General features: G+C 45.3%; 3 protein-coding genes across 5 annotated transcripts in view; 1 reads left to right on the top strand and 2 right to left on the bottom strand.

The window, feature by feature from the left end:
- The window catches only part of ccnk (cyclin K), a 4,982-nt gene extending 2,924 nt beyond the window's left edge, over window positions 1-2,058 (bottom strand). The window contains exons 1-6 of the mRNA XM_030110945.1: window positions 1,934-2,058; window positions 1,137-1,369; window positions 892-973; window positions 674-805; window positions 169-274; window positions 15-72 (exon numbers count right to left, since the gene is read on the bottom strand). Coding sequence (XP_029966805.1) covers window positions 15-72; window positions 169-274; window positions 674-805; window positions 892-973; window positions 1,137-1,369; window positions 1,934-1,942 — 620 coding nt within the window. The 5' untranslated portion in view covers window positions 1,943-2,058. The remainder of the gene's footprint in view (window positions 1-14; window positions 73-168; window positions 275-673; window positions 806-891; window positions 974-1,136; window positions 1,370-1,933) is intronic.
- A 5,193-nt stretch (window positions 2,059-7,251) lies between these two features.
- On the top strand, window positions 7,252-35,731 carry bcl11bb (BCL11 transcription factor B b). Of its 3 annotated transcripts, none has more exons than XM_030109677.1 (3): window positions 7,252-8,024; window positions 15,542-15,922; window positions 32,010-35,731. In XM_030109677.1, exons 1-3 carry the CDS (start codon window positions 7,961-7,963, stop codon window positions 34,073-34,075), a joined length of 2,511 nt encoding a protein of 836 aa, XP_029965537.1. In that variant the 5' UTR covers window positions 7,252-7,960; the 3' UTR covers window positions 34,076-35,731. The 3 variants fall into 3 exon arrangements, with proteins under 3 accessions (XP_029965537.1, XP_029965536.1, XP_029965538.1); XM_030109676.1 differs by having other exon boundaries at window positions 15,539-15,922; XM_030109678.1 differs by lacking the exon at window positions 7,252-8,024 and adding an exon at window positions 15,268-15,419 and having other exon boundaries at window positions 15,539-15,922.
- Window positions 35,732-47,005: 11,274 nt separating this feature from the next.
- On the bottom strand, window positions 47,006-48,171 carry LOC115402053 (uncharacterized). The gene is made up of 4 exons (XM_030110476.1): window positions 48,118-48,171; window positions 47,991-48,043; window positions 47,728-47,913; window positions 47,006-47,632 (listed from the first exon to the last, which is right to left on the bottom strand). The coding sequence occupies exons 1-4, from the start codon at window positions 48,138-48,140 to the stop codon at window positions 47,097-47,099; spliced, it is 798 nt and encodes a 265-aa protein (XP_029966336.1). The 5' UTR covers window positions 48,141-48,171; the 3' UTR covers window positions 47,006-47,096.
- Between the last annotated feature and the right edge of the window lie 17,778 nt (window positions 48,172-65,949).

Raw genomic sequence — 65,949 nt, 5'->3', positions numbered from 1 at the left:
TGACAAACACAAACCTGTCATTGACAAAGGTCCAGGCCATCTGCAGCACTTTGCACACTTTATTCTTCTCTCCTGGAACGTTAGTGAAAACACACAACATGTTTGTTTCTTGCTCTCAGCACCAGAATCCCTCCGTCTGAAGATTTAATGAAGCCGCTCCAGTCTCACCTTTGAGCTGCTTGACATAGCGAAGGAGGAACATGTAGGGATGCTCCACCTGAAGGTCGAATTTGATGGTCTGCAGCAGGATTCTCTCCAACACCATCACCTCCTCCTGTTGAAACCAGAAGATTATTTCAAGACTGACACCGTAGAACACAAAAAAAATCACATAAGAGTTTACCGACTACAGATATGACACCATGATTCTAGAGGCAGATCCATCGGCTGACCTAAGATGCTTGACTTTAGCAAAACTGCATTTTAAAATAAGAATAACTTGGTCGCATGCAGATAAACAAATAGCTAACTGTAGATTTATTTACACTACTTTATCACAGTTAGTTCATATTTAGATCAGTTATTCATTATGAATCATACTAACTACTTCACATTGAGGGATCATATAATGCTGGAAGATCAGACAGACGCTAATTTGGAACACTTAAACTCTGATCTTACATTGTATGAGTTCTTTCCAGCGTAAAAAGAGGAAGAAAGAAAGAACTCGCACCTTCGGATCATCCCCAAACTGAGCAAACTGCACATCGTTCAGGAGGCTGCGGGCCGTTTTAATGATGTCTTTGCACTTCTTCGGAGTTTCCTCAACTTTGCCAGCCAGAAAAAGACAGCATGCACCTGTCACCTGAAGACCAAATACAGAAATACACAGTTAATCACACACTTTGAGCCTGCTGGGAGGGATTTGGTTCAAATATCAACTTAACTTACATATCTAGGAAACTGCTTGAAGGAGTGAAACATGTAGAAGCGGTGGAAATAAATGATGCCAGTAGCCAGCGTGTCATAATGTCTGAAGATGAGTTAAGGTGTGAATGATTGTGACGTATGTGTGGCATCCTGTAAAAAGCTCATATTTTCTCACAAACAAGACGTATAAGAACTTCACTTTAGGAACTTTAACTTGCTTAGCTTAGATTTTCCCACATTCAGATAAATACACCAGCTAAGGATACAGTCCAAGTCGGGTCCCCACGTCAAATATGAAGCGGGCGCCCTCTCTGCGATAGCGGGCTTCAGTCCCAGGATCCAGGCCCTCAGACTGAGAGGGTGTGTGGGCTAAATCCTTCTTGTCCCAGTACCAGCATGGCTTGATGTGGTCCAGGATCAATTGGCCACTCATCAATAAGTTGTCCTTAGGTTCCTTCATGGATTGAGGAGAGGAGGTGGATGGACCTGCTCCACTGGACTGTAATGACAAGAGAGGGAAACAAGACCTTTGGTGATCAAGAGTGAGCATCAGGAATTCTGTCTATCAAAACTTTAGCATCATCAACAGAAAGGCCACGTTTTAATGACCCGCAAAGAAGCGACCTGTTGTTTCTTAAATAGAGACTGTAGATACACGTAAGATTATAGCCCAGATAATAAAAAACTTTTAAAAACCGTCCAAAAATAACTCAGAAAGTTAAGTGTAAAGTGCTTAAACAGGCCATCTCATTCATCCCTGCAGATGCTAGCTGTACTATGCTATTAATCTGTTATGCTGGGTAACTTCCAGCAAGCATCGCGCACCACCTACACAGCCAATTAAAACAAGTTTAAAAGAAGAGAAGGAAATGACATATTGACAAACTCTAAAATCCATAAGCCATAAACCACGACTCTCACTTCTCCCAGAGTGTGTGTCGGTCTGGAGCGACCTAACCCCGGCTAGCAAACTCACCTCGCTCGAAGCCTCAAATAACGCCTTAACTAGTTAAACACCAGCTTTTCCCTTTATCTGCTTTCAACAATAGGGCACGACTCTTACCTTTAACATGTATGCGTCCAAGTAAATCGCCTATATCAACCGGCAGTTACAGTAATCCGCAGTTTTTTGACAACAAGTTGGCTAACTAGTGATCAACAACGGTCCCCATTGTAACAAGGGCACCGCCATTTTGCACGCAGCTCATGGGCGGGGCGACGACGTCATCACGCAACGAATAAAAAAAATATGCATTTAATATTTACATTTAATTTTGAAAAATAGTTCGTTAAATGCTTTTCATGACAATTTATGATGCAGGGATACTACAATATTTTTTCCCCCTGAAATTTATGAAAATTCATTAAAATGCTATTCCTGGAAGTGTCCACTAGAGGGAGACAGAGAATTGCTCGTAAGCCTCTGCAGCAGAGAGCGGATGTTTCTTCCGTGCAGTGACTTGACCTGAAGACTCACCTTGGAGAACAGTAAGTGAAACAAACATTTTTCATAACGAGGCACAAACTGCACACGGACTTACAACATAGACTTCCGGAGAATTCGCTGGTCACTCTTTCCTGAATCCGTTCATTAATACGCATTAATCACACATTAATACTGAGAAAGGTGCTGCTCTAAATATAGAAAATCAAACTCCCTCGTGTATACGTTTAGATCTATTTGCAAAATTATGAAAAAAAAAAAATACTATGTGATTTCATGAAAACTAACAAGGGATCAAGTTGAGATGACAAAACAATGTTTTTTGAATGGTTTTATTGGAGTCGTTCTTGCTTCATGTGTTTATATTACCTGCAAATTATTAAAAATAATCCCTGTTTGTGTTTTACAGTTTTAAAAAACCAAATTAAATATGAAATCTAATATTTTCTGGGCTTATTAACAGAAAGTGTATGAGTAAATGCGATAATTGAACTAAATGCAATAATTGAACATAATTAGTAAGAAGCTATCATTGGTTTACTTGACAGAGCCCCAGAAAATGACTTGTTTTTACTCAGTTTTGACTTTAACCTCAACGAAAGTGCTGAATTACTTACCTTAAAGTACATTAAACTTTCTGAAGACCTGCGTTTGACCTCAGATATTGTTGCGTATACCAGTCACATCAAACTTGAATTAAAGCACTTTTCATGCAGCCCCTCCCATCCTCCCACAGACCAATGTGCCACTAACAGTAAAAACTGTGCACATTATTACAAATCTGATGACTCATATTGGGATGTGCATTAAAACAAGTAGAGATCCAGAGACTCAGAGCATGCAGCCTACACACAGCTTGAGAAAGTGCTCACACCACAGATACATCTTAAATGGAAATGTATGCTTTGCAAACTGCAGGTATTTTAAAAAACGTAGAGTGCTTGCAGCATGAAAACAAACTGTCGGCCTACTCATGAAACGTTTCCTGCTGACGACTTCTATTGACTTCCATTCATTTCTTCCTCGCTCTCAACCTTAAACTTATCCTAACCTTGCTCCAGCCTGAAAAATTTAAAGTGTGTCATCACAGGATCGTCAATATTTGTCCCAAAGGTCACTACCGAGCAAGACACATATTTTCAGGCTTTTGGTGGGGAGTTCTTTCTAATTTGACACACAGAAGGAGTCAAACAGGCCGTTGTTTCCTGATCTGCAGGAGACATGATCAACCTGCTTTTGGTCAAGAGACATATACCGACTGTATCATATTATGATATATGATCTTAAATTAAGACAAATCTGTTTTCTGTGTGGTGAGAGTGTTAACGAGTATCTGTACAGTCATGAATAAAACTCAGCACAACACATTCACGTTGTTTCTTTTTGGAAGTTTTATTATCTATGGACTATATAAAACGCAAAACATAAGATAAACAAATGTTTAAATAGACGAATACTTGAAAAATAATTCTATCAATTTCATTTTGTTAATATAAAACAACTATTTATGTATTAGTTTTTTTCACCACTGTGGGTCCCTGAGCATGACCTTTGACCCCCATCAGTTCCTTAGTGTCTATCACTCTATCACTCTAACTTCGAATCGGTTTCCAGCCCCAAAACCAAGCAGGGGATTTTCATCAAATCAGCTGCAAAAGTTGAAGGAAATCTCAAGTTTCACAAAGCAGTAAAGCTCTAACTATTAATCATGAATATTATTGGTAGGATAAAGCTAACATTTGGCCTAACTTCAGCAGTCTGCGCCATTAAATAATGGCGATCGTCCCTTGAAACGTGACGGCGGCGGAGTGGAAGACGAGTCACATCTCGTGCCCTCTTCATCCCCCCTCGTGCCTCGCTTCGGAGAAAAAGCCCGCATTGAATCATTTACTCCGTCCAAATTAAAATTTGGAATCTCCATGCATTATATATTCACCCCTGCTCGGACAAATCCTCTTAACGGTGGGAGAAATTGTCAGGATGTGTCCTGTAGAAAAGTAAGAGCCTTGTCTAGTTGTATTGCCCGTAGCAAGGGAGCATCTCAATCTGTCACTCAAAACACACACACACTCACACACACACACACACACACACACTCACACACACGCTCATACCAACCACAGTAAATCAGCTTATGAATAATATATACTTATACTTTCTTTATTAATATTAAACATTGCATAATGAAGCACCGACTATAAGCAAATCCCAGAGCAATATTCATATTACCATGCGCTCTCCTGCAGTGGACCTCTCATTGTTTATGTCAGTCCTGTCACATTGTGGTTAAACACATCAAAAAGGCTGCTCGGAGAGGTTTGAACGCTTAACCCCGCGCAGCACAAAAGCCTCTCTCGCTTCTTGAAAAATTGCATTTGTGAGCCGTTTCTGTCATACATGTTGGTCTATTTTAACATAGCTGCTGTATTAAAGTTTGCTTTTTTTGTGTGTGTGCTCTTTGGGGAGTAAACAGATGAGGGAGGTATGAAAAATGGAGGATAAAAGGGAGGATGTGACCCAGAATGAGAGGCGGTTGAACCTCGTGTGCTTTCCTGCCCGCCGGCGTGCGGCGAGCGTCCCTCCCTGACTTTTGTCACCGGGCTCATTTCTATGCTCCGACATGAATTATAAGTGTCCAGAATTCCCATCGAAAGCTGCAGATTTGGGTCCGGGCGTGTACATCGTGTCTGTTGTTAGGCGGACAGAACTTCCATTTCTCTGAGTGCCCCCCCCACCCCGTCCGTCTCTCGTGTGTCGGCGTTGCCCCGCGGTGCGCTCAGGTATTTACCCGCTCCACGATGGCACTTACTGCATGTCTCCTCAGAGGCAACACTTTGGACTTAAAACCTTTCCTGTGTCCACAAGCTGGGTATTTGTGGTTTGTTGGCCCCGCGCAACCCAGCTTAAACTGCCTTTGCCCGGAGCCTGCAGATACAAGCTATAATGGAGACATTGATGTATTATTGAGAAACCCATGGGTGAGGATCAAGGAGCTGCTCGCAGCCAGCAGGGACGGCGAGAGAGAGAGAGAGAGAGAGAGAGAGAGAGGAGCGTGTGAACTAAGGATAATGTTTTTTCCTTCAGCATCCAATATGTCCACAACTGCTGTTGCTCTCTTGGCCCCGCGTGAAGAAGAAGGAGACATTTCATGTAATATCACATACTGAATTTATGCGCCGCAGTCAAAGCAATATGCTCGACAACATGCTCGGCCCATCGGTGAGCGGCGGCCGCCGCCGCCGCCGCCACTCCGCAGCGTTTCCACGTGGCGTCTGCCGAGGTTACGTCTGCTTGAGCCAGAGCCGAGATGACATTTCATTTATATAAATAATTACTGTCCTGAAAGTCCCCCAGGCCTGCCCCGAAGCAATCAAACTTCTAATGCTCTTAAATTTGCCCACCATGTTTTATTAATGGCGGCGGCTGTAAAATGTATTGCAGCGAAGCCGCACACTTCTCTGCTGATCCGCGAGGAAATAGTGTCAACTTTAAATGGCCGTGCCCAGGCTTTTATTCTTATTCAACAATGCATTTCAGCCATATTATGGCATGGCACAAGTTTCAATATATAAAAAAAAAAAAAAACCTAAAGCTTGAGTGTGTTCTCGCGGTACAAAGCACTTATTCTTTGCATACAGCGATCTAAGCGAATACAGTGGAGCGTGCGTGGAATGATCGCCCATTAGTGGCATTAATTGCCTCCGAGTGAACCTGATCTGCACTTCAAGGACCCTCGACGACTCTGAATGGTATAAATGGCAAATTAAGGAGGCTTCAGTCTAAAAATAAGAATCAAGTATTAGTGACGCCGTGTTAAGGTATCGCTCCCTGGAACAGGTTTGTAATGTCTCCTGACTGTGCCAACAGAGGGTACTGTTGCCTCACAACATGTTTAAATTATAGCTACAACAAAGCTGCAGCACAGTGTGTGCTTCACATTTATACTCATCACACACAGCATTCTGAATGTCTTCATGACACAAGTGTGGAGTCAATTAAACAGGTTGGAGGTGACTCTTGGTGTTGGTTTCATCTGAATCGGATGCTTTGTGGTCATTAAAGTGATTATTGCTTTTGCATTGAGACGTGATGGCAGCTGGATGAGTGAAGGTGGGATGCGCTGCACAAATACAGGGAGACCGCCAATACTCACTTTAGCTTTTACCCCAAATTTTACAGCAATTAACCCCAAATGCATGTTATTTTTAGCAGTGGGAATAAACTCAGGGAGAATTTGCAAACTCCAGGGATGTTCCTGTTGTGAGTGCACAGCACAGTGCAGCGAAGTGCACTTTAGAGCCACCAATTAACTTAAAAAGGCATGTGTTTGGAGGGTAAATGAGAAGTCCTGAGGGAGAATGTGCAATTTCCCTCACAGGAAGGACCAGAACTGACACCACACCGCTGAGCCGCTCATGGCAGACAGGTTCGAAGGTGAATTTGGGTTTTCAGCTTAAGCCAGACACCATGACCCGACCTTTGGAGTAACTAACAGCCGATGAGTGATAATTACGCCTGTGCGTGCGTGTGTGCGTGCGCGCGTGCGTGCGTGCGCGAAGAGATCCCGCTGTCCGCCGGTAAAGCGCCACGGACGCACTTGAACTTGAACCTCTCCAACAGACCCCAGCCGCACGCATACGCACGCGCGCGCGACCCACGGAGAGAAAGAGAGAGAGCGAGCGAGGAGAGAAGCACACTCTGGCGCAGATAAATGCGGGGGTCGCCCGAGACAAAGCGCGTTTCTTCGCGTGAGTCAACAAGAAGTAGCCTCGACACTGTAGGAGACTGGGAAACATTGGACCTCAGCTCGCTGGAAGGAAGGAGAGGAGGAGAGGAGGAGGAGGTGTCTTGTCTGCCCGCGTGCTCTCTCTCTCTCTCTCTCTCTCTCTCTCTCTCTCTCTCTCTCTCTCTCTCCCCCTCTCTCTCTCAATCAGCGAGGCTCCTGCCACCGGAGCCAAGAGTTGCCGTTCCGCGCGCCGGTGCCAAAACGCGCAGGAGGAGTCAGTGCCAAAGGGTCATTTTAGCGCACCACAGCTGAATTGGACGGACTGTAGGGAAATCCTAAGGTGAACAGCTGTCATTTGACCCCAGATGATATTATTAAATCATTAAAAAAAAAATAAAGAAAGAAAGAAAAGGGGGGAATAAAGACAGAGGATCCTAATAGGAGTCAATATCCATCCCCCGGTGGAGTGCTCTGTACTTCAGTTGTCACCGCGGTCTCTGCAGAGGTGGGCAGTCAAGGATTTTTTTTTTTTTAATCTGCAAACGCTTTTTGCACAAATCCTCACCTCATCGGTCGCTTTTAGACCAATTCCTGCCTAAAACACACCTTGGCTTTCCTCGAAATCCCCCTCCCCTTGAAGAAGACGCCGCCGGGAGGACGCTTGCAGGAGAAGAAGAAGCTGCGCTTTTTCCATCACCGACGCGCACCGGTCCGACCGTCCACGCATCCACGCGCGCGTCAAAGTTGCACCGATTACACACCAGACTTGCGAGGAGTGGGACGGCGAGCGGCGAGGAGTGGGGGAAGGAGGAGGACGGGAGGGGAAGTTGGTGACCTGCGATCCAGAGAGGACCGACACCACGGTTCAAGCCGACTCCAAGTGCCGTTCACCGGGCGATGCCAGAGTAAATGCCGGGGCAATGTCCCGCCGCAAGCAGGTGAACCCGCAGCACTTATCGTTGACGCACAGGGAGACAATACAAGGTGGGTGCAACTCTTTAAAGTCCTCTCGCTTCATTCACTATTTGATGACTCAAGTAATTTATTCTTTGCTATCTTTTATATGTTTAGGATTAAATTCAAACTTTTCTCTTGAGGAATCATTTTTCTTTCAGTGTGGTGAATTACGCAGTAGTGGAGAGATGGCTCACATGTTTTCACTTGAATAATTTAAAAGGGATAAATGTGGAACTGTTTTTAACGAATTATATTTCTATATTATATTGTGAGTTTTGCGCTTCTAAAAAAATAAGAAAAGGAAAATAGTACATCAGTGTGTTTATTCCAATGCGCCTTTCACAACTTCGTAGAATTTTACTACTGGAGATAATCTTTTGACAACTGGGCTACGATGAGGGTGTCTGGCTCGAAAGTGTGTGAGTGTGTGTGTGTGTGTGTGTGTGTGTGTGTGTGTGTGTGTGTGTGTGTATGGGAGTGTTTGCAAGCATGCACACACGTGCGCTGAGAGTAATCCAACATTTCATCACAACAGTTTAGCTTTTTTTTGGTTCATGTGGCAGAACTGTGCATCCATGTCTGCTCTGCTAAATGTTTCAGATATTGTCTGAGTGCTGCAGTTGTGTTTTTTTTAACTTTGCATGAATTGTTTTTCTTTTCACGGCCACACACCTTCACTCGTAATGCCTCCTAATTACGATTATCGCCACATTTTTTCCCCCTGACGCACAAAGGCCGAGCAGTGTTTTAGGATTTTAAGATTAATATTAAAATTTAATGAACACGTTTATCTAGCAGTCACACACAGCAACTGGAAACACACGAAAAACACAGACAGATCTGAACTTTTATTGCTGAAATCTTTTAAAACAGAGAGGTCACAACTTTGTTTAAACCTTATCGGTGATGCGTCGTTTTTTTATTATTATTTTTTTATTGCGTGGCGCAGATTAAATCAGTCTGGATTTTTTCTTTCTTTCTTTTTTTTTTTTTGAGGAGGCATATGATTAAAAAGTCTTATAATCCAATTTCAAATCAATTATATCAATCTAACCTTCATCTCCCAGCGCTCAGCAGTGCCTAAATCCAATTTCATAGAGGCCTAATCTGGGTAATTCATTGCAGAAGTTCATGATGTAATCTTTGGCCAATATGTTTTGTGTTGAAAACGGTGAGGTGCGTTTCGTCCCACCCGACACACATTTAGCATCTACACTAATCATTCATGCCTCTCACTTTCTCTCTTACCTCCCCAGGATTTCTTCCACTGACTTTTGTCCTTTCAATATTCTCCTGCATTACCTGAAATCAAACTGGTGGCCATAGTCTGTTTAATTATTGTTATTTATTTCCTGGAAATTTCAGACAGAAAACAATTAATACAGACTGACTGGTTTCCTTCTGTCTCTCTCTGTTTTCGGGTGTTTTATTGGTTAATTAAACCAGAAATGATTTGGAGTTACATAAATTGAAGGATTAAAAAAAAAAAAAATCAACAGCAGTTGGACTGCAGGCATGTGTGTGTGTGTGTGTGTGTGTGTGTGTGGGGCCTATACCTGCAACCGTTCACCTATATTGCATAACCTGTACAAATAAGGACAAAGTGTTAAATATTTGTTTCTTCACCTTCCAGCCTTGGCTAACTTTTTTTTTTTTTTTATGAGAACCTCTTGCATGCAGGAGTTGCACAAACACCTGCTCCGAGAGTTTACTTAAAGCCCAACCTGTGGTGCTGAATATAGATGCTTGCATAATTCCGCCTTTAATTTGTTGTCACGGATTAAACTTTAATTTCCCGATACCTTTTTTGGGAGCCACGGCTGCGCCCGCATGTCCCCAGGATTCATCTGTTCTTGCCTGCAGCTCACGGTGACTGTTTTTTTTTTTTTTTGGTACAGATCTTTTTAATCATCCCTCACCTGTCCTTGGAGACCTGCGAGTGTCACATGAGTGGGATATCTGCGAATGCGAACAAAATGTTTGATGTTCGGTTCAGTCGTGCAGAAGTTTAGTGTTAAAGTCTGTTAAAGTGGAAATTTAAAGGAAAAAAAAAAAAAGAAAGAAAAAGTACAGTGATGTGCTGGAAAGCTGGGCGATGAGGAGGGCCCTGAATCTGGTCCTACCTGTTCTTATATGGTACACACTGTCTTCTGGCTGCTGATCTCTTCCCTTGAGCAATGACAGTGACCTGCGAGACACCAGTGCAAAATTAAGGGATTATACAACCAGCAGGTGCTTTTTTTTTTCTCTTTTTAATTTATAGGTCAACTGTGATGAGAAAACCTGGCTTTGAATAGGTGAGAGCGAAAGAAAAGAGGCATTGTTATTCATATAGGATTGTTCTGTCTCAGCCAGGACAACGTGTGTGTGAGTGTGTGTGAGTGAGTGTGTGCACAGATCAGCTGCTATTTGCAGAGAGCACCTCAGCTTTGTTTACCATGCCTTAATAAAGACACCACACCGGCAACTGTGATGGTTGGGAGGCTTTTTAATGTGACCGATCATCCATCTGACCCGGACTTAGATCCCTCTGTGAGGCTGTGAGGTCTGCAGAAGACCAGGGTCACGTCTCAGACCGCTGGCGGAAAACCCAACCAGAATTTTACCTGCTTCAGTCGTCTGCACAGAAATCCAGCTGGACTTTTTTTTTGTTCTTTCTTTCTCTCTTTCTTCAGGTGTCTCTGATCGCAGAAGCTCCATCAGGAGGTCATGTCGGTTACATAGCTGCACATTTCGGTATCAGCTGTCAAGACCAGTCATGAGATATCTCTTTACGCCAGTAATAATGTGAGGTTTCTGCAGGGTGCCAACATACATCAAGCTCATGTCAGATCAGGGGTTATTCTGTGTAACCGAGCACAGCCCTGTGCCCTGCAGCCAGAGCCCTATAGGTCATGCTCTTGTTAGGAGCACACAAAACCTGAATATCAGCATATTTCTGGACAGGCTGTTAGTCAAAAGACGATGTACTGGAAATCTGCTTAGCCGGGTCAGACATCTGAAGGGATGCACGAGAGACTGGAACTGCAACGAGTGCAGTCAGTGCACAAGAATGCATCAAGGAAAGCAGACACACACACACACACACACACACACACACATTTTAGAAAAAGATGCAAATTGCAAGTGTTCACACTGTAACAAATCACATGTTGCGAGCTCCTCGCTCCTGTCTGGCTGGAATCTGACCTTCTGTTAACAGTTGGTCCCTTGTTTTCTTAAGGCTTTCATAATGAAAACATCCCCACAGGCTCAGTGATTCAGTTCGGAGTCACATTCATGACAAAGTAATGACAAAATAATGTGGATTGACTGGCGCTTATCATCACAGGTCTGCCTCGCTCACAGACTGGCACATTTGTAATCTAATAGGAAGATTTCTTTTTTTTTTTTTTTTTTTTTTTTTTTTGCAGAGAGCCCATCCCAGAGCCCAGACCTGGAAACGCCTCGTGCTAACTGTTTACTCTCGGAACTGGCGTGCTACTTGTGAAACAGTTAATGTTTTCTTCTTTAGTCACACCATATGGCTGTCAAATGCTGGGAAGAGACCCACCGTGCGCACTGCAGCACCACAGCGAACGCTCACACACGTTGTGGTAACCGGATGATAATCTGCTGAGCGATTCATCATTTGAGGCGCTGCACTTCGTTTTCGGATTCTCTTTCTGTATTTGACTGTTGGTGTACACATTTCAGCTATAAAGCATGATATTCCTTTCCTGTATTTATCTCTGAAATTGTTTGGCATGTTAGATTTCTATCTCCAAAAGCCTTGCAGGCTGCAAGCCACTTACCGTGGTTCAGTGACAAGTCAGTGTCAGCAGCAGAGCCGCATTTCTCCCCAATTTCGGGCCGATAATCTAAGATTCATGATCAGGGGCGAGCCTGGTGCAGATTAGATTGACGATAAGACAATGAAACGCGCAGGCCTGGCCTTGCACCGCGCGCTCATTGGCAGAGAAAAAAGGTTAGGCTAATTGAAGCCGCTTGTTTGAATTTTTGATTGCAACCATCTGCAACGTTGCTGGTGTCACTTTTTTTTTCAATGGCAGCGTGAATCTTACCCGAGTTTTCCTGCAGGGCTTGGAAGAGAGAGAGAGAGAGAGAGAGACTGTGTGTGTGTGTGTGTGTGTGTGTGTGTTATTTCAGCTCAGACAAATGGAAAGGGGGAAAAAACAAAGCGAGGGAGAGGACAGGTCTGAACCCATTCAGCATGGCGGACCGTCATACGAGCGGCCCTCCTCTGCCTGTAACGGCAGAGCGGATCGCACAGCCGGTATTAAAATGTTGTGTAAGGGTCTGGAAGGTTAGCCTCAACGGAAAATAGCTCCTGGTTTTCAGCGCCACTTCAGAGCGTTTCACCCAAATGCGATTTTTATTTATTATTTTTTTTTAATGACAGAAAACCGTCTCGCACGATTAATCGAATTTTTTTCATTGTTTTTAACTCCGGGGAGAGCGGAACTTGTCAAACCGCACCGTAAATTTTTCCCTTTGCCCTTCAACCTTCCTCCTAAGACAGGAAGGAAAGTGTCACCAAGCTTATTGGAGTACATGAGTACAAACATTATAATTAAGGATTAGCACAACAATCAATGTCTCGCCGCGTGACAGGAGGCCTGTGTATGCGTTTTGGTATGTGTGAATCACCTGGCTTGTTTTACCTGGCGTGTTATGAGAGAGAAACGCACGTATGAGCATCAACTATACTAATTTGGATGTAATAATTGCAATTCAGCTGGAATCAAATGGCTTTTGTGGGGATTTTAATATTTGCAATTAAAAGAAAAACACTGACACACACACCTCGGCTGCTGTAATGAAGCAATCCCACAACATTACTTCTTTATTAAGTGCTTCCTTTTCCTGGCGTTTGAACTTTTTTTTTTTTTCCTTCAACCTTTTACATAAATGGAAATTTTTAGTGAAAGAGGCCCATTGTCCTCGGCCGCGTCTCCCATCTGGTACACATTGTGCAGCGGCGGCGTGGAGCAGCAGCAGCAGCGGAGTGACGGACTGGCTCTCTCCTCGTCAAACTGATAGGGGGTGCTCTAAGGCTGCCTGACTTAACTCTGCACTCCTCGATAAGGCGGCAGCGCAGCAGCACTGTCATTGGGCGGCCGCGGCTCCCTGTGAGGAAGCCCGAGACCCGGGGAGGGGAAGTAAAAGCGCGTGTGGTATCGTGTTCGACAGCCGGGCTTCGCTCCTATCATCAGGCCTTCTTCCACCACGGCGTGTTTGACAGAGCGTCAGCCGCGCTCCTTTACCTATCAAGCATGTTCCTCTCACATAGGAGTTTATACAGTGGAATTAGACACTGTCTGTCACCATGATAGCCTACATTAGAGGCTTCTTCTTTTGTGTGCATGTTTCCATTTCAACGTGTTTGTGCCCAACTTCTTTTTTTTTTCTCTCTCTCTCTCTCTCGCTCTCTTTTTTTTTTTCTTCTCCCCCCTCTGCGAGCATTCCTTGCCGGGTTCCTTCTTGCACACGTGTTTTTCTCACACAGGTGAGCCTCGGGATACGTGAGCGAGCGGGTTTCAAAGAGGGGTGCGGTTTTTTTTTTTCTCTCTCTCTCTCTCTTTGGAGGAAGATGTCCGACTGATATTCCACTGGCAGAGTCGCCGTGCCAACTCCCGCTAATTTACTGCCTTCTGCCCCCGGGCCGTGTTACTCAACCATAGGTTAACAAACAGGCCTTTCACTGTTGGAGATGGAGAGTGGAGTCCAAACGCCCAGGTGTCTGTCGGCTCGTCAGCTCTCTCCCGTTTCTGGGCGCCTCACGCCACCTGTCTTCCTCCCAAAGTCAGAAACGGGAGCGCGCCATATTGTCCGCGCCGTCCTGCTTGTACGCGCGGCGCACATGTGCGGAGTTGCGCGGCTCGTGTGAGCACTCTGGAACATTGCTTCATGTGAATTACGGTCACAAGCTGTGAACTGTAGGTAAATATGTGTTTGTGTTCCTTCTTTGCCGCCAAAGATTATGAGATGGAAATTATTTGGCGGGCGTCCAGGAACCCATCGCCATTTAGAGAAAAGATATTTGGCATCGGATCATCACTCCGGGGCGAAGTGAGAGGACTGGAACGCAAGTGTGTGTGTGCGTGTGTGTGTGAGTGTATATGTGGGTGGATGGGTGATTGAGGAAGGGGTTTGATTCATACTTGCAAAGAAATTATTTGAAAAGACGATTTTTTTTTTTTTGTTGTTGTTGTTAAAGAAATAAAGATGTGCAGCACTCTGCCAGATCTGTGCCCGAGTTTAACCGCTATGACTGGGAGTTTAGAGGAGCAGCGGCTCCCTGACAGTTGGAGATGGGTGATAAGAGAGTTTAGGATCTCTGCTCTGATAACTACACACCAGGACGCAAACACGCACAGGCGAGCGCACACACCCTCTTTGTCTAATCTTCACAATTATTAGGGTGTCATGTTTGGAGAAAGAGAGAAAAGAGAAGGCAAAAGGAGGGAGGAGGGGGGGGGGGGGGGGGGGAGGAGGAGATGCGGGTGCTTGAAGTGGGAGAAGCAGCAGACACAGGCAGGCGCTGCCATGTTTCTCTCCCAGGCATCAACACCTCTCCCTGGGTACCCGCTCACTCACACACCCCTGGTGTCTCTGGAGCTTCAGGTTTCCTCTGGGCTCTTTAGAAGACGACACATTTTCATACCGGCACATCAGGGTAGGGTTTAAAAAAAGAGAGAGAGAGAGAGGGAGGTTTGTCCATGAGGGATTTACGTTAAGCTGAGGGACAGAGTCGACGCCATAGGGGAGGAAAGGGGGGAAGAATGTGTAATGGTTATTAATGACCGTGTCAGATCTGTGAAGAATGAGATTTACTCTCTTAACAGGACCCCGGGTTTAGCTTTATAGATTTTCTGTCTGTGGAGAATACAGCGTTCAAACTCACCTGAGTCCCTACCATTCATACAGACACACACACACACACTCACTCACTCACACACACACGCTTAAGACTTCCTTTCTTCTCCCTCCTCGTTTTTCTCTCCTCCGTCCTGCAGTGTGACACACGAAAACACAAACACACGCGCGCGCGCGCGCTGCTGGATGCGGCCTCCGTTTTCTCTCCACTTTGTTGTGCGCCAGCCGCCGGAGCTCCCACGTGGTGAAGGCAGCCATCGAGCTCTGACAGCTCAGCGGCGCACAGGGCGCTCACCGGAAACCCAGCCTGCACTCTCAGATGAATAGCTTCCTGGCCACACACACACACACACACACACGCAGGCAGATAAACACACACATGTATACATACAGTGTGTGCCGTGCGGTCCCTCCCACGCAGATCTCTCACAGATAAACTGCACAGGTGTTTGTCTCGGCGAGGGAGCGTTAGTGCGACGCTGTTTTCTGCCCCTGTGATGGTAATGATCGCCTGGTTTGATAGCGAAGGGTTTCCTTCATCAGGTAATGCGTTCAGGCCGTGCGTTCGTTCTCTACCTGTCTTCTTCTCCCGGTGCGTTTCTTCTTCCTTCCCTGAAAGCAGCGCTGACCGACGCCTCTCGCCTCTTCTCTTGTCTGTGCAGCAGAAGCCAACCATGACTCAGGGGCAGGATCTCCGTCCCCGGAGCCGTCCGTCCCCGGCCTCCGGAGGCCGGGACCCGGGGAGCACGACCTGCTGACCTGCGGCCAGTGCCAGACCAACTTCCCCCTGGGCGACATCCTGGTCTTCATCGAGCACAAGCGGCGCCTGTGCCGGGGGCCCGGCGGCAGACCGGGGTCCTTCTCCAAGCCCGGGGAGGCCGGCGGGGTCATGGGCGTCCCCATCTCTCCCAGAGCCAGGTCGCTGGAGCTGGGGAGGGGCTCCATTCCGGTGGAGGTGGGCATTCAGGTGACCCCCGGAGGGGAGGAGGACGAGGCCAGGAGGCTGACGCCGGCCAAGGGGATCTGCCCCAAACAGGAGAGAGGAGGTACGTGCACGAGGACGAACAGTGTGAAGCGCTTTCAGTGCTGGTTTGAGGCCTCTGCAGTCAGTCGGTGATTCTGTCCAGAACTGGAACCGTGGAGCAGAGGCTCCTCACCAAACTCTACAGTTTCACCATCACCACCTAATAACGCCACTCAGTTGTGCAGTGGTGTTAGTGTAGGGGCATGTGTGTGGCATGCAGGGAGACACACACACACACACACACACGTCTCTCACCTGTCCAAGACAGATAGCTCTCTTTAAAGAATCCCGGCTGTTTGTTATTTTGACAGTGGCCTTCAGGAGGGATTAATGTAGCCTGAGATGATTTTATTAGAGTGAGTGAGAGCTGCACCGTGTGTCTGTTCTGCAGCATTCTGAGTAAAACATCACACACTCACACACACACATACACACACACTCACACACTGACAGCAATGAAGGACTTCTCTGGCTGAAACCAATTGTGAAAGGCGAGGCAGTAGGTGACAGAGGAGCCCCCCCCCCCCCCGCCCTGAATATTTGTTGTGTGTGTTTGTGTGTTTCCAGTTTTTTTTATATTTATTTCCGCCTGTGTGAGTGCATGCCACGTGTCTGGGTGTTTGTAAAGAAATCCTGCAGCATATGAAGAGGTTAAGAAAGCTGATTAAAATTCATCTGTGTGCGTGGTGAGGAGAAGGGGATTAATAAAGCGGCAAGGCCGTTCATCTGGCTATGAGGGGAAGGGGAATGGGAGGGATGGGGAGGGGAGTGGAGGGGAGGGAGGCCTGTAGACTGCCAGCGCTGCAGGGAAACCAATTCAAAGTTATCAGAGGAGACAGTCACCACTGCACCCCAGAGCGGAGAAGGCTATCCAGGATTACACAGACTCCAGCAGACTGAGAGGGAAGAGAGCGAGCGGGAGACGGGGGAAGATGGCCGCGCTGTAGAAGTTACCTGGCAGAATTACACGCGAGATTACCGCACAAAAAGCTGGCCGTCGCGGCGTTCCGCTCCGGCGTCATGGTCAGACGTGAAACCGGGCCTTTATGTTCTGTTTCAGGCTGGCTGAGTTACACTTTACGCTGATTTATTGGAGTCGGCTGTCATGACACAGCGGTCACACTGGTTTAAAAAGTATTTACATCTGTGAGAAGTGCAGACAGAGACGTTACGCTGACAGCGATGGCGGCTCGACTTCACAGTTTCACAGTAGTTTTTTTTTTTTTTAATTTTCTCCCATTTGATTATTTCATAAAGCGTTTTAGCATCTCGGGCCTCTGTGATCCTGCTAAATCTGCTGCTTATGAATACGAACGTTTTCTTCATTGCGCAATCAAAGCCGGCAGAGACTTTCCTTTGTCGTCGCCGCCGAGATCAATGGCGAGAGCAGAGAGTTCCTGTGTGTGGCCGGCAGCTGTGTGTGGCCACTCGCGCAGCACAGTGGGAAATATGTGATGAGGGAGCTCACAAACAGCTTGTGACAGCATGGTTTTGGATGTCACCGGCAATTTTTGGAAAATTAAAACAGGAGTGGCATTGTTTTGATTTTTATTTATTCTTTTTTTTTTTTGCATAGCGGGAACATATTAAAAACTTTTAACGAGTTGATAATGATGAAGTGGAGTAAATTGTTTTGAAGGAGATTAAGAAATTCTGGCTTTTTATTCAAGTCCAGCGCTCGTGTTCACTTTGAGAGCAACAGGAACAAAAGAAAAGTATGAAAAAAGATTTTAACAGAAAGAGATGACGTGCAGGAAGAGTTCAGCCAGAGCTCAGTCACATTTTAGACACGCTGTCCACTTGGCTGTTCTGTCCTGAGATCTGTCTGTCTAAGTGACATCAACTCCTGAAATCGAATCGCTAATCTGGCTTTCGCTCTCTGTTGCCTGTTTTCTATTTGTTGCCTCGTGTTTCCATCAGCAGACTAAGCAAAGCAGTAAATAATGAAACCATCCAAAACGCACTTGTGAGTGAAGAACAAATTCCTGAGCCAAAAAAAGTTTTCTTTTGAATCTCACTCGCACATCGCAAGTGCTGATATCCTCAGAAAAAAAAAACAAAGATCGGCGCAGCGAGAGACACAGAAAGAGCACTTTGAGATGTTAAATTGGGATTGAGCTGTGACTACAGGACGACTGTGCTCCAGGAAGTGTATTTCAGAAGTCTTAAAAAGGGTAAAATCGCACATTGATGTTAAATTAAGCTCAGTCGCATCCAGAAGAAGGAGGACGGACAAAGACGAGATCTTTATTTTGAATGTTCTTTTCCTCCTGGGTGCTCTGCTTTTTGAGACAAGAGAGAGAAAGAGAGAGAAAAAAAAAACTGCATTAAAACGAAACCTTTACACAAAAGACAGACTCTGTTAGGTGGTCAGAGGAAGAAGAAGAAGAAGAAGAAAAACAGCGAGGCAGTCAGTGAGTGAGGCGGGCTGTTAAAGCAGCAGTCAGTTAGTCATTTAGACAGACAGTCTTATCACTAAGAGAACAGGACATGAAAGCACTCCGAGCCCCGAACCAGAGAGACGAGGAGAGCTTTGTTCAACGCATTAGATTGCCACTCAAGGCAGTCTCAAGTTTCAACCAAATTAGATTACATTATTAGGTCTAATTAAGTCCAAAGTGTTAGACGCACTCACACTGACACACACACACACACACGTGCACGCTCCGGCGCATCGCGGGGAAACGCTCATCACATCCGGAGAAAGTTTCACTCACACGGCCAAATATTTCACAGCACTGGTGAACAAAACACACGGTAATGAAAAGAATGGATCTATTTGAACATGCGAACAACGCAGGTACAGCATGTGCGGTTTGCATAACATATGATTAAACTGGATTGTTTCGCTTCTTTGTCTTTCTTTTCTTTTCTTTTTCTTTCTTTTTTTTAACCTGGCTGTGTTTTAATAACATCCTGTCTGACCTCTTTGTCTGTCAGCCTGCCTGCTTAAACTGCAAGCATGCTGCAAGGCTAGCAGATTCAACCCCAAAAGGTGGAAACACACACACACACACACACACACACACACACAGCACAACATACTCTTTCTGTACACGCAGGGTAGCTGATGAAAAATGGCCCTTCTGTGCCCTGTTTTTTTCTCCTTCCACCCCCCTCAGAGTTTCTCCTGCTGATGCATGCACTATGCGTGTGTACGTGTGGGCTTTGTCAGGGTATGCTAATACGTGTGCCCTGTACGAATTTTGCGCGTGTGCGCCGTGAAGAATGATGCGTGTCATCGGCAAAGCGAGAGGTTGTCGCTGGGGGAGCGCTGGCACGCCGAGACGACCCTGGCCCCGCTTTGAACTCCTCCCAGGACGGCTGTCGGGCCCCCCCGGAGCACTTTAAGACATCCAGTACATGCGGGCGAAGCAGCATCATGACATCCTCTCTCTCTCTCTCTCTCTCTCTCTCTCTCTCTCTCTCCCATTCTTACACTGTATGGGAGATCACACGGTAAATATTTCATGAGACGATTTGAACGACAGCGACATCCTCAAACATCTCTCTCCCTCCGTCCACCTCTGATCTCCGTCTCGTCGCTTCTCGTCGCCGCGTCAGGCCGAAGACTTTGCGCTTTTCGCTTTGTTGAGCGAGCACCACGGGGGGGGAAAAAGTGGCGTTTCCGTCTTAAGCCGAGCCAAAATGGCACCGGATCCACGATCAAAGTATTGTAATGAGCTTCCAGCCACTTTAAAACTGTCACACCTACATGAAGAGGGAAAAAAAAGAAGAAAAGTCTGCGGGTGTGAAAGTGTGTTAAGGAGCATTTCGGAGCGATAAGATCGTTGGAGCTAATGGGGAGCCAGGGATGTTTTTTTCACCTTAAATGAGTCATTGTGGTTCCTGGATGAACGCCTGCGGTGAATCCTCCAAAATGTTTTACAAAAAGCCCGAGTGACCCCCCCCCCCCCTTCCTGTACTCAGAGAGGTCAAATCCGCCGTGTTTGACAGTTGTTTCGCCGCCACTGCACTAAATCAGCGGTGACATTCCTGCTTCCACACATCTCCATCGGTGTGGATTTGAAGGTGTCCCTCTCCTCTCCCTTCTCTCCCCCCCCCCCCCCCCCCCCCCCCCCCCCCCGCCTTTTTTTTTTTTTTTTTTTTTGCCCCACCACCCAATGCTCCTTTAATCACCTGGCTTGCTCTCATTTCCATATTAAATAGGCTTTAATCATGAAAAGCAATCAGGCTTTTGCATATTCATACCTTCCCCTGTACGCCGGCTTCCCTGTCTCGCTCCAGTGCCAAGCAGCCAGTAATCAGTAGGCAGGCGGCGTAATGCCATAGCCCCGGCCCATCGCATGAAAACACACACACTGCGTGAGTTAGAAATAACTTCACATGCTACTTACGTATTATCTCTACTCCAAGAGAGAGAGAGAGAGAGAGAGATAGAGGCAGAGAGGAGAGGGCTAGGAGATAAAAAAAGAAAGATGGCGAGACTGATCCCTGATTTGAGCTGTGAATATTTGTACAGAGGCTCAAGGAAAAGTCGATTTGCATAATGACTTTGTAGTTTTGCATTAATCACATTTGCATATGAAAATGCGTTAATTACTCCTGATGATTTTTTTTTTTCTTTAAAAAAAAAAAAAAAAAGAAACTTGCTTCATTTGATGTCCAAGCTCTGGGGTTGTGATTAGGGGTCACATGGTGGGAGTGTGTGTTGGTAGCATGTGTGTGTGCGCGTGCGCGCGCGCGCGCGTGTGTGTGTGTTGTGTTTGCCTGAAAATGTGTCTTTTGCTGCAGTCTGAGTCTCAGCATGTTTATACGCTTTACATGAGTGTTTTGAATGCTTGCCAGAGAATTTATCTTGTGTCTGCTGGTAGGCGTGTGTGTCTATTTTCATTATCTCATTTGTGTGTGCGTGTGTGTGTGTGCGTGTGCGTGTGTGTGAGGGAGTGTGGTTCCCAAGTGCTGTGAGTGGCAAATATTTCCTCGTTCCACTTTAGTTAAGAAAGCGTACTCCACTCCGTCGTCGCTTAAATACAGAACATCTTTTAGAATGCAAACAGACACTTTTTGAGACTTTCATCACTGATTTTTGTCTTTTTGTGTTTTCGCTAAACAATGTCAGGTTCTATTTTTGAAATATTTGCATACATTTTTTGAAAGAAACTCCATATGCAATAATCCAATTGCCTTTATTTGGTTGTTTCAAGATTTTGCTCACTATTGTTTGCATTCAAGTCTCTGTTTTGTAACTGCAGCTCGAGCGTCTCCTGTGCAGCCAGATGCAGGAGTGACTCACCGCACATAAAGGAGCTTTTTTTTTTTTTTTTTTTTTTTTTTTTTTTTTCCAGTTGTAATTTCTAAACTTAATGTTTAGTTTCCGACAATCTAATGAAACGATAAGCGATGCATGCAGTTGCTGCTGCCACTTCCTCCAGGTTGCACATGTGCCACACAACTTGAGAAAACACACCTAAAGTGTGACTTCACCTCAGCTTAAAATGGGAAATTATAAATTAGTCATTTCTTTAACATCGTTTTTGGTGCATTCGGATCATTGAACAGGTTTGTGTGTATGTGTGTGTGTGTGTGTGTGTGTGTGTGTGTGTGTGTGTGTGTGTGTGTGTGTGTGTGTGTGTGCCATTGCAGTGTACGTGTTCCTGCCTGTACGTGGGCCCCTGGTGTTGTTGGCCCATAACACGGAGCCTCAGACGGGACCACCCCCGGGGGCCGTCTGACTCCGCTCCTGTCTGTCTGTCTGCTCTCTGCTGCAGGGTCAACTAGGTCTATAAGAAAGCTGCTAAAATGCCACAGCTGCACACTGCCACAGCCATCACGTGCGCACACACACACACACACACACACACATACACACATACAGAAACATACATGCAGGAGTACTCACACTGATAAGTACCACACACACACACACACACACACACACTGAGAGCATGTGCATGCAGGAATTCGCACAATGACTCCCATCTCCTGCATCTCCCACCAAACACACTCATGCACACGCGCACACACACACACACACACACACACACACACACACACACACACACACACACACACACACACACACACACACACACACACACTGCTTAAAGGCTCCCACATGAAGGCATCAAACACTCGGCAGCCTGCTTTATGGCACTCATATGGCAGCAGATTTGATATTTTCCTACCACAGCGGGGGAATAAAACTTGCCACTAATTTGGACTGCGAGCGCCACCGCTAACTTTCAGCATGTGCTGACTGACTGTGTCTTCCAGATGTGTGGACTCTTTGCTCCTTAACAGCGTTACCGGAGAGGCATTAGAAAAACCTCACACCCCGTCCGGAGAGTGATGATGGCGCTTCGGTATTCAACATAAACACCACTAGTTTTGCTTTTCTTCTTCTTCCTGCGGTGCTTTGGAGCGAGGCGCTGATGTAAACTTCACAGACTGGCAGCTATGGATCAGAAGCTGTGTTGTGTCTGCGGGAGTCTCTGTGTTCGGCGTGTAAATCAGCGTGATCGAGGCACGCAGCTCAGTCACCTCCGATAGCAAGTGTACGTTTAACAATGCAGAGTGTTGTGATATCTATTAAATAATACCCCATGCTTGTGTTTATTGTTAGAGTCCGCATGCACACCTAAAAACTAAACTCTTCTCAGCTCCTGGGAAACATGTAGATCAAATCTTTTCAGCAGGAAAACATATCATATGCCTCTTTTTACCGGTAAATTGGGAGATGCTCTGACCGGGGCATTCACTCCCATTTCTCAACAGAAAAGTAGCGCGTTTGGGGGAAGAAAAAGGGCTACCATTAGTATTTGTGAAAAGGCAGGGAGAGATGGTGCTTGTTAGCCAGTCAGACAGGGGTAATCCCGCTTTGCTGCACTGTTGTTGTTCCTCTCCCCTTATCTTATTAGTGTCCTGCTCTGATTGGGTGGGATAGTGGCAGAAGAAAATAAGGAGACAGCATTTATGTCATATTTTTTTCTCTCTCTCTCTCTCACTCCTTTCACAGGCCGCCTCTCCACAAGAGATATTGAAAGCTTTTCATGGCACGCTTACGATTCCCCTTATTTCATCCACTTATTTGTCTCGAGCAATTACTCCTTGGGCGAACACAAACGCTCGACAAACATAAGCTGCCTTTATGTCGGTTTGTCACCTAAATATAAGTCGGTGGTGTGTGCCAACAACAACATCTAGTGTGCAAACACAGCATCCGACTGATACAGCTTTATGCAACCCTCTCACACACGAGAGTGATTTACTGGAATTAGTAAAAGTTGCACGGAGGGAAAATGAAACCAAAAAAAGAGAGCGAGTGAGTTCAAAGGTCACGGTTACTTCCATTGTTGACTGTTCTTTCAGTTCTTTTATTTCTTCCCCTCCTAACTGATTTGAATCAGTTTGTTCAGATATTGCCTCCAACCTAATGTAAGAAAAAGATCATTTAGTTTGTGTTAAAGAAGGAAGAAACGCATTAGAGATGATTTAATTCGATAATCTCTTTTCTGGAAGTCTTCATGATTTTTATGGATTTTTTTTTTTTTTTTTTTGAGGGTGAAAAAAAGTTCAGTTCCAGCTAAAAATCCTGCATGCAGTGAAGACTGTAGATTACCCAGAGCACCAGGATCCTTTTTATTTGGGAACACATGTTGATGTTTAATATTTCAAACATATTTCTCCTATGCTTCAAGCGAGATTTTGACTCTTTTTTTTTTTTTGCATAAAAACTCTCTCTAAATAGTTGCATTCTGTCCTCCTGGCTTTTTTCATTCAGCTTTTATGATGATCTGGCGTTGTTTCTCACAAAAAACAAAAAACTCTCCGGTCCCGAACGAGCCGAGCGCTCTGATCCGTTTCCTGGATCAGAGAGGACTTGCGCCGTCATGTCCATAGATGGCCCTGCAGACAGGGGAGCTGGCTGCTTCAGGTTAAGGGTTCTGCGCTCTGCCTGCGCGCTGGCGTAATTCATACTTTTCCAGAAAGCCCTCTTCTCCGTGCCGGTCTCTCCCAGAGCGGAGCGCAGCAGAGCCAGAATGAAATAAAGCCCAAGATGTTATCGGGGTGATTGGTGCCAGCGGAGCTTGTCTGGGCCTGTGGTCTGGCGGGGCAGCACTGGCCTGTACCAGTGTGTGTGTGTGTGTGTGTGTGTGTGTGTGTGATTGTGGGTGTGAGTGCGTTTGTCAGTGTGTGTGTGTGTGTGTGTGTCCTAAAGGCACTGGATAGATGAAAGCTTTCTTTAACCATAAGCTATGCAGGAGCCGTGCCAGGAGCAGGAAATGTATCAGCGTGATAACAGCCAGAGACAGAGAGAGAACGAGAAAGAGAAAAGAAACGAGAGAGAGAGAGAGAGAGAGAGAGAGAGAGAGAGTTAGACAGAGGGAGAGGCCACATGGAACCCACAGGGGGAGGCCTGAGGCCAGACTCAGCCCCATCATGTCACTTCATAAATATGTGTTGGGTGTTGAAAGACGACGAATCTGTGTTCATGCCTGCTGTTTGTGTACGTACGGGAGAGTCTGAGCGACCGCGTGAGACAAGAGGCCGTTTGACACACCTGAGCGTGTCTGAGGGCACAGAGGAGAGGAAGAGAACAGAATTCCCCTGAAGACATGACCGTTGCAACGTTAATGACGCTGCGCCGCTGGCCTCAACTGGATCCCAGAAGGACTTTAAAGACAGTAAATACAGATGAAACACATGAAGAGAGCCAGCCGCGTTATTTAACATAAAAGCTCAAATTGATTATCTGTTGGGGTTTTTTTTTTTTTTTTTTTTTACTAGGAGGATTATAGCAGGTGTGAATTGTGAGTTGTAGACTATATATAAAGACCTGACTGATACTGCAAATACAAAAGTGTTTCAAAAGTCTCATAATGTGACAGGTATCAGAAAGCTGGAGGCTTGGCCCCTGCTTCACATCAACCTGAGGAGTCCGATTAAATAAAAAAAAAAAACGTTATTTTTCTCCACTCGCCTTCTTTTGTGACTTCACCTTCGTGAGCTAACAGTAATTAGATCGCTGGCAAATTGGTGTTAAATGATGTAACACTCCTCGCACTCCTCCTGCGAATCTCGCAGCCTCCGCTCCGTGTGCGAGCGCGAGGAAAACGCACCGCGTCCCCTCGTCAGCGCTAAGTAGCCACAATTAAATATTAATCTAGAGAAAGAGATGGACTAATGGTGAATCAGATCATGAGTGTTCTCTCTCTCTCTCTCCCTCCCAGCCGCTGGAATGGGCTCCAGCGCCTCGTGTGAAGTGTGTTAGGGCCGAGTTTTATTGTGAGCTGATTAGGCTGGATGGGCTTGTGTGCCACACAAGGCCGCGGTGGTATCTTCCTGTGGGCTGCTAGTTAAGTGGGACTGGCTGCTTGGCTCCGATGGGCAGAAGCCAGCTGGGAACCATTAGAGGAATTGCTGAAAGAATATCTGTCACAGGATGGTGGACCAGAAGACACAGAGCGAGCGCAGGCGCACGCACGACAAAAACGCATACATACGCGACATGCGGCGCCACATACGCATCAAACGGAGGCACAAAAGGCGCCATTGTATAGATATAATGTGGCGACATGTCAATGCACGGGACGCATCCCTGGAGACAACTGGGAAAAAGGACACACGCTTATCACAGGTTGAGATGAGCATTGTATCTCTGTGAATGGTTTTCTTTTGTTTCGTTTAATTTATCAAGGCTGAAACAATAAAGGCATATTCTCACCCCACCTTAATTAAAAAATACACACGCGCAGGCACACACACCTACCCACCCACGCAATATTCTATATACTGTTTGTATGAAATGATTGATCCAATGAAAAATTTAATAAACCCACAAAACAGAACTCACATGTCACTCTCATGTCAAAGTCAATTTCCTATTCAGTGGCGGTGAGTAGGAAATTGACTTTGTGGACAAAGTGAGAGTCCCTGAGGGGTATAACTGAAGCTCATTTGGATGTAAAACCTTAAACAAACACTGTGTGAGTCCACAAAGTCAGTCTCAGTTTCAGTGTCAAAGCAGCTTGAATTTTTTTTTTGTTTTTTTTGTCTCTCGATGCATCAGCTATCCAAGTGTTAAGCGTCTGGTTTTCCTTATCTGCTGCATCACTGCATCGTTTCTCGTCTTGCATTTATTTTCTGGAGCAATCGTGGATTTCTTTCCAGTGTCCTTCCACAGCCATGATGTTGTTTCCTTACCTGTTGCTGCATCATATTAAAATATTGCAGGAGAGGTTAAAGTGTGTGTGAAATGCAGGCGATCAGCAAAAAAACAGAGGCACATTTCCTCCTTTATTTCATCACTGTCTTTCTTTTTTCACCCGCCTCTTTCTCAGTCCTATCCTCATTTAGCCCCCCCCCTTTGCCCCCATTAATCCCCCCCTCCATCTTGCTCCTCTCTTTCTTACATCTTCTTTCAACCACAAGCACGATTGAGTGTCATCCATTTGTCAGCGTCACATGACAGACAGCAGACCCCACAAGTAAGCACACACACTACGCACACACATACACACACACACACACACACACACACACACATGCATGCAGGAGCTGGGATCGGTTAGGAGCTGATGGCGATGAGTCAGGCTTAGAGAAATGCCACAGAGGGCTTAGCTAATGCACTTTATGGAGCTCCCTTTTTCTTTTCATCCCCTCGTTTTTTTCTTCTCTTCTGTCTGTGTTTGCTCCCTCTTTCTCGCTCTTTGTCCCGGAACCCGAGCCAAACGTCGTAGCTCTTTACTGACACAGAGGTCTCGCCGGTTGTCCTCCTGGGCCCGGCCGCCGTGCCCTCATCTCATGGCGGCAACGTGCTACATGAGAGCCTTCTCCACTCATGCGTTGTTGTGCAGCTGGACTTACTGCAGTGTGTGTGTGTGTGTGTGCGTTCTTGTGATCAAGTTGTCAGAGATACCTGATCCCTTTTATTGTTCATTTGACCCACATCCCAGGAGGCATGAGGGTCAGGGTGGAGTACCCAGATATCCTGTGCAGGTGTCTGGTCCGGGCAGGTAGAGCAGGAGGAGGAAAACATTCGGAGCCAAATTAAAGAGTTAGATAACAGGAGGTCAGACAGTGAAAGAATCAATGTTTGGATCCCGCACACTTCTGGGAGTACTGTTGCTTTAAATTCAGCTGGTCATATTGGCCACACATACACACACACACACACACAGATGTATATGGTTAGGAGGCTGAAGCTGGTTCGAGTTAGCGTGGAGCCAGCCACACTGTGTGAGAGCCTTACCCCCCGCCTGCTGCTGCCACCCTCTGCAGCCTCTCTGCTCACTCCTCTCTCTCCTTCCACCTCCTTCGTGTGACGGCCCGCCGCCGCTCGCCACGGCCGCGGTTTGCCGTCCGAGCTCCCATACGCAGCCGACCCGCGTAGGGCCCCCGTGTTTCCTGATTAGCCTCCCACCCTCCGTGACAAACGGGCCATCAGGGCAGAGGGGGAGATGGGAGAGGGAGGGGGGGGGGGGGGGGGGGCAGAGGAGGAGAAGGCAGCGCCGGGATGAGTGGGAGGAGGAGAGGAGCGGCGGCGCTGAGGGTGGGTGGGGGCAAGGTGGTGAGGTGAGGAGGCTGGGACCCCTGGGGACCCCGAGATCACAGCCATGCTAATGAGGAGCTGCTTTGCCAGCAGCGGAGGTGTCAGCTAACCCCTGACAGGTGCACACGCGCGCACTCCCACAGTCTGCACCGGTGTGTGTGTGCGTGCGTGCGTGCACGGGAGGGGTAGCAGAGAGGAGGAGCTGCCGGGGCAGGTTTGCGTCCCAGTGGCCTCGCCTGCAGGCGGCTTTGTTCCGTATGCAAATCTGTCACCGCGGCTTTCTGTCGCCCTTGATGGAATGTTGGAACGGTGCAGCTAACCTGAACTCCAGGAATGCTGCAGCGCGCATGCACACGCACACGCACACGCATGCGCGACACCCGCTGTAGCACATCCTGCTCATCCCCTTGTTAACAGCAAACACCTGCAGTGGCCTTTTCCGTTTCCGCTGTTTCTGCACCAGAGCGCCGTCGCTTCGCGCTCGCTCTTTTGTTCAGTCCGGAGCTGCCGCTTGCCTGCTGAATGTGGTTACAGACGCGAGGCTGGAGGGGCCGGCATTCAACTGCTACTTATTTTCAATTATGATTTATATTTCCCTGAGCTTTGTGAGAGTTAATTTGGCATCAGTGAGCATTCATTATCATCCACTCGCTGTTCGCTGTCAGCTGAGACCACGCTCTCTTTTGCCCATCTCGTCGAAGGCCGAGCTTGTGGAATTTTGTTATTCTTCCCGTGGTCTTATTATAAGTCCTTCTGGATTAATGAGTCTGATAAAAGCCCCAAAATGTAAGTGCAATGTAAATGGAGGGAGCCCAGGCTCTGAACTGTAAATCAGACTCAGGCTGAAGAGTAAATTCTCTTATTAAACTCAAGTCCACATGTCTGCGCCGAGCGCCTGGCGTCGACGTCAGTCCTGCCAACCTCACACCGACTTCTCTGCTTTGGCCATATGCAAACAGTCAATACCATGGCTCCCCTTCATTCACTGGCATTTTGTTTGTACTTTTTAAGGCAAAATAATGGCTATAAAAGGCAATCTGGAAAGAATAAAATCTGATGTAAAGCTCAGATCTTGGTCCCTGAAGACTGGGTTAATTGGCCCGGTGGTTTTGTAAAAAAAAAAAAAAAAAAAAACAACCCAGGAGAGAGGGAGAGCATTATTACTGGCCTACCTCAGCTCCACGCATGTGCCAATGTTTTAATAACTTCCTCCAGGCCTCCTGGCCCTTAGCCCTCCTCGTTTTGTTTCACAGGACAAAGAGCTGCCCTCCTAAGCTGGTCCCAGTTTAGCATTGTACCGCTGTGTTTCATGGGAAAGTCTGCCAGAGCGAACACCTGGGCGGAAAAATAACTACTAGTCTCTTAAAGGTGAATCCTAATATGCTGCAAACATTTATAGACAGTGGTATTTCTGCGGCGAAATGACAAAGAGCAGCGAAAACGCAGTGTACCGCACCACCGAGTCCGACTGCGACTCCATTTTATTTAACCTCTCATCTCAGTCTCATTCACACTAAACACACACACACACACACACACACACACACACACACACACACACACACACACACAGAGGAATACATGTTCATATGGTGTGCCGGAGTAAATTGGGCGATTAGGTCCAGCATCAGTGACGGCGCGGTGAGGAGAATGTAACTCTTCTAACTGGTAGTTGACCTTGGCGGTCAGCGGTGGAGGGTTCCCTGAATGTGTGTCAGGCAGACGATTGTAATTACCTCAAACTGAAGCATGACACGGCCCGCCGTGATTCTTTAATGAAGGCTTTTACTGGCCGGAGCGCTGAGCAGGGACACTCGCTCAGCGTGTGTGCAAGCCTGCGTGCGAGGGGGATGTCTGCAACTCACTGTGTGTGTGTGTGTGTGTGTGTGTGTGTGTGTGTGTGTGTGTGTGTGTGTGTGTAGGAGCGTTTGTCCGTGCCTTGCGACTGTCTCTGATGCTACACATGAGAGGAAGTTTTGCAGCCTGCAGGTTTGAGGTTTTTTTACAGTTTGCTTTTCTGTCAGTCAGAGAGAGAAAAATCCAAATTTGGGCAACTGAAAGAAATACAGGTGGGAGTGAGTGCGATCGCTCGAGAGAACTGTCAGTCGAAGTCACAAAGCAAGCAAATCCCACATGATCCCACGTGTCCCTCGAGACCCCTGTCTATCTATCTATCTATCTATCTATCTATCTATCTATCAAAAAATAAATATCAATCTATTATTTTATTATTAATTTGATTGTATTACATAATGCGTGCCTTTGACAAGTATTTTCTAAAGATTAAGATAGCGTCTGTCTATCTATCTATTGTCATCCCCCCCCCCCCCCCCCCCCCCCCCCCCCCCCCCCCCGATCACACACTCGCTCGCTTGTTTGGAAAGTTGATGAAATTTGTCTTTGGCCGTCATTAAGCAGCAGCCATCAGCTGCCACTCTATTAGCTGCCACGCTTCCTTTAACAACATATGGCACGTCTGTGTAAGATATGACAAGATGCAAATGTGTTGCTGTAGTGGTGGGGTGGGGGTGGGGGTGGGGGTGGGGGGGGTTGGGGTTGTGTAGCTCGTATTGACGAGGCCACGCTTGGAGACAAAAATGTGGATAAAGTGAAGGCGGACCATGAAAAAAAAAAAAAAAAAGAAGAAGAAGAAGAAGAAGAAACTCACTTTGAAAGATGGAGGGAGATTCATCAATCCCTCTCCCAATCTCACGTCTTCATTTAATATTGATCCCTGTGTGTTGATGAGATTATACAGCTCCCAAGTCTATAGACCTAACTTGGTCCCTGGGGGCATGCAGATAGCCTGTGTGTGTGTGTGTGTGTGTGTGTGTGTGTGTATGTGTAAATGAATCTATGCATACCCGAGCACGTCTGGTCCTTAAAGTCCCTCCACCTCTCTTCTTACCCCCTCTCCTCCTCCCCTCGCCTTCCCTCTCTCGCTCTCTTCTCCTCGTCCAAGCTGTTAAGCTGTCCAGCTCTCGGCTGCCAAGCGGCCGTGTGAAGCTTAGCCAAACTAAACACGGGCAGGCAGCCCGCCACTCGCCCCACGCATACACACAGACGTACACACGCAAACGCATTTAAAAAAAAAAAGAAGAAAAAAAAACATCCCCGTGCATCCTCCGCGCACGTGAACAAACGCGCGCTTCCACACAAACACAAGTGGCGAGAGTCAGGCCGTGTCCCGCCCCACACACAAGCAGTGCGAGTGACGGCTACACCAGAGCCTCGCTAATAGCAGAGGAAAACAGACAGAATCAGTAAATGAGCCCCTCATTAACTTTTTCTGACCCTCTCTCCCCTGGGGAAAGCCAAACCAATCACGCCGCCAAATCAGCTTCCTGTACGAGACACTGATCCAACATCAGCTTTCGCTCATCTGTTCCACACGATCCGAGCATGTGTGTGTGTGTGTGTGTGTGTGTGTGTGTGTGAATTTACGACTGTTTGGAGGTGTGCAGCGAGAGAGAGAGAGAGAGAGAGAGAGAGAGACGGGAGACGGAGAGGGGAAAAGTGAGAAGGAAATATTCCTGGGCTTGTATCAGTGTCTGCGTGTGTGTTTTACATTCCATAACAGAGGATGGCTTTGAGGCAGTCGGCCATCTTGAGGACTCTTTGCTTGATCACATAAAACTTTTGGGCAGGGGCAACTTCCCCGTCTCTGTTTTGCCCCTCGGGGCTCCGGGCGTTGGGACCACCGTACCAACTCGACTCCACTTGCGGTAGCCGCTGATGATAAAGTAGATGCAGATGCCTCGCGAGCAAACAGGAGACCGTGGAAATGCCTCTCCAGCGCGAGCCTGTGTTGAATTAGATCAGGCCCGACCGAGGCTCTCTTTATGAGTCACAAGCAGACTGACAGGGCCGTGCCACGGTGACTGATAGATTCATTTGGCCTTATTAAGTCGCACAATTTAAAGGGGCAATTTGTCAGTGTGTGACACACAGTTTTGTGTGTGTGTGTGTGTGTGTGTGTGTGTGTGTGTGTGTGTGTGTGTGTGTGTGTGTGTGTGTGAGACCCACAACAGATAGCTTTATTGTGCTCATTATTTCAGCTGTGACGTCGAGCGTTATTTAATGCGGATTCAGTATTAAGACTGGAAAGGTCTTTGCTGTTCACACCTCATCTTTTGAGCATCTTCCTGTCTCTCTGTGTCGGATCGCACATCTCAGCCCTGTACTCCCCCCCCCGCTGCTCCCAGCCCCCACTTCTCATATTTCCCTTTTTCCCCTATCGGTGTGTTCTTTTCCACTGCTGCCTCCCCTGTCCCCATATGGAAATGACAGAGTAGACGAGATGGATCTGTATATTAAAGCCTCGCTGACATTAGAATTAGCATAATGTGTTGTGGCCTGAGGGCAGTACCTGCCACCTGCATTAGCCTGTAGACACACATCCTGCTTGTGCGTCTGTTTTATACTCAAGGATTCACTGAAACACACAAACACACAAGCACTCAAACCTAATGTGACTGTTAATTCAGAGTAGAGATAAATTTTTCTGAATGTAAATAAACTATGGTGATTTTAGATGCTTTTGCCTTGGATGTATTTTTTTTTTTTTAACAGTTTTCTTTCTCTTGGCCCACAGATAAAGATGAGCCGTCCAGCTACATCTGTACTACCTGCAAGCAGACCTTCACCAGTGCGTGGTTCCTGCTCCAGCACGCCCAGCACACTCACGGCATCCGCATCTACCTGGACAACCACCTCGCCAACTGCTCGCTCACTCCCCGCATGGCTCTGCCTCCGCCCCCGGGAGCCGACGCCCTGCCTCGCTCCCCTCTCCCCACTTTCCTCGGCGACACCAACAACCCGTTCCACCTCCTCCGCATGGCAGCGCCCCTGCTCAGGGAACACCCCCCTCCTCCGGGGTACATCGAGACCAGACTCCCCGCAACGCCGCCCTTTGTCAGCCCGCCGCCTCCCCCCAGACCACCTCTAGAGCGGCTTGGCCCAGAGGAAATGGGGCTGCTGTCACAGCACCCCAGTGCCTTTGAGAGGGTAATGCGGATGACCCCCATGGAGCCCCCCTCCATGGACTTCTCCCGTCGGCTGAGGGAACTGGCGGGCAACACAACAAATAATGGCGGACCGACACCTCCTCTGTCTCCCAACCGCGTGCCGCCCATGCACCGCCTGCTGAGTCCGACGCTTTTCCAGCCCGGTGCCAAGCCCCCGTCATTTCTCACCTATGCCCCACAGCCGCCGACCTCTCAGGGGGGACACGGTTCCTCCAGCCCCCCTGACTCGCAGGGTCAGGGCCAGGCCCAGGGGAAGGCCAAATCCTGCGAGTTCTGCGGGAAGATCTTCAAGTTCCAGAGTAATTTGATCGTACACAGACGCAGCCACACGGGGGAGAGGCCGTACAAGTGTCATCTATGCGATCACGCCTGTTCTCAGGCCAGCAAGCTCAAAAGGCACATGAAGACGCATATGCACAACAAGTCCGGGTCCATGAGTGGCTCCTCCGAGCAGGGAAACCGAGAGGATGGAGACGAGGGCGAAGACAAGAACAGGGAGGGTGATCCAAGGGGAATGGGGTTGGACAATGAGGAAGAGGAAGACGAAGAGGAGGAAGAAGAGGAGGAGGAGGAGGAAGAGGAGGAAGAACTGAGAAATGGGAGCCGGCCAGATTCCAACTTGAGCGAGGACTCGCAGGAGTTCGGCCAGAACAGGGAGAATGGCCCGAGGCAGTCTCCTGTCGAGAAGCACCCCAGCAGTGATAGAGTAAATGACAGTGGCGGGGTGGGCATCATGCACCCTTACAACCATCTGGACAATCACCTGAGACTTAACCCCAACAAGAGGGGCTTGGAGCGACAGCCGAACGGAGACGGCGAAGAGAGGGGAGACGCCGAGAGGCAAGCAGAGAACGAGAGGGAACTGCAGAGAGAGCGAGAAGAGCAGGAGGTCCAGAGGCCTGTGATGAACGGCAGGATCAGTGTCTCTGAAGCGGAGTCCTTCCCCGGGCTGTTCCAGCGCCGGCCCACCCCCATCACCAGCCCAAGCCCTTCCAATAACAAGAGGATCAAAATAGAGAAAGAACAACTGGAAATCCCCCCAACCATACCGCTCATCTCCCCGGAAAACGTCTACTCCCAGCTCCTGGCTGGCTATGCCGCGTCGCGCCACTTCATCAGAGAACCTTTCCTGGGATTCCCTGATTCCCGTCACTCGCCGTTCGCCACCTCTTCCGAGCATTCCTCCTCGGAGACGGGCAGCCTCCGCTTCTCCACCCCGCCCGGCGAGCTGATGGAAGGCGGCAGTGCCTCAGGGCGCAGCGGCAGCAGCACCCCTCACCTCCTGCGGGGGCCCGGACCCGGCAGACCCCCGAGCTCTAAAGAGAGGAGGAATGACACCTGCGAGTACTGCGGGAAGGTGTTCAAAAACTGCAGCAACCTGACGGTGCACCGGCGCAGCCACACGGGCGAGCGGCCCTACAAGTGCGACCTGTGCAGCTACGCGTGCGCCCAGAGCTCCAAGCTGACGCGACACATGAAGACCCACGGGCAGTTCGGAAAGGAGGTGTACCGCTGCGACATCTGCCACATGCCCTTCAGTGTCTACAGCACGCTGGAAAAACACATGAAGAAGTGGCACGGCGAACACTTGATGGCCAGTGAGGTCAAACTGGAGCAAGCAGACAGAGGTTAAGCCAGCTACCATTAACTATACAGCCGACACAAACACTCCCTCACAAAAAACGTTAAAGATAAACAAACAAAACAAGAAAAGAGCACCCATACAGGAACTCACAAATCCCTATAACCACTTCTTTAACAATGGGGCTTGGCTGGATAATCCCTCTTTTAAAAAAAAAAAAAAAAAAAAAAAATTGAGATTGATCGATGTTCATCTTTTTTTCTTGTCACAAAAAACTGCCACCTGAGAATATAAATAAAGGGAAAACTTTAATGAGAACTTGTCTGGAATAACCAACTTGGTATTTCTTGGCAAACTGAGGATTTTATCAGTTAGGAATCCATGGAGCCTTTCTACTGTGCAATAATTTCTGTATTTATTGGATTTTTGTAATGATATTTGGCATGTGCAGGTACATCTTTGTGGGGTTTCATATGGAGTTAGTTTTGAAATGTGCTAAAAATACAATTTTTTTTTTTCTAAAAGACGATAAATGAAAACAAGTCACCCTCCACATGTTTTTTTTTTTTCCTTTAAGGAAGCTTATTATCATGTAGAGTAAAATTGTGTGAAGCAGTTAGCTTTTAAAAGTTGAATTAAAATTGTTTTCTATATCGACTGCAGCAGCGGACTACAATCCATTCCCTCAAACAGGCCTAAAGCACTGAATGTCAGCCTGACAATAAAACACCAAGCTGGATTTTAAAAATCCAACATTATCTTTAAGACCTGATAAGTTACCATTAATTTATTCAGGGAGTGTTGCCCCTTTTTAAACATAAATGCAGTTACTGTATTACTGTCCCTGCTTCACTGAGGACATAAATAATGGTTGCACTTAATGGAAACACCCTTAACTGATGCTCAGTACATTCCCGTTGTAGGATTAAACCACCATATTTAATACCTTGAATAAGTTAAGACTACTTGTGATTAATGTGAGAAGGAGAATGGTCCTGTTTATGGTTTTGTAAATATATTGTTTTTTGTTTTTTTTTTTTCCTTAAATATGCTAAAGTAGCCCTGACTGACCCTGAAAGATGGCCCAAAACTAAACAATCAGACGACCAGCTGCTTGCATCCTCCACAGTATACGTTAAATGTAACTACCATACATAATTGCTTTATCAGGCCCCTTTGATTACCTCCCCCACAATCCCATCCCATGTGTGCTTACTCAAAGAAAATTTTGTTCAAGCAAAGCTACTTGTAGTATTGTAACACTTTCTGAGTCCTCCTCGATCTCTCCCCCCCCCCACCCCCCACCGTTGTTGTTGGCGTGGCAGCTCTCTCCGACCCAGGCTGACTTCCTGCGTCCCCCCCTCAGGATCCCACCGAACAGGTTCAAATGAAATTCATATCAATATGTGTTAGCGTGTGTTCTCCTCGCCGCAGCCTGCTCTAAGCCTCTCTCCGCCGGCGTCTTTTCACAGTTCACTAGCTCAGATTCATGCATTAGAGCGGCTTTTAAAAGGAAGCCTGTTCATTCGTCTCACAAAGTGATATGGGTTTAACTCCCAGTAACAGATTTTGAGACAGTGTGCATGTTCGTGTCTTTTGGGGATTACGCTTTTTATTTTCTGCATCGTTCATCCTGAAATGAATCTGGTGCAAAAAAAAAAAAAAAAAAAAAAACGTAGGGGAGGGGGCATATGAGTTATGATAATTTTGAGCACAGCTGCACTAGGGGAAGGCCGAGCGACCTTGAGTAGGGGCTATTCTTATAGCAAAAATGAAAGATTGGAATTGAGAAATGATGAAGAAGTGTGAGAAAGGAATGGAGGGAGAGGGAGCAGGACCTTGACCAGGGAGAATAGTCATTCAAATGAAATTGGAAGCATATGAAAAGTGTTTTTTTTTTTTGATACCCAAATGCACATCTACTGGCCACATCTTATAACGGGCCATCAGAGTGAGACAGAGTGAGCGTGAGAGGGAGAGAGGCAGCGAAGCCACATGAAAGGAGATTGAGACTACATTTTTCATTTTAATACTGCAGTTCTCAATCATCAAAATCGCTGTCACTTGAAAGTTTGACCTGCTATTATGGCCTATTGTGAGGGTTTTTTATCTGTGCCACTTTGTTTTGATAGAAAAAGAAAATTTACTGTACCTTGAATGCAAATTCCTCTTTTTTGCGATTCTTTTGAAAAAAGGAAATGCTGTTGAGGTCACAAGAGCCCTCCATAAGCTATTCAGTTACCATGTAGTTCAATGTATTTCAGTGAATTAACATGAAAAGCGGGGTTGGCTGAAGAGCTACTCTCAGCTTGCTTACACATGTTGACGCATGAGTGCAGAAATCAAGGTCCCGTTGTAAATGCACAGTGTTTTCATTCCCGGAGAACTCGGCTCAGAGTCAGGCCGAAATGAGCCATCCAACTATGAACACGCTGAAATAATGAACAACGGAGAACCCCGCAGAGCCCAGATCACACACGGACATCGAGTCTTACGATATGTTTACAGTGTTGAAGTACGCCATTTATGAAATACTCTGTGTAAGTGTTGAAAATGATAATAAAAGTATTGTTTTCTCAAATGTTCTTTTTAATGATTTGAATGCCATAGCCGTTTTGTATGAGTATCCTGGTGGAGGGATTTTATCTACATGAATATGTTTCTGTATGATTACTTGTTCACTGTATGGACGATTGTTTTTTTTTTTTTAATGTAATATTGCAGATTCATGCCAGATTATTATTTTTTCTAAAACAATGATGCCATTATTGACTTTTGGCGTCATCATCTTATATTTTTGGTATGTTTTTTTTTTTTTTTTTTTCCTTTTCTGGAACTGAATTTCCTTTTGTTGGTTTGGTGAAGCCATCCTTCATGGATGTAAAACAAAATGTTTAAAAAAAGATGAGAGGAATGAACCTAAAGGGAGAACCTTCGGCAGGGGAAAAAAACACAATGGTTTGCGCAGGAATGCTTTTCCAAATCACTTTTATGAGACTTTCATGGACATTACTTTTCCTTTTTGTTATCGCTGTTTTTTTCCTCATGGTTGGTTGAAGGTCTTGTGATGGCACTTACAGCTGTAATTTTAAATACATTTTCATATTTCACTTTTCACAACTTTCACTCTTACACTCTTTGTACAAAATAGTTTCCTTGTTCCTTTTTTTCCGGGAGGGGGGTGGGAGTGCATCATTGTGGAAAAAAAAAAAAGAAAAAAAAAGTGAATTCAGAACAGTACACATCTGCTGTTTTGAACATATATGTATTTTTGTAATGTGTTGAAAAATCAATACAAGAAAGCCAACACTTCAATAAATGTTGCAATTGCTCTATGATTCAACCGACTTTCCCCTCTGATTATTGCCTGATTATTCGTTTTCTTTTCTTGCTAAACACTGAAGTCACTCACTCATCCACTCACACACACACACATCAGTGGGGGTTTTTTGCAGTGCAAGGCATTCTCATATGTACCTCATTTACATGCCAGTAGTACAAGTGAAAACACATTGTTTTTGTTCCAGAATTGTTTCAAATTTACACAGAAACGTTTTGAAAATGATGCCCGTTTACACACTGAAAATGATGTAGCTGGACACAAGACCATGAGTGTGTGCAGCGAGCAATGTGGGCAACTTTAAAACAACCAAGTCTGAAGACGACATGGCCTGGGAGTCATGTCACCCTGGAAGCCACTTTCATTGTTATCTATGGTAAACAATGTTTCCACCTTCCATATGAAGATGGTTGGCTGAGTGTTTCCCAGAAAGTTGCGTTTTCGCCCAATTGGCACAGCGTGAGTTATTTCCAAAAAGTTAAACTGTGTTGGAATGGCGCTTTGTCCCGGCTGTACTCTGCCATTAATCTGTTTTCAGAACCCAGCGGCCCTGAGACGAGTAAAGAGCAGGAGACGATGGACGGATGGATAATTCAGTCAGACTTGATGATTTGGCTAGAAAGGTGTCTTCAAATATCCACTCTTAATTTTGCACATTGCGGATTTTAAATTGCACAAGTGCAAGTATTAAAACGTCTTCTAAATTGAAACAAGATTACGGCCGCACCTACCGAACATGCCCAGCCTGAAAAAAGAAAGCTTTGACCAGATGAGACACAAGCTCGGCATGTTTTGTGGTTTCCGCCTCGGGGACTTCCTGGAGGCCGCGATGTGGAGCTGCAGCGAAACTGTTATATCACACCTCCCTCAACCGTGTCGTCCGTTAATTGTCTACTCCTCTTTCAACTAACTGCCACCGAGACGTGAGCTGCGCCGCTGACCAGAAACTGATTTCAGTCTTTCTTCAATCATGAGTTGACTGCATGTCATCGAAACAGAAACTTTTGCAGTTTTGTTTTTCCTTCTCCTGGATGGACGAGCAACTTCAAAACCGTGGCAGTGGTGTCAATACACTCTATAAGTGATGCACACTCGCTGTAATTTCATGTTGTTTTTTTTTAATCTCCGCGCTGTGCCTTGTGTTATGAGAAAATTGTAAGAATCCAAAAAAAAAAAAAAAAAGATCCCTTGTACAGTTGAAAGTGACTCATATCGTCTGATCACATTTGGAAATCTCTGCAGTCGACAAGTGGATTATGTGGCGGAGTGAGCGCCAGACAGAATATTGTATATTTACTCATTCGCAGCGAGCAAAAGCCTTCTTGTGGTCGCAACACTGTGCGCAGCAAATATGAGAACGTACACAGACGCTAACCGGTGTTAAATCATGACTTTTAGACGGCGAACGCAGGGCTTGTTGGTTTTAAGGTCACATTTGGGGAAAATGAAGATCGTCTACTATAATGCCTAAATCCTCAAATCTTTTTTCTAAGTACAGATGACTGGATCTCTCCAGTCTGTCACAGTTGACATTTTTATGATTGAAATTCAAGAAATACCCATCAAGTTGTCAGTGAAGAATCCTGATATCTTGCAGCTATTTGGCCAAACATTGTTGAGACAAGACGAGACACAGACGGATAGTAAAAAAAAAAAAAAAAAAAAAATCCTGAAAATAGGTTTTAATATCATGTTGCAATGCCAGCATATGGATTTGGAAGAAGGAGCAGCTTCCTACATGTATCTTCAGAGACGAGTGCTGGCACTCTTCGTTTGTTCCTATAGAAAATAATGCCCTGACAATGTGACTCACTGGTTTTATTTATGAAGGTAGGTAGCTGTTGACGGTCTCACGCTTCATAAATGAATCCTGGCATGAGTGCAGGGACCCATCAGGTATTTCTTGATACGAGGCCAACAGCAGTCTGTCCTCACTTGAGCCTCCAGGCCGTTGGATAGCATGACAGAAAAGAGTGCGTGTGCGGCGGCTCAAAACGGAGAGATCAAGAATAAAAAGTTGGAACAATAATTGGGCGGAGATTGAAGGAGGAAAGAACAGGAAGAAAAAAATAAGTGTTTGTCGAGAGTGGGTCTGTGTGAGAAAGTCAAGGGAGGAGGAATTTCTAGGGTTTGCCACAAGCCACTGATTCATTTGGTATCTTAAAGTTATGAATTGTTTAATTAAAAATTAGGATTATTACTGAAATAAGTTACAAGCTGCCAACACATGGTTGTGTGGATGATCTGGTGTTTATAAATCCAATTGTGTACATGTGTGTGTTTATGCGCAGCCTCATTTTACCATCTGGGTGGGTTCCCAAACCCGGACTCGCAGCAGAACTCGTGTGGGGTCCGACCTCCAGTGGGCGCCACCATGTTTTAGAATTTCAAAGGTGCAGCTGTGGTCAGAGAGGAAAGGTTGCAGGTTAGGGCGAGTTGTGATGGTTGAGGTTAGAGTGAAGGGAAAGGCGATGCATTACGTCAAAGAGCAGGACTCACAAGCATTGGTGTGGCGGCGTGTGTGTGTGTGTGTGTGTGTGTGTGTGTGTGTTCCTGCCTGAAGACTGACATTGCGTGCCACGCTGGTGATGGTCAGTGGAAATGTGTGTGTGGAAAAGACGTCACATTCCCACAGCTCTGCACATACGTAAAGCTAGACAGTGGTTGATACGTATCAGTATTTTGAATTTTAAGCAGGGGCATATGAGCGATTCAAGATACTTCAATTGAAAAACTTGATAAAGAATTTGTGTTTTTACAGAATTTTTTTCCACAGAATTATCTGAACTCTTTTCTAAAAAGTGTATTTCCCACTACAATGTGCATTTGCTGTCACTTTTGTTCATAGAATGTCCGAAAGGTACATTTAATATAATCTTTAACACATTTTTCTCATATAAAACTGCTTGTTTGCAAATACAGTGGTGTATTTATCTACCTAAATTATAAACCCGCTTCCAGCCACAAGCAGCTTTTTGTGCTTTTTAGCTTTGTGTTTATACAAAACTGTCATTTTCAATAAAGGGCTATTCTCCATATAATCAGAGGTCCCACAAGAGTGTGTGTTCACGGACCCATCCCGGTCGTTTTTATGCCACCAGCCCATTTTGCGCCGCTCACATGTGACATGAGGTTACAGAGCTCTCCTCTGAGAACCCCCCCCGTGTGAGAAAAGTGGCCTGGAGGCCCGCTGGTGACGAGCTGCCGTTTCCTCCCCGGCAGAGAGCGCCGGGCAGAGCCCTCCGGTCACAGACAGAGAGTCGCGGAGCTGGAGATGGGAAATCACTGGTTTGGAGAAAAACCACGTCTTCGGGGAACAGGGTGTCAGCAGGGACTGCGGCCCAAAGTCCCGGGCCACACAGGACCACAAGGCCGCCGCGGATCCCCCACTTTCCACTGGATCACAGGGCTCAGGCCCCGCCGGCCTCTCTGTAGATATCCAGTTACTAATCTGCCGGCCCCGACCGGCAGCCGGTCACATGACGCCGGCCGCCCAAAGAGCCGACCGGGCTTCACCCCGCGACACGGCGACCAGAGTAAATCCAGCCCAGCTGGCCGCTCCCTGGGAACAAGTGGGAAGGAAAAAAGAAGTGGAAAGAAACGGGGAAGCCGTCGGCGGGGAGAAGGGAAGGGAGGGCAGCTTAGGAGGGCGGTCAGGAGACAGAGAGCGCTGTGGTCGAGCGTGGTCAGTCAACAGCTGTGGCCCGAGGAGGATTCTCTCTTCTGGGAGAATGTGACCCAAAGGAACAAAGACTTTGTGGTGGTGTTGAGTGTGTAACTAAAGGACAGGAAATGCTGACTTTTTTTTTATTTTTTTAAACACTGAGGCCACTCAGTGGGAGGTTTTGGTCATTTAAAGCATCGCCGTGATGTCAGGCGTCACACTGCACTCGTCTCAAAGCAGAAATGACAACCTTTGGTTGCTGTAATTACCTCTTTTCTGTTCCGGCTATGTTGAAAGTTCGGGAGAACTGGGATCTATTGTTTCACAATTAGACATTATTGTTTGATTAAGGTCTTTGAATCGCAGACAATACTTCGATAAACACATCGAGACACCGGATGTAATTGTCCTGAACAGAGATTTTCTGACTGGTGGTTTTTCAGCCAGTGGTCCATGACTCCACAAACCCTTTAAACCACTGGCTGTCACCCCATTATGGAGACACGTCCAAGCAAAACATTTATTTATCTCTGCATTCCAGCCACACCCTCGCTGTCTTCATATTCAAGTCTTCTTCATTTTCCTCTCCGTGACTCCGTCTGACTGTTAAACACTGCGCTCCTTTGTTTTCTGCCTCTCTCTCTTCTTGTCCCTCCACTATGTTCGGTTCAGTCCAGATAAACTGTCTTTACCCAGAAACTGCTCTCTCTCGCCTTCCAGTCTCCTCCCTCCGTTTTCCAGACAAACTCTCTCCTCCACCTCTCTCCTCCCCTCTGTCCCACTGTCAGCGTCATTCCGCCGGTGTCAGACCTCCCAGGTGGGCCCAGACACAGGTAGATCGCTGCCGCGGCGGGGAAGCTTCTCCCGCGCCGGCTTCCTGACGCCCGACCTGCCCCCCCACGCACACTCACACACTGGAACACCTCGCCTCAGGGGGGTCAGTGTCATTGTTGACATTGGACACATGCTCGTCGTGGTGCAATATTAAATCTTCTCATTTGATTTGGACTGTAATTATGTCGTAAAAACAAACTGGCTGTGAAGCCGTGGCCCGCCAGTGTGATCTACTTTCATCAAGTGCAGACTGGCTTAATTACAGAGTGCGCCATACACCCATCTTTCACTGGGCAGCTTTTCCTGCTGCTTCTCTAAGCCATCGCATTCTTTTATTGTGCTTTAATCACAAGGCAATTGGGCCGTGTGCAATGGCTGGGGGTAGATTTTAACACTGGTCTGTGCACATCCTGTGTATTCTGAGGGGGGGAAAAAAAACGAAGGCGAGACCTAAGTAGTTGTTCACGGTGATGGAATTTGATGCCTTCTCCATTACTGTGGTACACTTAATGATGTGGTGGCTTTTCCCACCGCATAGGTGTTTGAATGCAAGAAATCTGCTGGGAATAAAGGATTTGCCGTTCTGTCTGCATGCACTTGGGAGTATGAAGTTTATCAGATTGGTAAATAAAGCATTAAAAAAAAATCTGATCCCGGTTCTTTCATTTGGCTTTGTTTAATAGAATATACAAGTATGAAAATATTTGATGCTTCAAGCAGCAAGTCTGAAAAACTTCCTCGTTTAGGCCTTCATAAAATACCGACTGACCAAACTGAACCAGCAACACCGCACACAGCAGGACACCAGATGCTACACACACACACACACACACACACACAACACACACATGGCAATGTGTTTGCATTTCCTCCCCTTTTAAACAATACGCTGGAGCATTGCGTCGACTGACTCGATCTATTTGCACCATCACGTGTATCGCAAACTGCTCCGTTAATGCCTTTTCAGCAAAATTTAGCAGCCACTGGTTTGTAAAAGCAGTTGCCACTAAAAGGTCCCCCGGCGTCTGATTCAAACAAAGGTATCCTTTCAGAGAAGTCAAACAATGACAGCTGTCAGTCAATGGAAGACTAAAAAAGAAAGCACTACAGGTGTAATCTCGATGCCGCCGCTTCATGGCTACCAATAAGAGAACATGGCAGGGTTTGTGTTCGAGACGAGTCTGCACAGGAGGGATAAAGGATGGGGTTGTCTGGGGACTGACCCCTTTATGTCTTAATAGTCGAGCTGAAAGAGAGCGGAGACTATGAAAGCTGAAGTGTCACCGAGGGAGACTTCTTTCCTTTTTGTCTCTCTCCACCGGCCTTTTATGATGGGTTCATCTCTGTTGTGACAGGTGTGTGAAGTGGGCATCTTACTAGAGGTAATTGCCATTTTTCTCTTGTGGGTCATTGTTTGTCCCTTTGCCTGAAAAGTCCATTAAAAAAAAAAAGGTGGGGGATTTCAGGTAGTTACAGTCAGAGATTATGCCTCTAATTTTCCTGCTCTTGCTCGAATTACAAAAGACATTTTCCAAACACCGAAACCCTGAGCAGAACCATTAAGGTTGTAGTGCGCTGCCCATAAACATGCTGCAGATTGTGGTCTTTAACCCAGACAGACTGTTGTGGCATCACTTCTGGAACTGGGCACCACCAGGGAAGGGTTTCTAATGAAAGTGAACCAGGCCAGGGGTAAGCATTTTCCACAACACGGTATGTATTAGAAAAGAAGTAATAGCGAAGAGTTGAACAATTAGGGTGCTTAAAATACGCTCGCTTTTTAATTCTGCACCAATCCTTCAGCCATTACATTAGTCACTTCATGAACCCAGGTATGAAAACTGAAGGAGTTTCACTGTGGATGTTAGAGTTGGCGACTATCCTTTATGGTTACTCTGCTGGCAAACAGAGCTAATCCCCATTAAGGGGAAAATGTCACCCGACAAATGAAAAGGCAGCCAGTCAGGAGGAGGAATATATGGAGAGGGAAGTTGTAAAGATCTCCTTTAAGGTTGACGCTATGAAAGAAGAACACCTTTTTAAGGATTCATATCATCCAGCTTGGATGAATAACGTTACATAAGGGGAAACTTTTCATTTAAACAAACAACCCACACACTGAAAACAAGATCCTTGATCGTGAATATTAGGTAGTCATTAAAGTTTCCCAATGCAAATGAAGACTTTGCTTCATGTTTGTGCGTGCCGCGACTCAGGAACTTCAGGTGCAAATGTTTTGTGGACCAAGCCAAAAAAAAAGAGTTTAGACTTGAAGACACTTATTTAGAGAAGCTCTTACCTGAATATTTCAGAGAAATCTATGATATGTATGTATTTTTTAACTTGTTCTGTACAGCACTTTGTGATTTTATCTGTAAAGAGTGCTTTATGGTCCAGCACGGGAAGGGGAAGGCACACGCTTGCTCTGAGTGACCCGGCTCAGTCCTGGGTCTGGCGCAGTCCTGGTTCTGGCCGGGGTCCGGCTTGGCATTTGCTGAGGTCCAGCTTGGCACCTGGTTCGCACCTGGGAATGATTTCCAGAAATTCCAAAATTTCATATTTTGCCAAATTTTGCCAATTTTATCAATACTCGGTTATTTGTACGCCGCGATTGGTCAGACACGAAAGTTTCGTAATTCTCTCGTGTGTCCTATTGTACGGTGACATCATTGTTCAGATCTGCACTCATTTCTACGCAAGATTGATAAATAGGGGCGACTGACTCTAAGCAAGTTGTACATACGACTTCATTTTAGCAAGTTGTACCATTTTACACAACACCAGACCATATCACTGATTATTGGTATTTAATACTTTAAACAACTGTTGGTAGGTATTTCCAAATGCAGGCAAAAAGTTCACCTTGGATTGCTGCTATGGAAATGTTTTCACTGAGTCATGTGACTGTCAGCATTTCACTCAAGACAGAGGATTCAAAGTTTACTTTGCTGTATGTACTGTATATGTTTTTTCAACTTAAACATTTTGCCCCTGAGCAGGATGTGTTTATTTTTCTTGTCTTTCCTTGTTTATCAAAGTCGTGTGAGCAAATTTGAAAATAAACTTCTCATCTCTTGAGAATGTCTACATGCATCAAGACATTTACAGTACAAGTACAGAGCGCATAAAACTGGAGGAAGCTGCTGCAAGTGCTAAAAACATACCACCAAAAGTAAGGAAATGTATGTCCTCTGATTATTTCTTCAATGCAAGGATGCTTCAAGAATACAATTTAAACCATATTAATGCTTGCTCATTTCCTGTGTAACAAGGCACCATATTTTTAGGTAAACATGCATTTGTGGGATGAATAACAAGCTTAAAATTCTAATTACCATCCATGATTAGTTACCAAATCGTCTTTGCCAGCCCTTACCCTACTGTGGAGGAAAAAAAAAAAAACAATCGTCAATGCATTAATTGAACAAATAGCTGCCTCATTAGTGTATGAACTGTACACAACCAGAAGAGCTTGGCGCCTCCTCTTCATGTTGGTGCCCGGCCTGGTAAAACACTTCACTGAGATGGCATCATAGCCTGCAAATGCATTTGTTAGAAGTCATCCCACGAGGTTATATGTTGGTCATTCTTGCACAAACAGTAAGCCGAAAACGTTTCCACAAGTTTCCAAAACAGTTGAGGGCAGGACTGGTGGCAGACCAGTGGTACCAGGAGCTCCAAACAAAGTTTGGAGCAGAGTAAGTCATTTGGCATTGGAAGAAAAGTTTTGGCAAATGTTCCATGGGCACAAAGTTATAAAGACATACAGATAATGATACTTTTCCTATAATAAGTACCTTGTTTAGTCCTGCAGGAGGCAACAAAATGGCATGATCACCACAGGAACACTTGAGACAAATTAAATGACAAACACACATATGCAGTTTGATCATAGAATATGAATAGCTAAAGGGGACGTCTGCAAAAATAACTATGCAAATTTGTGATTTATTCAGAATAATTTGTAATTAATATTGCTCACTTTACTTCATTTTTTCTATTTGAAAGTTCCAGCAGCACTGCAGCAATTCAGGGAAGAACGCATTTACACAGTAGTTTTTTGAAAACGATGTCTGTTTACACGGCGACGACAGCAATGCTGAAAATTTAGTTTTCAATTAGGGCTACTAGTGGCTGCTGTTTGTTTTTGCACGATAAACAAACGGGAGACAATCATGTGAACAGAAGAAAGTTGTATACGAGTCGTTTTCTGGAGCATTTACTTCTAGAATTATTAACTTGACTGTCAGTCTTGGTTACCAAGGCAGCATGATCTTATTTTGAGTCAACGCTGGATTTTGTTTATTGTTGAAGCTTCAAGTCCACTTTTGAGAATGAACTAACACTTAATAGGGAAGCATTTTGAATCACCATAATCTAACTGCAGGAAAATGACAAATGACTTGGTGTATGTCAGCCCATGATGATCATTCAATACCTCCATGTGATCTTGTCTGCTGCAGCCCCCCTACATTAGGTTGAGTGAAGAACCACACTCAGTTGCAGAGTTTTCCTTTCCCAGTTTTGATTGTCATTTTTCTCCCCACTTTATTTTTAAATAAGTAAACCTGGTGTTTGTTTAAAGACATGGCAAATAGTTTAATATTGCCTCAAGGCTTGATGGTAAACAACTGCAGACTTTCCCATTTGTCGTCCTGTTCTTTAAGTTATGCACACACCATCAGACATCTAACATCAAAGCAAAGGACAGAATATCACTCATATGGCAAATTAATGTTTTATAGTGAAAAGTGGATTTTTTAGTGGAGTGCGAGGCAAGATTTGAATTTATTCCCCAGTTCATGTCCTGCATAGTAACATTTGAAGATTAACTTTTCCTTCCCTAAACAGGAAATTTTGATTCAGCCAGGCCATTAGCAGCTGCAAGCTTGAGATGAATACCAACAACAGTAGAGAAGTCAATATGAGACATATCACTCAAGCTTGATTGAACAAATTAATACTCGTGTGTGAAAGGCAGGAACTCCACATACTCCAGCCTTGGCTGCATTATCCATTGAAAGTTTTGACTGCATCCCTTCAGTTTAGGATAACGCTTTATAGACTAAACCATCGATACAGCAGCTGACTGCCAACACCTCGAAGTACAACACATTCCCAATAGTTTCTTCAAGTCGTTTTATTTACATCAAATGCATCTTTAGAGGAAGAGGACCACTGATCAGACCGCACCAAGTGTAACATTCTGTAGAGTCATTTATCCACCGAGGTGCTCAGGGCCAAAGCCCAGTCTGCTGCTTCACAGGGGGAACGGCCTTCACTTGCTGACCGTCACTGTCACGGGGAAGGTAGTACTTGTTGTAATGAGTATCGTGCCAGAAGTCCTTGCCCTGCTCGAAGTTGCTGCTGAAGTGAGACACCGTGCCTGGAGGATACTGGCCCGTCAGGAACAGGAAGTCGTAGTAAGGATACACGCTGTAGTAGTCTGGGTTGAGCAGCGCGAGGCCCGTGGCAGCGTCCAGGATGACCGGTCCAGGCAGAGATCCACCACCAGGTGACGGAGCCGCGGCTCCCTGGCTTTCCGTTTCAGTGTCGTAGTTGCCATGTTCGAAGGTGTTCTGTATATGGGACAATTCACCTGGCTGGTACTGCACAGGAGGACCTGCAGGCTCGGAGTCGTGGCTGTGGGATAGAGAGCTGCCTGCTCCCACTCCTCCAGCTGCTGTTCCTCCTCCACCCATCCCAGGAGCAGCTTGAGAGCTATCCACATCAGAAAGAGGGCTAGGTGGTTCCTTCAGCCACTCGACATCTGAGAACGGAGGATGCAGGTGGTTATGCATGCAGCAGAATGACAGAAGGCACCGGAGAGCTACACGTTTATCTAACCGTTCCATCATTAGCTACCTTGGGTTGCAGCTGGTCCTGCGTTGGGCAAAACGGGTCCCACAGGATAACGGCCTGCACCTCCTGAATACGCAGGAGCAGCACCAGCGTTGGGTCCAAATGAACTGACTGGTCCACGCCCAACACCGGGCTGGGAGAAGGTTAGCCCATGTGCTGCACCAGCGCCGGGGTTTGTATCAGAACCATCTTGAGATCCAAAACCTAGATGAGAAGTCATTAGTGCCAGTTCACTGCTCAGAAACTGAAGCTCAAGTTAAAAGCACCTTTCTTGGTCGGGTAGCAGTAGCTTGTACCCAGGATCAAGATGAAGAAAATTCTATTCACAGATAAGAGAGGCTCAGATTAACAGCAATCCTATAAAACAGAAGGTGCGCACACCTTTCCACTTACCCTGCAGAAACGTAACCAGCCATCTTATTCTAAGAGCAACTCTAGGGGTAGTCTCACTGTGGAAGTGGATCTTAAAAGGCCACAGTAGCCTGCCCTGACCAATCAGAACGCAACGACTCAACGACACACAGCTGCAGATCATTCATGTTGATGAAGGTGGCTCCTCTGGGTGAGAAACGTCAGTGTGTGTTGCCTGAATTCTACAAAACAGCAAAACTAGTTAATTTTGTGTTTTGCCTTGATGTAGTATCATGTGATTTTTGTTTTTGTCAGAAACTGTATGTTACTACTCAAGCAATTTTTTCTGTGCAGACAATGTTTGATCTAACATAAGTATCATATTTTAAACATCTCCAAGATGTTTACTGGGGATGTCACAATAGTAGGCAACTAAAATCATCACAATATTATCAGCTGAAACCTAAATTGAAGAAATTGTGGGTTATATTATACAATCTGCTCGCAAAAGTGCAACAATACACTCTACATCTACCTTAAGCTGTCTTGTTTGCATCTGCGTTTGATTGAAATCCCTTCATCGGCGCTGTTTCGGGTCAGGAGAGACGGTTTATTAGATAATATTTCAGGTTAAGGTGGATGAACGGGTATTTTAGCCAAATTCGCTTTTCATCGAACTCCTGACCCAGTTTAACCAACCAGCCTGAAAGACTCCCAGACAGACAACGTCACTCTGTTTGCATTACAGTCTGTAATCGCTGGACACCTGCAACACCTCCAGTTACTCCCGTTTTATAATTGAACATATAAACTCACACTCTGTGTGGATGTTGATGTAAAATGGGGTGGGGAGGAAGACAGCAAATCTCATTTGGAAATTATATAACTTTGACCCACATATAGTTTGAAAGATTGCAAATGACTCTGGCTATAGACATACTAGTTTATGATTTAATGCTTAAGAAAAAGAGCTGACCGTCTGAAAGTCAGGACTGGCGTAATGAGAAGCCTGCATGCTATGTTCAGGAACAGAAAAAAAAAAAAAAGGTTCATACAAAAAACATGCACTAAAACATGCTCCACTCATTCTGCAAATTTGTAAAAACTATTCCTTCTGCATACATTGCAAGTAGCCCTCGGGTTTTAAAAGGCTGTTGACTTTGGACCTGACCTTTTTCCAGAGCTGTGACAATCACATGGATTGTTGTCACTGCTCCACCCCCTATGCTGCACAACATTAACGGCACAACAACAAATCGGCGCCTATTGAGGCACATTAGCTGTAAGTTTTTCCAGGTATTTTTACATTGTTCAGGTCATGCTGTATATATATATATATATATATATATATATATATATATATATATATATATAGATATAGATATAGATATATACATATAAATGCATCCAGTTCAATTTTTTTCCATTGTTTCTATAAAAATATTTCATTTTCGAATGATACTTTTACTGTAAATACTTCAACTTACTTTTGTGACAAATGAATTAAATGTACATTCATCTTCAAAGACACACACACACAAAAAAACAACAACTTTAAAATCAAGATGGCTTTGCAGGAATCATTTCTGTCAGTGTTATCTGAAAAGTTTGAATTTACTTCCTTTTTATTCAGTGTGACCAGTCCACTGTGTTCAAAAAATATTCATAGCACTATTTTCACAAGTCAAGATATAGTAAAGTGCATTTCTGAAAAGCAACACTTACAGCTACATGACTGCAGATTTGTATCGCAAAATAAATAAATACAGGGGGAAACTTTGACCCGAGCGGCACATCCAGTGGAAAGCGACTATACGAGGAGTCTCAATGTGTTTGATAGAGCACATCCCTTCATTAAGATCTCACTCCTCTATACCCAGCTTGAGACTGTGCCAAATGTGCCGTGGCTCTGCATTGTGACAATTTCCGGCTCTTCAGATGTGTATTTCCTGGCTTTCTAATCAGAATGCTATTTTGTATCTCAAAAGGGGCTCCATTCAGCCCAGCATTAACAGCCCTCGTCTGTGATAATGTGGATGCTTCGGGCCATAGGCCACCAGCTGCATCCACTTGTCAGCCTTTGGTACAGATGCCCTGTCTGTCTGCTGTGCGAATGAAACTCGCGGACTAAATTGGCACTTATTGTGCTGAATGATTTTACGTACGCATCTTAATGTGCCTCATCCAATTCCTTAACTTACTTTAATTTTATCTGCTGACAGCCACCCTAAATTTTTTAAATGGTGTAAATGAAAAGCTCCCGTCTCTCTTATAACGTGTGTTTTCGAGTAGCCAGTGGAGACCAAACAGAAACGCTATGGATCTTTGGATTAAACTCAAATACTCTCTGGCAATTTATCCAAAAATCTGCTGGATTTTCTGTGCATCATATTAGTTTCTCATACAAATCAAATGAAGAGAACTCAATTATGATGGATCAATAATTCAGCATTCTCAATTATGCTTTAATTGTCAGAAGCAATATCATCCAATCTTATTGTGTGGATAGGTGTTGTTGCTCTGCAGAGCTTTAGCTGATTGTTTATATGAGATTAGGCCGGTGTATCAAGGAAAAGATCAGGCAATGTCACAGAGCCTTGGATAGCCGGCAAGTGACACGTGCACAGACACACTCCGGCACACGCGCGGATACACTCCGGAGCACACACAAACACACACACTCACACATGCACACACTTAATGACACAAACACATAACATAAAGCCAAATGCTGCCACTAAAATTTGCATGGTGCTCAGTAATGCATTAGTGAACATCACTTGGCAATCTGTTCATACGGGCTTAATTGGATTTTAATACCGCCTCTGATCTTGTTTTCTAATTAACGGCGGTGGCTGGCAACCAAGCAGAACCATGCACCCAGCAACACCTTTGATCCCGGCCATATGGAGTTCCTCCAAGCACGCCGGGGATGTAAAAATCCCTCACCTAGACGTGGGCGAACAACAGGCCCCCGAATCAAAATGGATGGGGTGAGGAGAATGAAGGAGGGTGGAGAATGGAGGAGTGTGGCAAAGGGGGTGCGAAGGGGGGGGGGTGGCGGGGGTGGGCAGCGGCATGTGTCATCTGCACATCCTGGCGGCATTGTTATTGATTAATTTCTCTCACGATCGGTTGTGATCACAGATACATAAAACATGAGAGGGGGGACTGAATGCCTGTACACCTTATCATCCCTGCTGCCATTCGACACCCCTTCCTTTGCTACGGGGAAATGTCAATAGCTTTTCTAATCTGTTTACTTCTCCCCTTGTGGCCACTGCTTTATGCTTTTGATGAAGGGCTGCCAAAAATGTGTCCTTTTTTTACCCTTGCTTTCCGTCTTTTGGCAGACAGAGCGCGGGTATTAAACTTTACATCTGCATAGTCACTCTGGCACGCACTGTTTGATTATTTAAATGAAAATCATTTTTAAAGGCCCAGCGCCATTTTTTTAAAATTAAATCTTCCGACAGATTTTAGTGATTGTGTTGTATTTAAATTGAATAAAGTTTGATTGAATTTTTCGGGTTTGATCAACTTTAAGGACCTCTTATGCAAGAACGTTTTCAAATTGAAAACATAAAACCTTTGCTGCATTTGAAGTGTTCGTTTACATGACGGCGGTGCTCGGAGCTGAAGAAAGCACAACTTTTTGAAAATTCTCCGGTTGCGTCTCCAATGGTCGAATATGCATTTTTTTGAAAACACGACGAGACTGTCTTTGTGTAAAAGACGGAGAATGCAACTTTTCTGAAAACGGTGCTGTAGTAAATAGTTCTTCTGTTCAGAGATGGACAATAACAACAACGTTTGCCTCAAGACTCCCAGTCCATAACCTCCTTAGTTTTACAGTTGAGAGTCAGCCAGAATTAGCAATTCAACTTTGTTGGATGTCTCTACAGCACCCTCTTGTGGCCAAACATGAAAACTGCATCATTTACTGCTTTGCTGCTGTTCCCATGTAAATGGACGTCTTTTTCAAAATGGTGAAATGAAAACGCAAAAACCATTCGCCTGAAATGTTATGTGAAGATATCAACCTTTAGAATAATGGTAGTGCTTGTTTTCCCGATGTGCCTGATTTTATCAACCTTTCAGCATTTTCTGCCAATTTGTCACATAGCACAAGCTGGGCTTTAAACTAGCTTCTCCCCTTTAAAAAAAAAAAAAACAATCTGCGATTCATCCCTTGATGTGTTTGTATTGTGCTGTTTGTGATGTAGGAAACTATACCTCAAACTGAATCCCATCATAATGTCTGAAAACCAATGCCAACATAATGCTTTACATGAGGCTTGCACTCCTCAGTAAACACATTTGGTCGCATGCTGCAATCAAATAACTCGGCTCCGTCCACATTCTTCCAGCAAGCCTGATATTATTAGTTCACGGACAAACTGTAGTTTTGCTCTAATGGCCTGCTTGGACAGCGGAGGGTTTTTTCCTGGCACTCCTCCCATGCAGATCAAATTAGAGCAATGTCTTTGCGATTGTAGACACATGCACTCTGACACCAGCAGCTGCTCCAGTTACCTGCAGACTCCGTAATTAAATCTCAGAGTTTTAAAATCTTCTCCCTTTTTTTGTTATGCATAGAATGTCTCGGAGAAACTGGTGGCAATCTTTGCAGATTACTTTCCTTCGAGAATAATAACCTATTTCACATTTGGAAACGCCTTGTCTTACTCTTAGGCATTCACAGCTTTTCTTGTGGAGACAACAGAGACTTCTTTGGCTGACGCCACACAGTTCAATGATAAAGGCCACTGTGGATGTCAGATGTTTCTGAAATAAAGACATATCTTGTAATTCTCTAAAGATGCTGTAAAAATCACAGTAGAGTTTTCAAGGTGGAACCATACCTGTGTATTTTTCCTTGCTATTTGATTTCGTTTGGAGCCTCAAAGCACTGAGTTCCAAGACAGTGATAGTTTCAGTTATTACCATTATTAAAAACGTTAGAATAATCGCTTATTTTTGAGGGAAAACACAAAAAAACTATGAGAAAGGCATGCTGGGAAATGCTTTTCTTTTCTCCAGTCCCTCCCAGTGAATACCAGCCGGGTCCAAATGTTTCAAATTAGCTGATTTTAATGATTTTACCATATAAAACTGTGCAGAAAAGTGAAATTGTTCATATAAGTGGAAGCACAAATCTCCATTCAGATGTTCCTGTCATATAAACATGTCTGACAGCGCGAGTCTGGGTCTTCTGTGTATTCTAACACAGCTTGGTTGATTCCTGTGTTAAAGCTTTGTTGCATGTTGGCTGAAGTTGTGTCGGAGAGCAGATGACAGCAGGATTGGTTGAAAAATGTGGCACTATGGAAGCTTCAATTCAGAGTTTTCACGACGATTCACACTCGACCGGTTTGACTAAAACCAAAATCAAACTTTGAAACTATTGTGCTGCTGCTGCTGCTTTAGTCATGGCTGTTTGCACTAAACAGGCACAAGTATTGAAAGTTTCTTCTCTTTCTTTGCATACAGTGGTATAATTTACTTTATCTGTCAGTATCTACGCCACTCTTCTCATCTCTCTATCAATCACTTCTTGTCCCCCAATCTCTCTGTCTCTATTTTGTTTAGATCTATTAATCTTATCTCTCTCTTACTCTGTCTCTCTACACAAAAAATATCCAAAATGTCAGCTTTTTCCATATTTAACCATTTCCAGAATTGAATAATTGCTGTGGGAAGTTAAAATACAGTCGACCCACGATGGAACTGAAAATCCCCGAGCATCCTGCATGACGTGAACGCTGCACAGCGCGCCGGCGGTTATCCGTCATGTCGAGTCTTGGCAGCTGGACTAGCTGTTTATTCTCGATGGCATGTCGGTAAACACGGCCACGGCGTTAACAGCCCCGCCGACCGGTGGGGGGAGGTCACCGGCGTTTAACCTCTACGGGTGGTTCTAAATTTGACATCAGGTGAGAATAATGACAATACACGAGACAATATGGCAGCCATCCATGCGTGGGGATGCTGGTTAGTTCAGCAAGCTGCCATTTTCTGTGCAGTTTGACAGAAAGAAGCTCATTAACTTTGCATATTAATTACAGAACCTGAGATCTGCACCAGTTGAATGACAAACAGTGGGACTGGGAAGTGGGGGCGGGGGGTGTTTTTAAAGGGTGTCATATTTCTGCTGTGCTGACACAGTGTTTTGTCTGACTTTACACGAACGCGCCGTGTTTAAAACAATATCATTCGACTTGGGAACGCGATTCTTAGGTGGCGGTGTGTCTTTAAGTGTTGATCATGGCAGCAGCAGCAGCTCTGATTAAAGACTGTTTAAATCCACGCTGGCGCTCATGCTGCTGTTTGGCAAATCATTCAGGCACTCTGACATCAAATGGCCTTCTACAACAATGGCACAGAAGAGGGAAGGCCTGAAAGTCCCTGCCAGTGATTGCACCTAAATAATGATGCCTTTTTACATGCTACTTGTTTGTCCTTCACAGGGCAATTATTCGAACAATGTGTATATATTCTTTTGAAGAGGACTGTGACATACTGTGCCCTGGATAATGATGAGAAATGCATTAAGACTAAAGTGGGGTTTCTAATGAAGATGGTTGACAAGGCCCCAAGGCTTTCTCTTTCTTTTATATGGAACTCTTTCTTTTTATGAAAAGAGAAATCCTTGCCCTCCTTAAATTATCAAATTGTCCTTCGACCTTAGCATATCACAAAGTTTCTCATCTTTCTATCAAAGACACTTTCAAGCACATTGAACGCCGCGTTTGCTTAAGTGCCATATTTGATTTAAGAGTCCTTTCTTTTAAAACTTAATGGATGACAGAAATGGAAAGTGGTCCTAGCTGATGTTTGAAACAATCACACACTGATGTCTACCTCGCGCAAACGCTGTTGGACGCTTGCCACGTCTGCAAGCTTAGCGTCAATAGAAAAGTTAATTGCGAGCATTAGAAATGTCACCCACTGGAAAATCGGCATCAGTTTAATTTGAGACAAAGCCTTGCGCACCGATTTCATCCCATTTTGGCCTTGTGTATGTTGATGTACGCCTGAATGTATTCTGGAGAACTGATACCACAATTATCGGCGTATCATGGTGCAAATGTAAAACGATCTTCCTCTCAGCCGTGACAATGCAGATTATCAGACAGTTACTGTATGTAAAACACATAAAATTATTTGACGTAATTGCATAAACATTTTACTAGTGCACAATATTTAATTAATCATTTTAATTGTACAGTACTGAGCTTGATCCTATACCGCACTCACAGCTTGTCAGCTGATTCATAGGTCAAACTGCCAGTAGTTCAGAAGCTGCTCCACCAGTTTGCATGACAACACACACTGGGTTATTATTCTCAAAACAAAAGGTTACAAGCATCTGTGCACCTCGTGACTCTTTTTTCTTTAATGTAATTGTAATGTTCAGTGAGACTGTGACTCGTAAAACTCCAACATTAGCATGATGCACTGTGGGTCGGATGGTAGAAACAATTAATCCCCCTACGCTGTCAAATACATGCAATTAAACAGAATACGGCTGTAAAGTCGTAGTATGTCATGGTTATGATAATAGTGAGTTACTGTTTTAATTACAGTATATTTGGGATTGAATCATGAGGTTTTGATACCGTAAAGTTGTCATCTTGAGGGATCAAGGTTTTAGGCATGAGGCGCCCGAGGTCGCTCTTCACAATAAATAGATTTAAAGTCGCACCTTTGAGCTGACTTGTCCTCCCAACAGCAGAGATCAGTTTGCAAATCAAGATGATTATTTGACCATAGCATGATAATTGTGGGATGCTGAGATGAAACGGGAAGATTTACATTGATCCCGGTGCTTATTGGATGAAAACACCCACACTGTGGATCGTCCTCAACATTCCGCATGAAGTAAAAGTCATCCACGTTTCTCTCACATGCATACAGTACGTACACATTCAGCAAGTATGCACTGGGCTGGGAGCTGAAGACAAGATCTGATTATGGGTTCCACAGAACGGACAAAAAAAATTCCTTCTCTCCTCTTCTCACACACACACACACACACACACATTGCAACGTCCACAGTGGTGTACACGCCCAGTGTACTTAGCCCAGGGTGATTCTGGCACCGGTACAAGAAGCAAAGACAAGTCATATCAGCATCGCAAACCGTCCCTCGGGTCTGACGTGATCAGTGAAATACCGCCGCGGCGAGCTACAAAATGAGGAGCAGTTGGGTTCAAAGCCTGGAATGAGCCACCTTGCTCAATCATCGTTATGAAACCAAGGACGATAAACACCATTTGAATATGACTGATTTATGAGGAGCAGAGCTAGGAGCTTCATGTTGTGCCCCCGTCTGTCTTTCTGCTTTCTGCTGAGAGACTTTTAGATTCAAAAGAAGAAAGAAAAAAAAATGCAGCCACTTTTGAAGACACTCGAAAAGAAGGCGTCTTTCGTGTTTATGCTGCCACGTCCAGGACGGAGATACAGGTCGTCTCCCACACCGGAGGAAGGAATTTCTAAAAAACATGGTCAAGTCAGGACCCCTTTTGTCACATGGCAATTCACTCCTTTTCTGCCTGCCGTCAAAGAGGAGATTAAGTTGTCAAAATGTGGGTCCTGGTCCAGACTGGTCTGTTGAGTGGATATTCTCCGCTCTGATCTCTGCCACTGCTAATAGACGGAGCTCAAAGGGGAGCCGGGAGAAGCGGGGAGGGAGAGGGGGTAGGAAGGCTTTAGGATCACTTTACCTGGATTCGGCAGCGTGGCGCTGGTGGATTAGTGCCCCGGGCCTCATGGCACGCTAGTCTGAAAACACCCCATAACACTGCTCAACAGGTACAAACACACATGCTCATTTACCGAGCAGTGGCCAAAACAAAACAAAAAGCAGGAAAAGAAACCCCACACAGGCAGTGATTCATTTTTTTCACTGAACGGTAACTTCCAGTCTCACCTGTGCTTGAATGCTAAAACGTTAATATCCTGTGTCCACATGTTACTGTACTCCTCACAAATGTCCACTCTTCCACAGTGTCTCGGGTCCAAACGGCAGCGGCCCGAGATAAAACAACCACTCTTAATTCCACTGGCTTCTAAAACTTCCACACTTATTTCTGGCTGGGATACAGTTGGGATGCTTCGCGAAAACTTTCTTCGACATCCTAGAAGCTTTGAGAAGTCTGTTCCTGGTCTGATACCACTCTGTAAGGTCACTCACTCATCCAGAACTGCAAAACCATAACCCATAAAGGAGAAAATACAGGTTGTTCTTGGCAGGGAGGAGAGAAACCCACCACGGCTCCATCCCTCTCTGCCGCCTCTGCCTGCTCTCCCCCCAGTCACTACCTGATGACTTCTCCATCCGTTTTAATTGGTAATTATTTTGCGGGGTTTAATGCCTTTATTCAGACTGTCAGTGTGGAGTCAGGAGAGGAGGATTAGGTGCCCCAGGGGGACGAGACACTGGCACGGCCAGGACAGCTCATTTTTACACGGGCAGGGGAGGAGGACAGCTCATCTTTGATCCGGTTGGGGCTTCGCAGGCCAGAGGGGTGACAGCTGCACTTTCTTTAGCCCACATTTGAATTTGAATTCTATCTTAGGATGCAGCGCGCCGCGGACTTGGCAGGGCAGTGGGGTAATCTGCTCGGCACAAACGCCCGGGCCTTTTCTTCCTGTGTGCCCTCGCAGAGATTGGAGTAATTAAAGTTAAATGGAATGCATTAAAAACTCACTTGTGCCGAGGCTGTGGCGGCCGTGCCAACAGTGAATGGGCTGGGGCTGTCCTTTTACGCTGCTCTAATCCTGCGGAATATATGTGTGCCCCGTGACTTTGATGCTACGCTACCAAAGCATCGGAAATGGCTACCAGTGGAGCTACAACTGACTGCTGGCTTTCACCTCAGAAGAACATCTTGGAAAGCAAATTCAGCTGGATTCTGACATTGGCAGGGGGGCTGGATGGAATCAGCTCAGGAAGGCTATTAGCACTTTCCAGACTCACATGTCACTCTTAAATTGCCACGCTTTGATGTATGGTCTATTTAAAATACCAACACACTGCCTTTTCCCTGACCCGTGGCAACATCCACAGAGAATCCCGACTAGCTGTCCGTGACTTTAACTAGCATGCAAGGCTCCTGCGCGCTCAGTTGTTCCACAAAAGGCTGGCCTATACATGAAGAACGGCTTTCCACGCCAAGAAAATGTTGGCTTTCCACACAAGCGGTTTCTAAGAAGACATGGGCACTCCCAGGTTGTCAGATAGTTTAAAGTGGACAGTAATCGTTGCAGAAGGCAAACATGCGCTTGTGGAACCAAGACCTGCTCTTCCAGGTCGACGTCGAAAGACTGGAGGCATCAGACACCACGGTAATTGTTGCTGCCTTTCATTTTAAAGGAATGTGGACGGAGACAAAGGAGGGGTGGGAGGTGGTGGTGGTGGGTGGGTAACAAAACTATCATCATAATCTTTTCCTGGCTCTGTGTGCGATCCTTGAGCCTTTATAATGAGGGGAGATTGGACAGGGAGAGACGGAGCGGTGTGGGAAGAGGGTGAAATGCAAGAGGGCTTTTGTGGAAAAAAAAAAAAGTAAATGTGGAGAAAGACGATGCTGATCAGCCAATCGGTTCTGATGGATCAGGTTTTTGCACCTTTGTTTGATAGCCTTGTTGTTTACTTTCTAAAATATTCAAAGCTAATTATCACCAAGCAGATCAATTAATAAGTAAGTCATTCATTGGTGTCACACTCAAGACAATCTTTAGACTGCAAAAACAAAACAAATCAGAAAAAACTCCAAAAGAATAGCTGGAGATAACAAATACTCATTACACATATTTCTCAGTTAGACAAGCCAAAAGAAGACTGGTGGTATGTAGTGCAGAAACTATTCATTACAATGACCGCTGGCAGGCTTCAGTAGTTTATATCCATACCTTCACTTCCAGTCTGCAATTTCTGAGACAAGGAGAACCTCATCATTACTGGATGTTATCAGCAATGACTGTAAAACCAAGGGTGTCAAAAATCGTTTAGTTGAGGGGTCAAATACAGAAAAAGTTTCATCTTGAGTGGAGCAAACCAGTGAAACAGTCCCTTAATATCCTCTAAATTGAAACTTTTTTTTGTTATTGTGGTGCAGACATTTGGGAAAAATCTATATTTTTGACAATTATAATAAAAATCAATACAATCTCAACATAAAGGCAATTTCAATGATGCTATGCATAGTGAAACATCCAAAAATACCGACTGCGGTTGCATTTTTCGTTCTTTTCCTTACATATTTTTACAAACTCAGCCTGATAGCATTGCTTTGAGGCTAATGCTAGTTTGGTAGCAATTACATAGTTCATTTTCCTGGCAGCATTCAGGCTGATCATAGGTGCTGATATTCAGCATTTTGAGAGAAGAGATATGTCTCTCTGGCATATAAATCTTGTAAAAGTTGAATTATGTTTTCCATAAGGATAGGATGCCATTAAACACAGTAAGTCACAACATACACCATGAAGAAAAGTCCCACTAGCTTAATGCTAACTTGTATGGGAAAATCCATTTACATGCTAACAAATAGCATAATAGTCTTGCTGGACTATTACTTGCTGGAACAAATTAAACTAACAAGCAACATTTCACTTACTAAATACAAAACAAAAATGCAATTTTTTTTCATCACTAACAGACATATATTTCCCTCACTCAGAAAAAGATGAACAATAGCGAAAAACTGCTGTTAACCTAAAAAATGCAAATCTTATAGGCTTTGTACTATTCAAAATTTTGACACCAATATTTTCACTTTTACTGCAAATTAAAGGTATAACACACGATTTTGATTTCCGGGTGGATCACCTAAATAATTGGTGGGTCTGTTTGTCAATCATTCTGACGAGCTGCTTTCGTAAGGCGGTTCTAAGTGCTTGCACCCAATCAGCTTCTCTCTTTTGCGCATGCGTATTCGGAGTGTTTATGTAGCCGGTGAGCTTCTGAGCTAGTACTTACCGATGGCGAGTCTGACATAATGAAACTGTAACTGTTTCGGAAAAAAAGCTTTATTTATGAGTGAGGCGGATCGCAGAAACTGTAAACAGAGCCGTGCACGCCAGAGAAGAGGAGATCGCGCTCGTACACTTCCGCGTTTCCTGGGAGAAGCAGGAGAGCCGGGCGGATGGTCTGGCGCATGCGCGTTGTTCAAAAAGTGAGTAACAGACGTGGGGCTTCGTCTTTTCGAGAAAATCGTGTATTAGACCTTTAATATTGACTGTAAATATCAATTGGTTACCTCCTTGACTATTGATAATCGGTATCAGTACCGGCCCTAAAAAGACATATCATTCTGTCTCTGTCCCTAATCTCTCAGCTCCGATCTCATTGTTGTGTTGCGTCTGCTCCTCTTAAGAAATGTGTGTAAAAACTTAAGTGCTTTCTTTGCAATTTTTACAATTTACTTGGTGGGTTTGTGGACCAGTTTACATCGTCATGCGGGCCTGTTTTGGCCCACAGGCCATATGTTTGACACCCCTGGTTTATACAGATCGCCCTTATAATATAATTTCCTGTATTTTTTCCCAGGTTGTGATGCACAATTTCTGCAACCTTGAAATATTCTAAGATTACAGTTTGATGTATGCAATGTAATGCATGGTCAGTAATGTAACATAGCATTCTCTAAAGCAAAGAATGATCGTTAAATAGATAATGTGGATGTTATGATTTCTATGGACGATCATGTGTGCTTGTACATGTACATGCGTGCATGTGTGTGTTTGATGAGTCAGATTCCTTTCCTTAAACGTGACTTTTTTTAGACTTCGTAACTTAATTGCATTTCGAAGACAGCTGATGTGACGGCTTCGTCAGACACATGACATAAAAGAGGCGCAACAAACCGCAAGCCAGAAAGACCGAGAAAGGCGGATGTGCACACCGAACGCCTCCATCTGTGTGCTGTCCTACCTCGTACAGAAACTCTCCCGGTATTTGGACGTTTCACCTGCGGGTCGTGATCCCAGTACACATGCAATGCATACGTCCTCTCTTTAATGGGAAAATCAGGGGAAAGTGCCATGATTACAATCACACTGCCATTGTCTGTAATAAACAGGCAAGCTTGTGCTTCTTTGAAGGAGGGATTCAAGAGCTTGTTCACTTAAAAGTGAAAAGAATCCCTGAATAACTAATTAAAAAGATCTGAATACCAGTGTAGGAACTTGCTATATACTTTTGTGGATTTGATTAGTGGTGATTTGTGTATTCGCTGACAGACGCTTGATGTTGGCGAGATAAGGGAGGGGGGGGGAAAGCCAAAGCTTTTGGCTGGGAAGCCCTATTATTCATGGGCAGCAGTTGAGTGTGTATTTCCATTAGATGTGTGAAGGCCTCTAAGGTCTAAGAATGCACTTTAATAGATACCTGTCAAATGTAATTAACTATGTTTTTCCTATATCATACGCTTTCCCCGTTGCCTCCAGCCAGAGACTGCACAGTGCGCTTGTGTGTGAGAGTGTGTGTGTGTGTGTGTGTGTACATGTGTGTGTATGAGTACACATGCATATGTGTGTCTTTGTGTGAGAGAGACAAGAGTCTGTCTCAGCGTCTTTTGCCACCCAGCGATTGGAGACAGTTTTAATTGCAGCATGACAACCACAAGAAAGGACCAGAAGCCCCATAAAAGCCAAAGCAAGCTGGCAGCCGTCCCGCAGTAGAAAGCTAGCCATGCCATAATTACAGGTAAAAAGACCTCTAGCACTGTAGCTCAGCGCCGTGTTTATTTGACACCAATCACGCAACTATGCAGGTATCCCAACAATAACGTGCTCTGTCCTGACAGGACCGAGGTGCCTGAGAGAACGACTTGGACATCGCCGGCAATCGAGGAATGCCTTGTGGCTTGGAGGCTGAGCCCCCCGTCTGAACATGAAAGCGAGCCGGGAGTCCTTGATTTTAAAGGAGCTCAGATGATTTCACCAGGTACATTGTTCCCAGTCAGAGAGGAGCCGCACACGGCATCAATAATTCACTTTACAAGAGTCGTTTCTGCCTCCCGTGAGCCGGCCGAGTTAAACGTTTTGATACCCACGTTCAGGGGTGTAACCGCCGACATTAAAGACACATTAGCGGAGTTGCCGACACCTCCCGCCGAGGCGGGACCTCATTTGTTCCTCAAATAAAGCAGAGGTGATCACCTATGCTCATTGTAGCAGGAATCCAGTTCTGTATGAGCAGAGGGCTGTTTAATGACCGAATGCTTGATGGCACACGCGTCGGGCCGGCCTGCGGGAGCGGCTGGGTTGTCTTTCAAACCGACAATGGGGGCAGTGAAAGGGCTCCCGGCTGATGAACGCCGAACGTCTTAAAAGAAGCGCCGGCCGCTCAGCGGCATCTCAGATGGGCTCACCTCGTTCGAATCAAACTTCATCTCCCAATTCGCAGCAATCACATCGGTATTCATACTCATACGTCTGTGGCGTAAATCACAAACACTTTAGAGACAGCATTGGTCTCTATTTGGAAAGCCAGAGCCCGGCACATAAATCTCACCTCTGTAAGTACTTAACGAGAGCACAATGTGTGTTTTATGTGTTCTTTATGAGTGTGGAAAGGCCACATCTTGAATGACACTCACTGTTAGAGCCATTGGGCGAAAAGGAATACAAAAAAAAAAAAAGGAGAAACATTTTATGGGCTCATTTTCTATAACATATGTTCGCTTTCCACTTAGAATGAGTTTATGTAAAAATACTAGGCAGCGTGTTTCCTCTGGCTGTCTGCTCACCTTGTTTTGTGGAGTTATTTAATCACTGCCTGTGTTATTTACTTGTATCCTTCCTGGTGATTTACTCGTTAGGTAATGACTGTCAGGGCGATTGGCTGCTAAAGTGCCGAACAAGGGCTGAAGCAAGGGACGGAGTTTATCACGGTATTGACTTTCTGACAGGGGGTGCCACGGGCTCTCTGCAGCTGCCTCCTCACAGAGCTGCCAGGGGGGAGGTGACACCACCCAGAAGCGCGTGTTGCTTCACCCTTCAATCAAACCCTTTGTTTTATCAGTGCGATTTTGGCGGAGCATTGAGAAGACGCGCCGAGCAGAAACCATGACATGACGCTCTTGACAATACCAAGTTGCATGTGTAAAAAATCTTTTTGATTTGTGCTCCCGGGGGACCGTCGCCACGCAGACATGTGGTGTCCATCTGTCTATCCATTTCGCAAAGATGTATTTGATTTACTGTCAAACTTAATAGGCAATGATATGAGGTGTATGTTACAACCGGCTCTGCAGCTCATGATACAACGTGAGACTTTATTGCAGTTAAATACAACACTGCGTAAATCATGCCTTGTTATGTGAAGAAGTGTGTTGCTGGAATGCGTAAAGTTAGAGCTTCTGCGCTGGGCCATGGGAAGATACGAGCATCACACGGCGTCTGTGCATCGTTCTCAGAGCCGCTCAACGAGAGTGACGGTGTTTGACGTTCGTACAATGCCATAATTACACATGAAGTCCCGGCTACTTAATTCCCTCCCGGAGAGTCGCATAGGTACACGAAGCAAAGACAAAGGCACGCCCTGACATATGTACAGTCGAGCCGGTCTTACCTCCAAGACGTCAGAACTGGAGACACATAGTGCCCTTTGGCGTGAGTGCAAAAAACTCAGTTTGGCAGCTTTGAACATTCGAAAGGCATAGACATGACAGTTTGCTCTCACAGAAGAATTACTCTCTGAATTCTCGTCCTCGTGAAAACAGAGGTCAATCTATTTTAGGTGAGTTGAGATGCCGTAAATGGCTGAAACGCTGGTTCTACAAGAAATGCAACCATGTATCTCCCTTTCTCTCGCCCTCTTATTTTCAGCGCACATGCACATTTTTGCTTTCTCCCGCTCTCTCATGACTACAGATTTGCATATCTAGAAAGTATTTCCTGGTAAGTAGAGCAATGGCAGCTCTCAGGAGAGACACAGACACAGATAGAAATTTGTATTAAAAAGAAGAAACATCTAAGCAAGAAAAGAACAAAACCACGGTACACCATTACTTTAATGATCCATCATGTTCAAAGGAAACTTATTCACGATCCTTCGACAATAAACAAGGGAATGAAACACTGGTGTAAAGTGCTTTTCATTTAGCGCTCCCATGCAGCGGATGTTTGCTCTCTGCTCCTCCTTTTGTCTGGATTTTGCCACATTTTCTCAAACAGGTCACACAGCCGCTCTGTAAAAGATAAGTTTAACTGATGATGGCGCGTATCGCAGAACACAGCGTCGGACCAGAGGGTCGGCTCCTTCTCTCTGTGTGTCCTCCAGACTGTAGCGGTGCGTGGAAGAGCTCGCACACTGATTTATCTGCTTCAGCCACGCAGGCCAGTGCATCACCGGCCCGGGAGATCAAAGGTCACGGCTCCCAGGAGGTGTCAGGCTCATTACCTGAGAGTGCATCAACTCAGCCCAGAGGGCTTCCTCGGTATTTATCTAACCTGTGACCTCTTGCTACTGGGAAAGCTCCCTTTTACTGTCATTCAACCCGCTCGCTCCTTTCTCCCAGGGTTCAAGTTCACTGCCAGCACAGCCCAGACTTGTTCAGCAGATCCACCGCCACGTTTGAGGCAACCGTTCGGCATCTGCGGATTGTTTCACATCAGGATCGCTGGGCTGAGGGCCTCACTAGGTAGAGTTTGCTTGTTGTTGACAAACAGGACACATAATTGCGAGTTTTGATCTCGATCTCCACAGCAAACCCGACACTGTGTTCAGACACAGACGCTCATCTAAATATCGGTATATCCAAACAGAGAGCGGCGCCCTGAGGGACACCAGCGACACCAGTTCACTTCGGCTGATACCGCAGAACACAGAGTCCCAGTCCAGGATCCTTCCTTTCCTCTCCACGCCTCTTTCTGTTTAACGCCTGATTGTTTAAGTGATAAGTGACGGTGATGGATGAGCCGAGCTTTGTGTAATTATTGTCCTGGTTATCATTGTCACTGCTGATAGCATACATCACCGTGTCCCAGCCCATTTTGCATGTGATAAATAACCATAGCCAGAAAAAAAAAAAAAAAATGCAGTGAAATCATTTGTGAACAGACCCCTGGAATGTAAACACACGGGCCGACTAATGGAGGGTCCTGGTAGGTACAAGCACCGTGAAACTGGGACTTACTGGACATGTGTTGGATTGTAATGTTGTTGTTTTTTTGCGACTACAAATGAGCCAAACAACGGGCTACACATCCAGACACACACTTCAGGAGTCTGATCGTACTTTGCCATGTTCATTACTCCCTGCATGTTCAAGCTTATCCAAACAAAGTCATTCAATCTTTTTTTTTTTTTTTATACTTTGTCAGAGGTGATTAACTGATATTAGAACTCTATCACGCATCTATGATACTTGACAGCCTTTAGGTGATGCAATCGCTGAGAGTGATTTATGGATTACGGCAATTAGTGCTCAGATAAAGGCTATTATTAGAGCTGATTTTCCTTTTACAGATGACTGTGTGCAATCTAATGACTTTTTTTTGAAGAAAACTCACACAGGATGTGTGTGAAGATAAAGAATGACTTCAGGAAGACGTCTAATCTCCACACATTAACAGTGTGAGAGATCAGATTATTTTAGATGACGCTGCTCTGATTGTGTTTTATAATTCAGTCGTGGGATTTTTGATCCCCCCAAAATAAGAAGAGTCTTGAGGCAGTCCATTTCCTCTCCTCCTTTCGCTGGGCTGCCTCCTTCTTTGTCTTCCTCTCTCTCGGACTAAAGCGAGCCTGAACTCTGACCCCGAGCTCTGTGGCTGACTGAGCATTATGGGATGCTAATTGGCCATGTAACAATATATCAAACTGTGATATACTGCCATGTAAAATGTGGAAAAACA

Source organism: Salarias fasciatus, chromosome 15 (genome assembly GCF_902148845.1).
Source record: "Salarias fasciatus chromosome 15, fSalaFa1.1, whole genome shotgun sequence".
In the NCBI taxonomy this organism is placed as follows: Eukaryota; Metazoa; Chordata; class Actinopteri; order Blenniiformes; family Blenniidae; genus Salarias; species Salarias fasciatus.
The sequence above is the reverse complement of the archived record's forward strand: the minus strand, read 5'-3'. Positions and strand labels throughout refer to the sequence as shown.

Coding starts and splice junctions, on each gene's coding strand:
- bcl11bb (XM_030109676.1), top strand. CDS start 7,961: ATGTCCCGCCGCAAGCAGGTGAACCCGCAGCACTTATCGTTGACGCAC. Junction 8,025..15,538: donor GCACAGGGAGACAATACAAG/GTGGGTGCAACT, acceptor TTGTCTGTGCAG/CAGAAGCCAACCATGACTCA. Junction 15,923..32,009: donor CCCCAAACAGGAGAGAGGAG/GTACGTGCACGA, acceptor CTTGGCCCACAG/ATAAAGATGAGCCGTCCAGC.
- LOC115402053 (XM_030110476.1), bottom strand. CDS start 48,140: ATGGCTGGTTACGTTTCTGCAGG. Junction 48,044..48,117: donor GCTGGTTACGTTTCTGCAGG/GTAAGTGGAAAG, acceptor ATCTGTGAATAG/AATTTTCTTCATCTTGATCC. Junction 47,914..47,990: donor CTGCTACCCGACCAAGAAAG/GTGCTTTTAACT, acceptor TTGGATCTCAAG/ATGGTTCTGATACAAACCCC.